The sequence below is a fragment of the Symphodus melops genome (assembly GCF_947650265.1).
Source record: "Symphodus melops genome assembly, chromosome: 12".
Lineage (NCBI taxonomy): Eukaryota > Metazoa > Chordata > Actinopteri > Labriformes > Labridae > Symphodus > Symphodus melops.
In genome coordinates this window covers 20,414,668-20,486,756 of record NC_136702.1, presented here as the reverse complement: position 1 = coordinate 20,486,756, position 72,089 = coordinate 20,414,668, and the positions used below count along the sequence as shown (strand labels likewise).

Here is a 72,089-nt window from a genome sequence, read left to right as displayed (position 1 = left end):
ATAGTTTGCTTCAGAAAAGAGTGATAGACACATTTTTACATCAAAGCTGACAACATGAGATTTAATTTAATATTCTGAAAATGGAAAAAAAAAAAAAAAAGAACTATGATATTTTCATGGCTGTCAGACGTCACTGAATAAAACGCCAATGATAATGTTGTGTGAAAGATTGCTGTAACATTGGAAGGATGTGATTGTCTATCACATATCACAATCACATATCAGGGCGCTCCAAATAAAAACCTCACCAAACAGAGCACACTGTCACTTGTAGTCCAGATATCAATGTATTATGTTGATGCATTACAGAGCCAACCTCTTAAACACACAAAGCATGTCACCCAGTCAGACGTATGCAATTAAGTTACCTTTATTTCCCCTGAACCTGAGGCTTCCCTGACCAGCCACAGATCAAATTCAGCGGTAACCACGACAACATTTATTGGATTTCCCATTCATTTTATCCGACCAATACGACCCCTTGAGATTTTTGCTATGGCTTTTCATCTAATACATTGTTTGACGTCAGGGATTAGAGTAAGAACAGGTTAGGAGACTTTGGTTTATGCATGTTGCGCCACAAGTCAAACATCCAAATGTTACCTGCTGGCAGGGCTGGACAAATATAATTTAATTCAACCGATTCCATAGGGGGAGGTTTTTGAGTTGCAACAGCAGGCCTACAAATTGGAGTGGGATAAAAAAGGTCTCTTCCTGAGATATAGCTATCCTTCAATTTACAACACACCACCTTTAATCTACCAAACAGGGCCCTATCTATCTGATAGGACACTAACGTCACAAGTTAACATGAGCATCATTCTCTTTTCCATAAATAACCATTTTTAATTTCTTTATGAAACTGAAGATGGAACATATCTGAGGACCCATGTACTGGGAGACTTAAAACAAGCTAATGATGGATTAATTATATTCCATGATACATCCTTTTTCTAACTAATTGCAGTCTGCTAGATATCAGCCTGAAATGCTCAGTCAGGGTGGCCATAGCTCAGGCTGTTGGAAGCAAGGTTGGGAGCATGGAGGGTCGCCAGTTAAACTCCGGTGTGGACCAACATCTGATTATTGGTCTGGTAGCTTGAGAGGTGCTAGTTCATTTTCCTGAGCACTGCCAAGGTGCCCTTAAGCAAGGCACTGAAACCCCCCAACATCTCAGGAGTGCTGTGGGCAGGTCTCTCTCCCTATGACATCTCTCCATTAGTAGTAGGACCACAGGATCCTGTGTGTGTGTGTGTGTGTGTGTGTGTGTGTGTGTGTGTGTGTGTGTGTGTGTGTGTGTGTGTGTGTGTGTGTGTGTGTGTGTGTGTGTGTGTGTGTGTGTGTGTGTGTGTGTGTGTGTGTGTGTGTGTGTGTGTGTGTGTGTGTGTGTGTGTGTGTGTGTGTGTGTGTGTGTGTGTGTGTGTGTGTGTGTGTGTGTGTGTGTGTGTGTGTGTGTGTGTGACAATGGAGTGTAAAACTGAATTACCCCTCGTGGGATTTATAAAGTACATCATAATCGAATGAGAAATGCGAGTAATATTTTATTTCTCCTCATACACCTAAATGCCTTTTTATGTTAAGACAAACTCTTCTGGCTAGCTATGTTCATCTAAACAAAGTTCAGCCTGTGCACATCAACATAACACCGCCACATCCCAAACTAATCAGAGAACGTTAATCAAGCACACAAGGAGTTTAACACTCATTACGTTTAAAGCCACCATACATTTTGTTACAAGTCGAACTAAATCAACAATACTTATTGTCAGATTACGTCATGTTTTACATAATTTCCCCGTGCTTGCTGTTTTGAACAGCTGAATCATTTCACAAGGTTTGGAATATATATTTATAGTAAAATGAAGTAAATTGCGAAACAGTGAATTCTCCCTATTATTAGCAAAAACATGTGACTCCATACTTTTTTTTCAAAGTGTACAAAATGAAATTTCCTGATTTAATCCCTGACTTGCTCACTGCATGTTATTTTTTAAAGTATGACGTTTGAATGGTACAGCAGTTTAAAAGGATGGTGACTCACCAGTCCTTTAAAACAATATTGTAGAGTCCAGTAAATGCACTTCTGATGGCCCATGTTCAAAATGAGCAGAATACATCTGAGTGGGTTGTTGATCAGAACAGCCATTTTCTGAAGATGAATGCTGTATTTTCTGTCCCTGACTGGTTTATTTTTACGAAAAAATACTTCCTGCCTGTACCTTCATCCACAAATCACACAACTCTCCAGAGATGGAGGAAACACCAAGTAACTAATGTGTCTAAATATATTTCACTTTCAGTCCAAAAACATTTCCAGCAAAGTCCATCCATTTATCCTTTTTTTTTTTTTTTTATTAAACCATTCTTCCTCTGTAGAGCTGTGTGGGCTCAATTCTTACCCAGCACACAGTTGGTGAAAGGTTGGCTGAACACTAAATAGTTTAATCTATGCTTTGATTCTTTTGGTTTGGGTCATGAGTCCAATATTGTTCCTCAGTTTCCAACAAATTATTTTATATAATTATATAATTTAAGTCTAATTTTAACATTTTTTTCCATGTTTCAAATTGTGTACAAACAAATCTATATGAAGCCTTTAAAAGCAAAGTACTAGTTAATTTTACAATGGCAGAAGCTTTGTAAAGTAACCATCAGAAGTAACTATGGGGAGATGACTGAACTGAGTCACAGCCGCTGATTCAGCCACCATAACAAAGATGACAAAATTGTCCCTATTATTAGCAAGCACCTGTGACTCAAAAAGCGACTCCATTACTTGCTTGGTTGCTTTCAGTGAATTGCAGTAAGGTGCTTAAGTCTAATACCATGAATAGATTAGAATGAATTCACGTTGATTTTCTGACATGTTTTGACTAACATAGGTTAAGAAATGAATCACTCAATCTCACAGTCTGCAGGGGAAAATAGAGGACATGAGCATCTCTCCTCCCCACTTATTAAAATATTGATTTAAAGCATCACTAAGCAAGCCTTTATTAAGTTTGGGGTAAGTAGAGCAAACTGTCTGGGAAGAGAAAACTGTGTGTTAAGTTATTCATAGTATAACTAGTAATTTAGTTATACCAGAATTCAACTACTAGACCTACCATTAGCAGTCATTTTGACTGCTCGAACATGTAAATAATTTGGATTATCAATTAAAAGATCTAAGAATTAATTGGTGGAATCGGTAAATATACATCAGAACATTAAATAAACTATAATGATTGTTTTATTTATTTACACCAAGAGACATCACTCTCTGAACCTGCTCCTCCGTCGGAATCTTCCCCATCAAGGCTCTGAGGCCAGGCTAAAGCCTCCATAGCTGTCATTCTCTTTTTACTTTCATTTTTGTCTCTCTTGGGGTTAGAGTAAAACTATAACTAGGTTTTAGCTTCACAGGGCATAAAGAACAAACGCAACAACAGAGCAGAAAAAAGAGCGGGAAAATGCAGCAAATTACACCCCCTGTAAAAAGCATGCAGTCAATGTGACTGCTAATGGTAATTCTAGGTAGTTTTACTCATATCTCATTTTTGTTTTGAAATTTTAATGATAAAACATTGTTAGAATGAAATATACACACATTTAGGAAAAGTCAGGGTCCTATTGGTACATAGGTTTTTTTAAAACCAAGTTATGACGTTTCAGATTTTAAAAACAGTCAAAATGACAGCCTTTGTATTTCGAGTGTTAAAGGATCTAATTTGTAATTACATGTCACAAGACTGTATATGTTATTGCATTTCTACTTACGCATTCGGCTGGGGTAAGTTATCAGGCAGTAGGATAACTTTCTATTAAAAATGTCTTCTGGTGTTGTTTTGGTTAACTGATTATTTTTGGTGAGTTTTGGGTTCCATGACAGCTAAACATTGTAAAATAATCATTTACACTGACAAGATTGAATGATTGGTAAAGCAACACTCCTGCTATGCATTACTTAAGTCACATTCTACTCAAAATACTCAATGCTCATTGCTTCACACTGGAAAGAGTAATGTTTCCAGATCCAAATCTGTGCAGATTGATTGAACTGCTTTCTTCACTGTTTTTTTTTTTTTTTTTTAAACCAAGAACCTGTTTTAGAAGTTCCCCTAAATCTGTCATGAGCTCTCAATAAAATTGTGTGACATCACAACTGAATCCATGTGTGATGTTGAGATTTGAAGCTGGAACTTTACATACACTGTCGATCTATTGATATTCAGCTTGATTCTGACCCATGAAATCTGATTAGACTCCACTTTGCACCCTCTTAAACTATGATTGGTTATCTATCAGTCACAGGCAAGACCTGATTTCAAACATCTTTTAATGGGTTGTGTTGCAACAGGGCATTTCGGAGCTTTCGTGGATTTTCAACACAGAACTTATTGTGTGCTATCTTAAAAGTTTTAAAAAGCTCAAGTATACGCTATTATTAAATTAGCTTAAAAAAAGTGGAGACATTTGGTAGATCCTTGCTGCCAGTTTAAATCCCCCATAATAAATCGAGAACATGATTGAGACATGGCTGTATGCACTTCAATAAATCAAGAGTGAAACACCATGTTCATGTTGAAGTTACACAACATTCATACCCTCAAGAGTGCAACCAATTCCTTAAGTCAGCTTGATATCAACATATTGGATTTTTTTTTTTGCTGTGTAGCTTGACTTGCCAAAAGGTGCTGAAACCTCGCCTTATGTTCAGGTCGTGTTAAAAGATCAAAGAATCATTAAAGTGTGCACTCTTCTCAGGGTCAGAGGGAGCCCTTCAACACAGATCCGCCTGCCTTGATGTGTCAATTCTGTTGACCAAATAACTCCCTGGGATGTCAATTTTCTTGAACTGGTCCTGGAAGACAAGATATGCCAGATTCAGAGAGGACTTTGATTGATTCACTGGACAGCCGCCCAGGTGGAAATCTTAAAAGGACACCCATCCAGCCATGAAGAAGGCTAAGGATGTCAGAAAATTAATTAAGTACAAGTCATAAAATTAGATTTGAGGGAAAGTCAGTGGTATAAGGTCAATTTCACTCCAGATACAGATTTTGTAAGGAACATTTCTTTTTCAGTTTATCATCATGCATTTAGAACAAAACGTTTACTGTAGGTTTCTTTTAATGATAAGATTTTTTCAGAACAGATACCGTCACATTCTTGAAGCAGTTGATCTCTGATCACCACAATAACCTGTTACATTAAACAGATTAAAAAGTGTGAGGAAATAAACAGGAGAACAAGTAAGCAGAGAACATGAAAGGGAAGGCAGTTAAATGAAGCACGAGGAGCAGGGAGGATAAAGTACATAAGTTGATTATAATAGCCTGGACACAAAATGACAAGGCTGGAGCAGATGCAAAAAAAATGGAAAGAAGTGGAAAAGTTGGGCAATGCAAAATGAAAAACACAAAGGAAGAAATATGCAATAGGCCGGAAGGGACAGAGCAGGGAGAAGGGTGATAGAAAAACAAGCTGTTTTTTTGAGAGGAGAGGAGAATACTGCGTCAGACAAAGTGAGAAGGTGGCAGAGAGGTTCTGCTGGAGCAGCTCGTTACTGCTGAGCCAACTCCTGCTCTCTTGCCATCTCCAAGAGCTAATTGGCATCTCCAGTGTGAAAACTCAAGCCTGTGTACTTATTCTCACGGACATACTGCACATAAGCGCACACACACATAGAAACCATTTTTCCCCCACAGGAGAAACACACACATCGAAAAACAGCCTCAAACAGCATTTGTTTTAAGACCAGTCTCTAAGAGATTAAATCAGAAAACAAATTAAAAACACCAAACCCACGGCTGGATTAATATCATAAACAGTATTATACAGAGATACAAATAAAAACATGTTTAATGAATAATTGGTCATGCGATGTATTTATGTTGCCCTCTCAAAAGCTTACGTGGAGGCAAAGTGACCATCTTGGTGTGAGTGAGCTCGAAGCCAGCTGGAGAAGTAAGAAGAAGTTTCGTAGAGCTTTACAGTTGCTGTGTCGAGTTTTATCACCATACGGCTTCCTAGGGTACCTTATCCAGTACATCCAGAACAGCGCTGCTTGGATCCCAATGAGAGTGAGGAAACACAAGCAAATTACACCCATCCTTCATTCATTACACTTGCTTTCCATCTCATCCATAATTGAATACAAAATCCTCCTCGTCATCCATCAATGCATACACAACCAGTTAAAGAACTGCTCACCCCAAAAAAGCAGCCCAAGACACCTTAGATCTGCCACGACCAACTGCCTCCAAACCCCCAGGACCAAGCTCTGCACGATGGGGGACAGAGCCTTCTCATCAGCTGCCCCACGGCTGTGGAATGGTCTTCCTGGCCATCTGAGAGCCTCACAGACAGTGGACTCCTTCAAAAAAGACTTTCAAACGTTCCTCTTTAAAAGAGCCTTATCTTAAAACAAACGCCTGTCCCTACAACCACTGCTTTTAGATCTTGTTTTAAGCTCAGGTTTTTAACTCGGCCTGATTTTAATGTAAGGTGCTTTATAAATAAAATAGATTGGTGGCGCCGATAGCGCAGTGGCAGCGCGCGCACCATGTTGCAAGGCTTTGCTCCTCGCGCGGGCGTCCCGGGTTCGCGTCCGGCCTGTGGCCACTTTCCCGCATGTCTCTCCCCACTCTCTCCCTGTTTCCGACTCTATCCACTGTCCTATCAATAAAGGCAAAAAGGCCAAAAAAATAATAACATTTTATTTTTATAAATAAAATAGATTGTTTATTATTATTATTATTATTTAGTTGTTATTGTCAATGGTGTAATGTTGCAAGTGACACAGAAGACACATTGAAGCGACCGAGATGTTCAGATTGAGTCGAATCTGTAGGAATCAGATTTGAGTAAGATTTGTAAAATTCGGATCTCATGTGGCTTTTTGTGTTCAGACTGGCTAAAAAAATCAAACCAAAAACCATCGGGATGTGCTAAAAATCATATTTGGAGGTGCAATGTGAACAAGGCCAGAGAGCTACAAGTTTAGAAGGAGGCAGCTGCTGCCGACAGGCAGGTCTTGTGCCTGCAGCAGCCATGACCCAATGCCAATACAGATTCATGTTTCAACGGGTGAAGTACCCCTTTAACCAGCAGAAATCTCCCCGTTCACGGTTGATTTCCAGGACACAACAAGGGAGACAAACCCACACAGCTGCCAGCACAGAGAAACACATTTGATCCAGCTAACCCTTTGCTTCATGAATAATATGGAGAGGACGACATGTCTGTGTTTTATGAGAAACCGCTTAAACATTAAATCCCATAATTTATTAATTTTGCAGTCTCTGATATTTTAACATTATAAAATATGCTCTTTCCTTCCAAAAGAATTAAATGCATTTTGTGTGGGTGGTAAATCAAGCATGAACTCTTTATCGAGCCTCTGGCTTTGTCCCAATCAGTGCTGCGAGAGGAAAATACAGGGATATCTTACTGCTTTACAATGATCTCATTTTACTGAAAACTATCGAACATAGGAAAAAAACAAACAAGGACGGTACTTAGTATCACAGTGAATTGCAAAACTATGCCCTGCAAACCATATTGATGTACAGTAACAACACAGAGGGTCTGTCCTGTGAAAAAGGCTGTAGCTGTGTCCTCACAGTCGACTGAAGCCTCATTACCCTTCAGAACAAAAGTGCCATATCTCTTCAGGGCATCTGGGTTTTGCCACAGGGAATGTAAGTCACTCTGAGCATATAGCGCAGGAGTAACTGTAAAACATTTTTTTTAAATACGCCTAGCTTACACCACTTGAGTATTGACGGTTATTAAAAATGCCAGGCATTAAAAACAAAAAGAATAGCTTACAATAATTCCACTTGCTTGCTTCTCCTCCGTCCTCCATTTTCACATGAAGCTGCACTTAACATGAACTGATTGAACTCACAAACAAAATGAGAAAAGTATTAAAGGTTTAATTGTTTGCGAACTGCTTCAATGCCTGCTGCTGAAACAATTATACAGTAGCATCTTAATTTGATTTGACCTGGGTTTTTCTACCACATGGCAACTCAGTCATGCTGATGTGATTGATTGATCTCAAATCACAAACAACCGTTGGTTATGCGGACAACCAATTGGCCTTTTTAGCGATTATTGATCCTACAGAGGGCAAGATTTTCGCACCAATAGTATGATAAATAGGGCACTATCTGCATTGCCATGTAATCTGGAACTATGCAGTGACTCTGAAAACTGAGACTTTTCTCAAAGTCACATTACCAGTCAAAAGCCATACAGGAGTCTTAAATAATCAGGCACTAATATTTAGGCAATATCCAAATTCCCACCATCGTAGATACACATGTTTTGTCATAACTGGAAAAGGTACCTTTGAAAATTGTAAATCTTCATCCTTAGATGACTTTCGATTATAAATGTTCTCGTCTTGGTGCCAGGATATTTCTATTACTCATAGAGTCCCCAGCCAGCAGAGCCTGTCCTTTTCAAGCTGAGGGCTATCAGACATTGGGTCTCGCCTTTCTACATCAAGGAAAATGAGACTTCCATTACCGGCTGAGGCACCACCTGCTGCTCCCACAATCTCTGTAATCCAAAGATGCCAGCTGCTGACACCTCAATCACATTCACAGTCTCCCTTGAAAAATTTAGCCGAGGACCACAGGACTGCTGCAGAAACTTGTAATTCCCCAAAGTGATGAGACAGACTCTTTTGCTCCGTTTGATGGCAGGGCAAATGTAGGGGCCTGTAAAGTTGGTTTGACTAAACTGACTTCAGAGAACATGCTATCAGAAGTTTCAGACCTCAAGTATGTGATGAATTCTTCATCAGTTATTTCTCCAATTTTGCTTTAGAGGCTGAAAAAACATGTTCTTTTCACAGCGTTTTTCTTCCTACAGGGGGTGCAAAGAGGGAGATGGTGAGAGAGATTGAGCAGATTGTGCGACGTCATACTGTCAAGAAACCATTAAAACCCCTTTTATGGGCTGACTTAAACAGGCAGCCTCTGAAATAATGGGCACCATAAAATCCCAAATGTGCAAACAGAATGATGGCTTTGACACAAAGCTTACTAGACATAAATGCCAATCAACAATGGCTTAATGAATTTTTACAGCCAAATCACATATTCAGACATGGTTAATGAGTCATGGCTTATAGTGAGAGTTGCTCACAAATATACAACAAAAAATAACCCATGTCAGAGGAATTGTATCAGGTTATTAAGGATTGGAAATATATTGACATTATCAGATATATAGATTTATTTTCAATTGAGTCCCGAAAAAAGTGTTGAAATGCAATTTATGTTGCTACTGACAACTCAAAGCATTTACACCCCAGGTCAAATCCACACATTCACATACTGATGGAAGAGGCTGCTATGTAAAGTGTTAATTAGTATTAACTAATCAATTCACACACATGCGTACTGTGAAGCAGCAGTTGGGGTTAAGTGCCCAAGCACGCACCAGACATGCCTGCAGGGATGCTGGGGATCTAACCCATGACCTTTGAGAGGTGATTGACTCTTCCAGGGAGCCACAGTGTGGTTCTTTTTCTCTGCTTTTAAGTTTGCATGTACTCTAAATTACAATAAATTTATCTCTAGTAAAAGTTCAGTTGGGAAGTCTACATTTTGCATGATGTTTATATTGCACATGATTCTGCACACACTTCTTCCATGCAGGCTGACTTACACTTTCCTGAAGATTATCTCATTAGCTGGTCACATCTATCGAGTAGCACAGCAGCTAAAAGCCTCATTGGGCGGCAGTAGCTCAGTTTTTAGGGACTTGGGTTGGTAACCGGAGGGTTGAAGTCCCGATGTGAATTTGGTCTAATAGCTGGAGAGGTGCCAGACCACTTTTTGAGCTCTGCCGAGGTTGGGGGCAGCCGCCGCACTCTGACATCTTTCCATTAATGCATGTTCACAGGTTCTTCTTGTGCATGTGTGGGATTCAGGTGTGTGTGTGTGTGTGTGTGTGTGTGTGTGTGTGTGTGTGTGTGTGTGTGTGTGTGTGTGTGTGTGTGTGTGTGTGTGTGTGTGTGTGTGTGTGTGTGTGTGTGTGTGTGTGTGTGTGTGTGTGTGTGTGTGTGTGTGTGTGTGTGTGTGTGTGTGTGTGTGTGTGTGTGTGTGTGTGTGTGTGTGTGAAGCATGTCTCTACAAAATAAAAGAGTGCAAACCACAATTTCCCCCTAAGGGATTAATAAAGTATATCAAATATAGAAGAAGAAAAAAAAGGCTTTTTTTTCTCTTCTCGACTTTGACTTATCAAGTTATTGGAGACCTTCCACTTCTCCTTCACAGTAGAGTCTTGGCAGTTTCATCAGCTTCATTGTTTCATTAGTATCAGCTGAAGTCACCATCTCCACTTCTTGTATCTGGACTCCATTGGGGGATTTATCTTTATAGGCTACTCAGGGCAGACGCCCTTAGAGAACAAAATCTCCCTGGTGAGTCTAGCCTTGGACTTTTGAAGAACTAATTACCACATAGCCTGCTACATTAAAGTATTATCTACTCCAGTTACTGTCTGTCCAGGCAGAAGTTGTGTTTTGGCTTTAAGTGTTGAAAAATGTAGATCAGTGAGAGCCTTACCTTCACAAATTATCATTCTTCTCAAATTAACTCCTTAGCCCCAACAGCTATAGCCCTAAACTGTTTTACTGTAAAATGTTTTTTTCCTTCCTTTGGATTATCAAGCGACAACCTTTCCCTAAAGAGATACATTAATCATTACATTACTTCCACAACAATCCCAGTTCTTCTTCTTTTTACCCCCAGAAACAATCATAGCACGTAGTGAATACAGATGAACTGTCCTCCACTGGTATTACATGTTCCTTTGGAAACCTATTCACAAGATCTTAATTATTCATCAACACTAATGCAAATGGTTGATAAATGGTACTACGACTAATTTATTATTATTGTAATATTAGATTTAAAATTGAGTAGATATGTGTAATTTGGAAAAGAGGTTCTATTTTAAGAGCATCCCCAGAATGAGCAGTTTGGCTGCTGAGGAAATGATTATGAGCATAAAACATGTTGATAGGAAATGAGAGAGTTCTCAGATATAGTTTTAATAGTCTTTGACTTATTCCACCCACATCTGTGCACTTCATTTGGGGGATCAATGATAAGCTCTCATGGGGAAAGAAAGACCGGGAGAACATTAATAAGAATAAGCCGAGAAAGAAAAATATGGAAGGAGAAAAAATAAGATTGAGAGAAAGAAGTTTCACATAATAGTGAACGCAGTCCGTCGCTCCGGTATTAAAAAGACCACTTACCTCAGGGTGACTAATATTTCACCCCCCAACAGTCAAAGGTCTAGCAAACAACAGGAATCAATAATTTCAACTTGACTCACAATGCTTTACCTCACGCCTGCTTACCTGGATGTAAACCAATTTTCTTTTTGCCTTCATCTCAGTCATCATAACCCCCCGGGAGGGGCCTTTATGAAACATTTATGCCCCACACTGAAGTTACAAAGACTAAAGAAAAGCTCTGCCTTAGGACCAACGCCTTTAATAGCATATTGATCAAAAATGAATTGAGTGCACAAATGAGAACAAGCAAAGCACAAATAATACAAACTACCCAGCCTTGGCTAAATGAAGGTCTGATCGATGCAGGATTAATTGCATTCTTCCCAGATCACATTGGAATAAAAGAGCTGGATGTTGCTTCCCATGCTTGTAGAGCAGAAACACAAGAAAAGCAGAGCAGCAGAACAAATGTATTAGATATCGTTCCTAGTCGTTATTTCTCATCAACCTGTGTTCAACAGCGTGCAATGAACTTATTGAATGGTTAGAGTTGAACAGTCAAGTACTGCAAATGGTCAATGTTTCATAAAAACATTATTACAAAAAAAAGCTTGAAATGGGATGTGCAAAAAAATTTACATTAAAAAATCATTTTGTATGTTGCCCTTGAGCACCAGAATTAAACCAAAACAAACTGCTATTTGGAGACGCCTCCGTTCGTCTCCAGCAGCACACCCCAAACCAGGCCCGTAGCCACCGTTGGGGACACTGAGGTCATGTCCTCTTTATTTTTTTCCCTTAAGTTTCGTTTCATTAAAACCGAAAGTAAACATGGCCACAACGTGACTGCAGGTCTATTTTTAGAACGGCAATGAAATGAATCAGAGACGTTGGACAATTGAAAATATATGAACATTTTCTGTGGTGTAGCACAGACCTGATTTTATTAGAAACCTTTGAACTATTAAGACATGTGCATGGACATCAATGTTACGGTTATATTTCTAAAAAAAACAACAACTTTCATGATGTTTTATGTATTAGATTTTTAAATACCTTGACTCAAGTTGTTTTAGTGTTACACACAACTGTACAGTTGTAAGACTTTACTCTTTCTTCCTGCAAGGACATGTCGGCAAAGGTCTGCCCTTATCTGTAAATTGTGAGAGAGGATGAAGGAGGAGGTGTGATCATGGGTCATGACCTGCCAATGATGCAGCAGAATTTTCAATGACCTACGGGTTGATGTGCTTTTTATAAATGACAGGAATAACTGAATCAGAGAGCCAAGGCCACAATCAGCAAGAAGGGACTCAGTGTTCTTTAGTCTACTTCTGGGATCAATCAAGTATCTATCTATCTATCTATCTATCTGATTACAAATTTACAGATCTGAAGGGTTTGTGTGACCTTTCCGATGTTAAGTCTGAACTGCCACATTTTTCTACTAAATCTACTATAACTGGCAATCACTGGTAACTCACATATCAACTTTCCATTTGGTTTCTCTGCTTGAAAAAAAAAAAAAAACAGCGACAAAGTCACTTGGACTTACACTTTGGACTAAGTGTCTTCAAAAGCCATAAAAAATCGATGACACATTCTGTCCTCTCAAAAGAAAGCATGAATTTGGGGAATCATGCCCTGTGAAACTGAACACATCACATATAGTCATTTCTCAGGTGACTTTGCTAGTTTCCATGTGTGCCAGAGAATGGAGTTAAGAGTCACTGATATTTAAACGTTCAGGCTACAACCTCCTGGTTTGTGATCTGTTACATCGCAGGCAGCCTGAGACCACACCTCACATGCTTTTTTTTTTTCTCTGTGCAGGTTAATTTAGAAAGGCTGCACCTGATTGCTGTTCAGTCTGGGAGAGGCATCTTATAAGGCTCTCTCTGCTGCCAGACGAAAGACACACTCCATGCTGTCAGACTAGCTGGACTCTATCTCTCTGCTGTGGTCATTACTCTTGAAATTTCTGTGATCACTCTTTTTGTTTTGCTTAAGGTTTGTGGTGAGGTTGGACTAGGTAAGTTGGGGTACTCCTACACTCCTGCACTTACGTAGTAGTCTTTGTTAAATCACTAGGTAAGAGTGGTTTGTGCCACACCTGTATTTTTTGACTGTTTTAGAGAAGGAAGTTGGGTGTTTGTTTTTTGGTTTCCTTTCATTAAGGTAGAAGATCAGTTAGGTCCGGTTTTGTTTTGATAAGTTTATTTATTTGGCACAACTACATTTGTCCAATTCTCACCCTCTCCTCATTGCTTTTTCTTAGTTGAAAAAATAAACATTTTCGGTTTACTACAATTACTCTTTGGATTTGTCATACTTTTGTTTGTTATTTGCAGCTCTGCCGGTTGCAGGGATGTAAAAGATCAGTGATGGATGCTTCCATCTTAGAGAGTTTCTCAGACTTTGAGGAAATGTCACATTAACAGGAATTTAAAGTCAGAAATGGAAAAAAAAAAGTTTTACCGTAAAGTTGTAACTGCTCCTGTAAAGTGAAGTGAACAAATTATACAAAGCCTAAAGCACATAGTCATATATTTAAATACTTGTGTGTTAATGTATAATGTGTAAATGCCCCTTAAGCTTTTATTAAGTATGCTGTACTTTTTACTACATGCTTTACAACACTATCAAATCACATTATACAAGCTCATAATTTGCTTAGTGATTTATTAACATTTTTTGATGATTATACTGATTTTGCCAAGAGATGTAAAAACCTTCACAGGCCCAAGTATGGTATTGGGACCTTTGTTTAAGCTTTTTTTTTTTTTTTAACTGACCTGTACACTGGCAGTGTGTTACAATCAGAGCGAGCTGCTGCTGGTTTGCGGCATGAAAAAAAAGCCATACAGAGGCCTTTTAATAGATACTCCCATTGGGAGAAATTTGACAAGCTGTCAAAACACCTTTTTGTTTCTTTTGGAAATTGTCTTTTAAGTCTCAAGGCAAGTATTGAGTAATTATTTTTTCTAGCCACAAACATAAATCAGGAGCAATCTTGAAGCAAATTACATTTTTATTCCTCTTTTTTCTTTATTGTCAGGATGGTTGATGTGTTCTTATTGCACCCCTTTGAAAACGTCTTTAATCAGTATGACTGAGTCTGTTGAGACTGTCCTCATGCTTTGTTTTTTTCTGCACTCAGGGTCTATTGAGTCACAATACATACTCAGTGAAAGTGAAGACAGCCAGTGGCTGCTGTTCTCATGATCCAGAACACTTGTTTGAGAAGTGTTTGTATGGAGGACACGCATACATACACACATCATCAAACATAGCTGTGACACAGAGTACATTTATAGAGCAGCTATTTCTATTCGCATCAATCCTGTACAATAGTCTCAGTTCAAACATATAGACATTTTTCACTTTAGAAAAGTTTTTGCATGTAGCGCAGACAACTGTGTCCTGAAGTGCCTCTGACTTCAAGACCCTCTTTATTATTTTCCTCTTAACAGTACAAATGTGGCTCTTAACCTACTCTAAGGAAGCAGTAAAATTATTGATAACATTTGTGATGTCTGAAGTCAGTTTGTATTTGTACCTACGTCAGGGCTCTGAAATCATCCAAGCTGGAATATTGGCTCAGTATATTATGGGCAGAGCTTAAAAGTAACTCTCAAGTTAAACTGAATTCATATAAAACAAGAATTTCAACAACATTTCGTTGTATAGGTCAACCTTATGACAGGCTAAGAGCTGGAGCTGAGGCGGGGTTTAAACCTATTGAGAAACAGTGTCATCACGCTCGCTTTTCGATCAGGTCACAAGAGCCTTATTGTGAATAATGTTTACCCTTCATAAAATCAAAAGAGTTGAGTTATCAAATAGTGTGTGTGCTGATTGAGATATGAGCTCAGGAGAACATTCTTGTTATTTGAAGCAGGCTGTAATTTCTGCTGTAAAAACATGCTTTTGAAGTGGCTATAGCACGTGACTTCCAGTGTTTCTGCAGCCAACCTCAAGTGGACACTTGACAAATTGCACAATTTTGCACTTCCACATGAACTAAATTTTTTACCAGACGATATCATTATTTCTATGTAGCCATGTTTTTAGACTGTAAACACTGCTGCAGGTCAAATGTCAAGCAAAAGTGACTCTCAGCTGTTTATACAGCCTTTTTTATAAATACAGAAATGAATAAATTGCCCCCCGGGGACAAATAAGGTTTTTTTTTAATTGAATATCCCTCTACAAGGACTCAGACGGGCTGTCTGAATAAAGCATGTTGTGTTTTTATCATCCAAGAACACTACTAAAGTGTATTTCAGCACATAGTTAAAAGTAACTACATAATCCACAAGAGGCACTAAAACAGGCCAAACTTGACCTGTGTTACTGGGGCTTTGAAAGAGGACACTGACTTTGCTGATCTGAGATCTTGTAACATTAAAGGCTGATCACCTGAAGTCAAAAGGCCAAGGATCCTGGGGAAACTACACGATTAGAATTCATACTTCTAATTAATAAATTTTCCCTGATACAGCCTGCTCAACCTTCCAACCCCCACATTCATTTGAACAGTGTTGTTTTTCTTCACTGCAAAGGCAGCAGCCGTATTTCATGTGAAAAACAAATATACGTCATTGCTCACATATAACAGTGTTGTGGGTTTTTTTGGCAGTGTAGTTGCCTTTTTGCCCAAAGGTATGCAATCCATTTCAAACTGCAGTAATCTGATTTCGTGGACTTTACTGTAAAATAGCTGGCACTTACCTCACAATTACACCTCCGTTTAGATATGAAATCGTAGTCGTGAACATACACGTGATACCAGACTTTTTTTGTTCACCACTGGAAACCATTTTGTCAGGCAGCCAGCAGAGTGCCCTACAGCGGTGAGCAGCACAGATGGTTGTTCTAACAGCGGGTGCAAGGACTTCAAACAAAGCAGGCTGAGGTCAGTGAGGGTGTAGATGTTTAATACATCAGTTCCTGGCGGCAGGGTACAAGGTCATTTTGGATGGACACATTACCGATTCTCTTTGCCAGTTAGTTTTCAGGAGAACCTTATCATGTCTAACACATACCAGTCCACTGGAAATCCACCAGACCTCCCTTTACAATTCTGACAGTACTTTTCTTCACAAATCAGGCAATATGGGAAATAGAAATACCTTTACAGGTAATACTGAAACATTTTTAGAAGGAAGAAGAACATTGATGTTGTTTCCAAACTAATTCTGAATTACCACCTCTTGCATCAAAGGCAGAAATATTGGTATATTCTTCAATTTTTATACCTGAGTTCGGTGTTGTGGCCAATAATCCACTAAAGTTATGTCAACTGGATTACATGTCTGATGGTTCCTCTTGCGATGACATAAATGACCCAATATTGGGTCTTCTTAAAGGTGTAACTAAAGGTAGCAACATAGTGGGAGTTCAGAGCAACTTTCTGTGGATTCTGCTTTTGATTATTAATTTACGATAATTTTATTGAGATGTAATGTACAGCATTGGATTAGGGTGTGCTCACCTACAGGCCTATCCAGTCTTGCATTTCAGGTGGCATCTGCCTATTATTGCATCAAATTTACAATAATTCAGTAGGGCTGTGAAGCTTGACTGGTTTCAAGATTTAAAAAATCATGATCATGTCAATGATTCGATTTGATTGGATATCACCACAGGTTGCATCCTCAACTTTCTGTATCACTGCCGGTGACTTCACCAATGAAGACAGTCAGGTAGTTTGATCTCCTTTTATCCACTATTTAGAATTTCAGAAATAAGTGTTCATATAAATGTTTTTAAACTTTAAACCAAAATTAATGAATAAATAGGTCCAGCTACGACTGGAAAATCTGTAAAGTCAGTACACAATTACGTTCTATCACTACATCTATAATGAATCGTCCATGTCTGCGTTAGGATGCATCATTGAAACCATTAACATTAATATCCCAGTTAAAGTTTTCTGACTCCTGTTGTGTCGTTTTCTGACAGCACTCCATCGATCACATGGGCAGTTTTACCTACAGTAATAAAATAATACATCTAGAAGCAATACCAATAGTTTGCAGCAGGGGTCTCCAACCTGTATTTATCTCAGAGATTTAATGAAAATTTCTGAGAGCTACTTGCATAACCTTGATAAATCTTAGCTACATAAAATGTTAAAGCAAACGAATCACCTGAATTACACTGTCTCACATGTGTCAACAGTCAATGCCCAAAGCTTACAAAATGCAGTGACTCTTTTAGTGCAACAGTAGACGTTTTTATGAAGGGGTTGAAGTGGAATGAGCCTTCAAGGTGCGTTTATTGTTGGCAGAACTTTTTGTACAGTCTGAGAACCTAATTGTAGTTTACTGAAAATCTTAAGGTGAGCAATCAGAAGTGGCCGGCATCATTTTGACATAATCATTTTGATGAAAGAGTCATTGTGACATTCGTTGTGTTACAAACACATGCATGTATTAGATGTGCTTTTATAACACAGAGAAATGGGCTTTCGCCTTTTTAGAAATCCAACTGCTTAACTCCAGACAAACCAATTATACAGGTGGATGCAATGGTACATTTGAGTGAGTGTTCATGGAGGTGGGGAAAAACAATTTTGTTGCTCATTCACTCATTATGAACTACCAGGCTGGAGGAACTGTGCTCTGCACCTGCTGTGTGCCCTGTGCCGTTTTTTTTTTGCTGGAGTTTAGGAGGCATCCTGAGTGTTCCTGTTGTACCCTGAAACCTTTCACTGTGAAAAAGGTAGAAAGCTAAGTTGTACATTAGCAGTCTGGTGGGTTAAATTGCTCGGATGTTATTAGTGGTGCTATGTATGAAAGAGCTAGTGTAAGGGCTTTAAGAGAAAGATCCCCCGGCCTCATGACCATTGCTGTTAAGCTCCAAGCAAAGCCATTAACAGATATATGCTTCAGTGGTCAGCCAAGTGGTCTGACTGTGGTTCTCCAGGGCCACTCCGAGGTGTGTTCATCTAAGGTGTGTAAAATGTGTGATGCTAGGTGCATTTGGAGGGAAGTGTTTTGACTCTGCTATATACTAAAGCGAGAATGCTACAACAGTATTTCTTTTGAGGCCCAAAATACCCAACAAGAGGACATGTCATGGTAGCATGGAGAGGGAATGATTATGCTGCATGCCCGATTTCAAGCATTTTCATCAGACAAATTATCAGTTCTCATTCAGTTTTCTCATATGATCTCACAATTTGTCTTTAAAGCCCTCAAAGAGAACTATACTACATACAAAATTCAATCTGATATTGTGGCAGATTATTCTCCATATTCAGGGTTAGAAAAAATTTATGCTGATATTACAGCAGATAATAGTTGTTTAAATCATCGTTCTTTTTATTGATTATAAAGTCATGGAAAATTCACGTGTTCGCCTTACAGTTTGTATTTTCCCCTCAAGATTCCAACCCAGATATTCAGTAAGATTTCTCATAGTGCAACAACTTTGAAATGGTGCCGCCATTTCTTTGTAAACTTCAACCTAGTATGTCATTTCTAAACTCACCAGCTCGATACATTAGTCTGGTTTTCTTCTTGCTTCCTTCTGCATTCATGCTGTTCGATTTCCTAATAAAGTAAGGCACAGGAACTAAGGTGTATGCACATATGGGACCCCCAACCACATCATGTAGTCTTACCTTGAGAAAAACAAATGTCAACTTACTGTGTTGGTCTCAAAGTCAGTAGACTTTCTCGAACAATGTTAACACACTCAGTGAGCACATTGTGTCAGTTTTGGCAAAGACTGGCTGATAAAGATTAACTGCTAAATACTTCATTTTCAAGTTTGAATACTACATCCATTGCATTCAAACACTCCCAAATCTGATTTTATTTTGCTTCAACTTAGGTTTTGGAAATTTCAAGCAGCATAAGATCACTTGGTGTTTAATTTATTATACACTTCTAAGGAGTCTTTTGATTTTGTTGAGGTTTAACACTTTTTTTGTGTTAATTCAAGTAAGCAATTCAAATGTCTTGAAACATTGTCCTTTCTTTGCTCCCATTTACAGACATCAAATAATACTTTGAGAAATTTCTCATTGAAATGGGGATAGCTTTATTATGACTTCTTCTGTTTAGAAGTTACACTTTGGGACAAGTAAAGAACAGACAAGAGGGACGGATTGATGATGGGTGCTGGTGGGGGTGTTTAGGGGTCAGACCAGGCTTCAGAAAAAAGAGCGACAGAGACTGCTGAAGAGAAGCTTGCATGAGTGGAATAATAAACAGCTGGCAGGAAGAGAGGATTCAGAAGGTGAAGGGCGCAGTGAATTAGTGGTAAGATAAAGACGTCAGGGACCTGTTTGAACAACGCTGCAAACTGTTGTCTCTCTCTGTCAGAGGAAGAGGGCACGGAGTGGGAGGGAAACAGATTCTGAGTGAAAACAGCCAACATCATCTGTCAGATCATCAGAGAAAGCTGACGAGACGAAGGGTACTTGGTAGCATCTAATTATACTCTGTAAACAACCGCTTACATAAAAACAAGTAGAAATTGGCCTCAGTGTTCATTTGGGAAAGAAAATAAAGTTTGCAGTAACCATTGTGCTTAACGATAGATTATGCATAATTTTGACAATTTTTCCACCAGATGTTGACCTTTAAGGAGGATTTTCTGTCCTGTTCAATCAGTGATGCAGAAAGCGAGGGCCAAGAATGCAAATAAGGATATTGAAACCAGCAGCACCGCACTGACATTCAATCCTCTGTGGACATTATGATGAAGGAAATGAAAAATCACACATTACAGGATTTCAGTTATTGTCAATAAATGGAATGGTATTAGGGATGTGCCGGTTTAATCCGCTGAACAATTAAACGTTATCTTCTTGCTTGTCTGCACCAGAAAGAAATACATGGTTACAATTTTTAAAACATTTTTTATTCATAGTTAGTCTTCGATGTTGGTTAAATGTTATTTTCAAACTGCAATGCAGTCACTTGCCACTAGCAGGCACTATAGCTGTAGTTCCGGTTAATGGGCCTTTACTGTTCTACTACCCAGAACAGTAACCTATCTATAATATTGAGATAAAAATTAGGGCCCGACTGATATTGAATTTCTTTGGCCGTTACTGATACCGACAGTAGGTAAAGAAAAAAATTCTGATACCATCTATCTTCCAATGTCTGTGATTTGTCTTTGCTCTTCAGAGATAATTCTATATCAATCTCAATATATGAAACACATTTGAGTTGATCTTGCTGGCTATTATCAAACATTTCTAGAAAAGATACATAATTAAGACCAAAAACTATAACAGTTGAACAAAAACCTTTATTATCCAGAATAAAACATTGGCACAGTATCAGAGATAAAGTTCGCTGATATTGATAGTCCCATGACATTCTAATATTGGCTGATGTGAAATCTTTCAGGCTCTAATAAAAATGTATGTAGGCTGTCAGGTTGTATTGACCAGAGCAACGCATTAGCACATTTAGCACAGGCATGCAAATGTTAAGTTATGGTGGCCTGAATCCTGGTGCTAGCACTGCTAACGTTAGCCACACTTAGCAAACCAAATTAGACTGTTATGCTCCTTGTAAAATACATGTGCTTAAGTATGTGACTGTTTTCTGAGTGTATTCTTGCCTTTAGACTGGTCGGTCAGCCTGAAGTTGAATTGCTGACTTACGACTGACAGACTTCAGACTTAAGGCTGATTTGTCAAGGACTGTAGTCTCTGTATATGGGGAGCCTGCTTTGCCAATTAAGCTAAACCAGCAGCCCATAATTACCCCAAATTTTACACATCTGAACTCTGATAATTAATGGTTGTGCTTTTGCTCACAAGTTGGAAAGCACAAGAAAGAAAATAAAAGTCTGGTGGAGTGGTGTATAAAGAAGACCTCTGCAGCCTTTTTCTTCACCCTTAGCTTTAGGCTAGCAGCTTCAGACAGATGACTCAGAAGATATGCATTTTGTAATATTTTCAGCAGTTGTTTATAAAAAAAAAGAAAGTTGCTGATTTGCGTGTTTGGCTGGTGTCTGCCATGGCAACAGCTGTGCTGAGCCCGAGGGGGTTTCAGATGAGTGTCATTTGCGACACTGCACTAATTAAGAATGTGACTTTCAGAGTTAAAATATAAATATTGTTTATCAGCCTTACAGTTTCATAACATTGCTCAATCCTTGAATGGTTAAGGTTATGCTTTTGTAAAGACAATATATAGAAGCCTCTTTTTTATTATTTTAAATTACAAAGTCGAGGTATTAATAGATTTGTTTTCTTTCTGTGTAGTTTGCTGTACCTAATCTTGTTTCACTTTTCAGGTATTTCAGGCTGCTTTGATTTGTAACCAATGCAATCATTATTTTGATTATACAAAGACAAGTGCTCTTACAAAGTGGACCATAAAACCCTGGACTCTTAAAATCAGCATCTGAAAGAAATTCACGATGATTCACGGCTGCAGTTAGTTGACTTTGGAAAATGTAGGCTCAGAAGGAATTCACTGTATTAACAACTTTATTTTCACACATGAACTAAAGGTATGCCCAGCAAGGAGATTCCTGGTTCAAATCCCCATCTGAGCCTCTGTGTGGCTTCTCTCTGGATACTCTGATTTCCTCCTACAGTCCAAAAACATGATTGTTCGGTTAAATGGCAACTGTAGATTGCCCGTAGGGCATGCACATGTGTCTGGTTTTCTGTCTCTATATGTCAGCCCTGTGACTGACTGGCGACCAGTCCAGGATTCACCCCACCCTTTGCCCAATGACAGCTGGGACTGGCGCTTGCCCCCCCTGCGTCCCAAAACGAGGAATGCAAGGAAAAGATGTCTTCAGGACCATCTTCTTTAGCCTTTATGATAAGCAGAGATTTAAGCTGTTTTGGACCTTACTATGAGAGAGTCAAACATTGAATCCAATGTCATTTGAGAGTCAAATTAGATTCTATTTTATGCATTAGAGGTGTATCTGTTGCTTGTAGTCACTGACCTCTTCTTTCCTCTTTCATCCAAAGTCACTTTCATCATATATCAGTATGGACCACAGAGAACAGAAACACTGCAACATTGTGACAAATAACTGAACAATGATCATGCAGGTTTTTACATTGAAAGAATTAAAAGTTATAATGCAACACATGATTTCAAAATGTGTGATGTCTGGTGCATATTCTTTTTCAGCCTTACATTTAGATACAAGTCTTCTTAAAAAAAAAAAGACCCATGATTTGCTCACTTTGGAAAAAAAAAAAAAAAGGTGTGCAATGTTTTTGTTAAACCTTGCTCTTAGAGATAGGACAGTTAATAGAGCTAGAAATCTGTTCGAGAGAGAGTTGGGGATAGATAGATAGATAGATAGATAGATAGATACTTTATTGATCCAGAGGGAAATTCAAGAAATTCAATGCCATATAGTATGGGTCAGGGGCCACACTTGAGAAAGTGACAACACACAACCACACAGAAAGTTGAAGTGAAGGAAGTTTCCAAAAGCAGGGATAAGAAAGAAGAATCTAACAGATGTGCCTTTTATTCCTTCTTCTTCCGGAAGTATATCTGGGTCTCCTCCTGAAAAACTGAAATGTCATTCACATTTGAAAGTGCATGTCTTTCAAACAACACTTCAGTTGTGCTTTTGGATCTGCTCTAAAACCATCTGCACCCATTTAGCAGTGAACAGTTTCAAGGACCACATACTGCCAGCTCAGACTAAGATGTTGAATTCATTTTCTCATTGTTTTAAAGGCTGCCAAGAGTTGAAGGCACAGAAAAAAACTAATCTCAATTTGACACGCAGACTGAGGAACTCATTGTTGGCAAACTAATCATGCACCTGTTGAATATCATTGATCTCTGGAAACAATTGACTACTTCTTGGCTGGACAAGGGGAGACTACAGAATACAGTGAAACCTCCACCTGCTCCGTTATAGCTGTGTAACTGTTGATCACAATTCGTTTGCAGACTGTGGAAAACTTTTACCACCTCTAAAGCCACTCTGCAGCATTTGAAGAATATTTTGAATTAAAAGTAATATCATATATAATAATATAATATATATATAAGTCAACATCTGCTATTTGTAACTTTTGATTATCAGTGTTAATTAAAATATCTCAATTTGTTAAACGTGCATGGCGCTTTTCTGAGTATTTAAAGATATCTGTTGGCAATGTTTCTTTGTGAATGTGCTGAAGGAGTTTCCATGAAAACCGGCCCACGGCCCAGTACACATTTGTCAGATTAAAGGTAAAGTCAGTAGCAAAACAACACTCAAACTGGGCCCTATTCATGTACTCATTCATGGGCTCATTGCCCACAGAAGTGCACACTCACAGCAGTACATTGTGCCTAGTTTTTGTACCTACACTGAAATCTACCACAGCTAGCACAACATTACCATGTCATTGGTGTTTGGACACAGTCTCTGCAGACACAGTCATTCAAGTCATTGAACATACTAACGCTCACTTATGGGCCTCCATACATGAGTCTTATGTATGGAGGCCTATAAGCGAGCTTTGGTATTTTGAATCCATAGCATGCATAAGGCAGTTTTTAAGCTAACTGATGTTTGGAAAACATTTTACTGTGGCAAAGCAACATTTTGAGGTTTTCTTTATAGCTGCAACATGTTCAAAGAAAAATAAAGGCCCACCATTACATTTATAATCAGGGACTATACCTTCCTTTAATTCTATGAATGAATCCATCTCGATTTCCTCGAGATTGTACATTCCGCAAATTAGGTAACTGCGTCATTAGGTTCATTATCAGATCACCATAAAAAGCAAGTTTTGTTTGATGAGCTCAATAACAAGCACGATTAAAGCTGTAGGGGCATTTCAAGTGGAAAAACATTTATAGCAGATATTCAGCTTGTCTTCTCGGGAGACATTCTACCATGGTCAGTGTTAAGCAAGACACGATAAACACACCGTATCTGTAGCCAAAAGGCAAGGTTACAAACAATTGACTGGTGAGGTAGCATGTGCATCCATATGGTGGAAGACAGATCACATCCAGCAGCCACTCTCTCACCTGAGCCCCACAGAGAGACGTGTTCCACCTGAACGATCAGGCTTTACTTGTTACATGATGTCTAACACTATTGGGTGATTTTGTTTCTGTCAGTGCTGTGGGTAGGTTCCATTATAAAAGTGACAACGTCATTATACTTGAAGGGTAACGACAAACACTGTCTATAAAAACTGCTAAATGGGACTTTTGTTCACCTGATCCAGTGACCCTGCACGCTTCGCACATGTTGTGCATTTGAGAGATGCCAAAGACTCCACAGAGCGATGAAGGCTCATCAGATGTGCAAACAGTTAGGCAGTAATGCAGGTTTGGTCTCAACCCACTTTATGCTCTGCATTTCACGTGGCTTCTTTATCCATATACTTATTATAATAGTATATTAAAAGATGTAAGGATACAAAGAGACTCAACAAAGGCTTGACGTTGTAAGTCCCAGGTGAGTGACAAACGCAGCACTTCCTTTGTTTTGGCCTGCTATAAAGCTAAATATGTGACATTATAAACATTAATATAGCAGATCTAAATGTATCGTTGGGTAATGCATTTTGTTTTTTAAACATAATGAATCTGTGTTCACTTAAACAGTACAGAGTTTCCTTCTGCTTTTTTTGTGTTTCACTCAGGAGCTCAAACATGTTTTGTTCATGAGAAATACTGCCTGTCCAACCATTACAGGACAAATCCATGGGAACCACAGACTTTCTTTGGTATAAAATATGTCCACTGTCCTTTCTCGAAAATGGAGACATAAAAAGCCCTTAAAAAATGGCTTTTGATTTACACACCACCAGATGGTTTGAAGGACAAAAGCAACATCATGTGCAATTAACAAAATCATTCAAGTATTTTTCTCAAAATAAAGAGCATTTAAATGTGTAACTAAAAGGCGATAAGTATTGCAGTAATTTGTTAATCCCCCAAATGGAATAGAATAATCATTTCAATTTGCTTAAGAGCTTCGAGCCAGTTTATCAGGCTAATAAAGCCACTCGGGAAGAAAGCAAAAACAAACGGAACAGAAAAAGAAAACAAGAAATCATGTCACTTTGACAGCCAATGTCTTGAGCTCCAATTAAGAGAGAGGTCTTCCTGACTAATGAGTTGAAATTCATGTCAAAAACTTGTTGCTGCTGTCCATTTGTATGTCTGCTTGATGGAAAAGCTCTCTGCAAAGCCGTCAACAAGACCATCAGCACATCCAGAGAGAGAGAGAGAGAAGAGAAACCTGACAGGCAGAGGTGTCAGAGTTTTTAATGGCCATCACCTGCACAGTGGTGACAAGTCACATTGCCCCTCGCTCGCACACACTACTCCCCCAGGTCAGTATCTCCACCGGCAAAAATCAATGCGACTTCAATCTCTGTACTCGGATAGGATATTTTTTTACAATCATTGTTTTCGAAGGATGCATGGATCTATGGATGGATGAATTGATAGATGAGCAGATGGTTTAATGCAGTGGTTCCAAAAGTAGGCGATGCAATGAAAATGGGGGCATGAAAATTTTTGCGGTAAAAGACGAAGAAGAAATACTCCAATCAATGCACATCGCTTGTATACCTACAGTGTATGAAGCCCCGTGTCCACCTAGCTTTTATGGGGGGGGGGATATGGATATTTTTGTTTAATTTTAATCTTCACACATGCTGCCATTCTTTTTCTGTTTTGGCAAATACATTCTAAAAATACAGATATTTGACTGTATTTTGTTTGTCAATATTTTTGTCACACACAAATAGGCCGACATGCAAAATTAATTTGTTAATGTGGGGGGGGGGCCCAGGTTTAATGGATGGATGGATGGATGGATAAAAAGATGTTAGATGGATAGATGGATTTGTGGATAGATGTTTAAGTGGATGGATGGACTCTGTAATCGCTGTCTGTATGTTGTGAGTGTAACTTCTAAATGAATGTATGTATGGATAAATACAATGGGTATTAGTGCTCAAGTAATCAATGACGTGTTTGTGTCGGTGGACTTTTTTTTTTCAACAACACGAATGTGTCAGAATTATGCAGAGGATATATGTTGCAGTGCAGAGACTTGGCCATGCATTTGATTGCATACATTATCTTATTTTTTCTTTCTTTCTCTCAGCCACTTTCACAGATTACCAGAACTGACAGCACTTACATTTATCTATAATGCAAAGGCCAGCAGTGTTGGCATTCTCTTCAGCTGCTACAGTGTTAATTGGTACGCTCTTTGCAGAAACACCGCTCAAACAATCAGCCATGCAAGACGCAACAAAATGGAGAATAACAAACATCAACTGATGATTGAGCACAAAGAAAATGCATCAGTCTCATCAACTAGTTACAACAATCACAATTGATATGAGATTAATGGGAGCATTAGAGCCAGTGTAACACTTTCATCCATTTGCATACAGTCCAAGCAATTACCAGGCAAAATAAAGATAAACATGCTGGTATACTTTGATTATAGGAGCAAATAAGACCCATTACATCAATATTCCATCACTCAGTGTACAGACAATGGGTGCAATGTTTACGTAGATTACAAGCAGCACCTCAGGGAGTTATATATGGGCCACTCCATATTGGATCCCACTGCCATGTAAGAACATTTTTAAAGCTTTAATCCAGTGCTAAACAATAATGGAAAATTGCAATATATATAAATATATATTCTTACTGCTACGTCTGTTCTATATGTTCTATTATAACATTCAGTCTGCACTTTAGGCCATCACTGGATGCATGCTATTATTTTACCATATTGGGACAATTATTTGAAGTGTGATACGTAGAGTAATACTAAATAATTCAGATGAGCTTTAGCTATAGCTAACATGTTTCTCACTAAATGTACAAACATTGAGAATAGCTAATGTTGTTCTGAGTGATATCAGTCACAACAGCGGAGACATTGGTACAGTTCTCTTCTACAACATTGGATGTGTTTGGTCTGGTTTGTTTGTTTTTTACATTTGTTTTTTGATCTTGTTAGTTTTGCATGAGAATGCTGTGAGGCCTATTGAAAGGACACTTGTGATAATCAATCATTATTTATACAGCACAAAGTGTTATCTCGAGACCATTACAAAAGAGCATATGGGATAATGAAGGAAGGATTTGTCCATTGTATTGTTCGTGTTCCTGTTGTCTACACTTCCTTGCCGCTGAGTTGAAGGTTGAAGCGGGCATGAATGAGGTTGGTGGTGATTGTGTGGACGACACAGTCCGATGGTGGTGGTAAAGATAAGAGCAGTTCTTGTTTGCATAAAAAAATTCTATTAATTGATTCCAATAAATTGACACTTTTGTGATTAAAATTGCAATATTTGTGCAGCCCTACTTTCAGCACAATCCCCAACTCCCTGACAGTGACACAGAAGTTTTTGTAGACGTGGATAATGTCATATCACTTTCCGATTCTTACATCACAGTCTTGCTTTGAATTATCCTTAGTGCTTATTCCCCAGCTCTAAACCTTGCTATGAAGTATTTTTCTCTCCTCATTGCTCGTCTTTGAGGAATGCTTTGCTCTTTTCTTTTTCTGAAACAGACCTAGATTTTGCACACTTGCAGTTTATTAGATCTGGAATCCACCGGTTTCATCAGCAAATGTAATTGCATCCTTTGCAAGTTTATAGTCAAGCTCAGTTTGCTTATGTCAAGCCTTTTTAAGATGCTGTGAACTCCATCCACATTCAGATGAACTTGAGCTCAACTCTGCATCGTCTTGTGCAACGATAACAGGACTGTCCAATCTATTTTTTTTCCGAGTTATTTTTATCTGACTGTTGCCACAGTATCCATAAGATAAAGTCAGCCATGCTCATACACTTCTCTATCATTGCTCCCAGTGGTAAAGTTACAAGAGCAAGAAATGCGAGCCACATATGAATATCTAGTAGTGCAGTCTCCCAATCTTTAATCTCAATATTCAGTGTATGGATGCCTGTGGCAGGCCTTTCCTCCCTGAAGAGATTTTCCATCAGCCTGTGTTGGCTTGATGACACAAGCAGTGCAGAACTCTCAACAGGGAAACTGTGTTCATGATGGCTGCTACAGTGCAGGAAATGTTCTTAAAACTTTGTCCCCTTGTGATGCAATCGTAGATTTCAAATGACCTTGCAGCAAATCACAGATTCATGTCTCGTTTCACCCGCTAACCTCCATGTTGTTATGCACTGCACAATGTGTGTTTGTAGGTGAGCTATTGCACAGACAATTTGAGCCTTAAATGGCTGAGTGGAGCGTTGAAATTCCATGCACACAGCTGGGCATGAACCATTACTCAGATCAACTTAAAGACCTGTCACAGGTTCTGTCAGCAATACTCCAAACACAAGTCGAGATTCAGTTAGCAGAAGGCAGTGCTGCTTTTTTTTTTTTTTAATCTCAGCCGAGAATCTCATGTTGATGCATTTGTGAGGAAATTTAACTTAATATATTTAATGATTTTGACTGCATGTATTAAGCTCTACTATATATTGTAGAAAATCACACAAATAGAAATTAAAAAAGTGGAAAGGAAAAAAATCATTTTAAAAATGTGTTTAATCAAATTAACATTTTCATTAATTACCTCTATTATTGTTGTCATTATTATTGTTATCATTCATTGTATTGTCTCTTTACATCAATTATTTCAGGGATCCCTTTGCTTTTCTTGTCATCAAGTGTTACAATAACCTGCATTTAAATTTTGGTTATCAACCATGTGCAAAACGTATCACTTAAAACAGGAAATGAATCAAGGCGAAGAAGAGGTTTTTTTCTCTTAGAGCCTGTAAGTAAAAAAAAAAAACAATTTCCAAAAGCTTATAAGGCCTTCTGTAAAGACAACAACTTGGGTCTGTCTGTTTAACATAACTAACAGAGCACTGTTGAATGGAGTCATTGGAGGCTAAAACCTAATTATCCTTTCTGACGACCTTGGCACATGTGCTGAATAAGAAAGACGTTGCTCTAAAACGCTGCCAGATATGCAAGATGGCTCTTTTTAATTTTTTGGAGGCTTAAAAACTCCCTGAATCCACTTGTTGTTCTATGAGAGAAGGGAAAGTCTGCAAAGGAGTTTTTTTGTTCTATTAATTGAAGGAATTTCACAATGTGTGACATTGCTGGCTGGTAGAAACTGGCCCATGCCGACCCTCACAACATTTAGAGGAATTTACTTGGACTTTTGTTCATGAAAAGAAGATGCAATTCAGCATGGGTAATGAAGTAAACATTCCTTCTTTCTAATGTTCAAAATGGGGAAACCAGCTTGTCGCAAAAATAATTCAAATCGTAAGAAAAGCCTTTGAGAAAATAATCCTAGTCATCACTTGAGTTATAACTGAAGCAAGTCATAACTTCTGCTTTATGGCATTTGGCTGATTTTCTCATTTATTACTCAATTTAGCAATAAATAACTCTTAAACAGGGTGTGGCCACGTCATGATTGAAAAGTCGTTAACATAATGACTTGTTGAATAGAGCTGATACAATTTGTAATCTACAGGCAGTGGCGGCTGGTCAATAGAGGGCTCTCGGGCACCATCCAACCACTCCACACAAGCAGAATGACAGACCATCAGTGAATTAGATTTACAAAACAACTTTTCAGCAGGTTTACATGTACATTAAAATGTTAAAATGTTTAATTTAAATAGGTCAAGGTAAATACAGTTATGGGGTTATGAAATGTATCATCTGCAGTATGAATGTAGATTTAAACCATGTATTTCTAAAGTCATTCACTCATTGCTGATATCTTTCCACTGAACTCCAGCACTCCAGGCCTACATTTTTCTTAGTTAATTATTTGCATATGTGAATTTGCTCCTCTTCAATGTGAGGTTGGAGCACTGAGGAGTGCAGGAAAAGTTCTCCTGAACACAATACACAACATCCAATAATATGCAGCAGAGGCATACATCCCATAAACTGAGACATAAAGAGTAAGGCATGCTGATCAGCACATTCACTGTTCATAAAGATTAACCAGAGCAGCATCCCAGACTAACGTGAGTCAGCCGTTTTTTTAGGTTTTTCTTAAAAAAAAAAGAAAAAAAAAGAAACGTGCCTGTGAGTACAATAACATAGTGTTGGTTTTTAAATGTTTCATAAATTGATGGTTTCCGACGTTAAAAATGATCACAATGCTAATTCTGTTAGCCATTTAATGCTTTTTCTTGTGTGCAAGCATCAATTTAACAAACAGAGATGTTAGATGTGACAACTTGTGCCCACCCATGAGCACATTGTATCAACCACCATTTACTACAGTCTACAACAAAATCATTCTAGTACAAACATGGTCATTACTGGTGACACAACAAAAAAGATGGCAGTGGCAAAAATGCTGAGTAGTATCCCACAAGCTATCATGATGGCTATATCAAGTCTTTAAATACAGTTCATCTGATGATAATGTATCATTGTAAAGTGAAATAACTCTGAAATCAAATAATCTAAAGTAAATTAAAATCATGTCTGTGTCATAACCACAAAAGTTTTAATCCAGCAGCATCTCTTCAAACGTTTGATAAACTTGTTGTATTTGATTACACAACGAACTGCATCCACGAGAATACAAATGCTGTTTACTTCTGCCCTGAAGCTGTCCAGACCTGACAGGACTTGAGCAAAATGAGGCGGGATCTCTGGGCGGACATGAAACCTGGGCTAAAAAGGTACAGGTCAAAAGAAGAACCTCCGAGGCCCCAAGTGAAGCATTTGGCAGCTGCGCGCTCCATCAGTGCCAGACTGCAATGCAAAGGGACATGGACTTGGCATGCTTCAAAGACTTTCAGAGATACTGGAGCCAGAGACCATAGTGGGTGAGGGAGTATTTTCATTTGCCAGAAGATCAAGGATTGTTCTGACAGTTTTTCTGTCACCAAATGGAGGTTTTATACAAACATACTTTAAAAATGTTGTTGCAGTTTTTAAAGTCGTACAGTGCTGCTCCAGAAAGACGAGATGTCAAGAAGTATCTTCTTTAATATTAACTACATCAGGCTTTCTTATGATCTGAAAAGTGAACGGGTTATTTTTTCCAAACTAAATATTGTAGACACTGTTGAACTTACTGCACTTATTTAGTATCATGGGATACAACCATGCTACATTGCTCCTCATGTACAAATCTTGCAAAAAAGCTATTTTAAAATAGAATGTTGTTTTTTTTTCAGATTTTGTTTCACTTTTTAGATGCAATTAGGTGATCAATATCAAAATATTCAAGATAAAATGTATTTGTCCGACAATTAGAGAAATGTTTCTGGGGCTGTTCACCCATGCCGAGGCCATAGGAAGACAACATTCATCATCATTCACATCAAGATACACTTATCAAACATTAATTAATGGCACAGTATGTAGATTCCACCACTAGGGTGCTCTCAATCAATACAATAACAAAATATGACATTGAGGCTGGTAGGGAATCAAGGGAGTTCCCTCTGAAAGAGAATATCTTCCCACATTGTGTCAAAGTATAATTTACATGACTTGTTTTTTCTCAGCAGCACAGAACAATACAGCAGCTTTTAGTCACAATTTTATCTCCGCTTATGTAGTGCTCTTTGACTAAACATCCTGTCTTTCCGTGGCAACAATCAACATTTTGTCCCTGTCGTGGTGGCCGTCATGACAAACTGTGTTTCCTGCGATAGCTAGTCCTAACTTCTGCCAGACTTTGGTCTTGTGCTAATGTTTGGGGTATCCAACCTAACACTGAAACTTTTCATTCAAACATATAAGTCCCAACACCAGTGCGGGTGGATTTAATTGAGTGTGATCTTAGTAAGCAGCAACGACTATTGAGATAAACCATGTAAACACAGTGTTATTGTTTGAAAGCTAGTAAACTGGCATAGAAGAGAATAATAATGAGCAAACTCTAAATTGTGATGCAATATGAAAAGAACTTTATGCTTAACATATGTCTTTTGGGGCGTAATAAAAACATGCTTGAAATTATTTTGACTCCCGCACTTAGGCTGCATTGTGTTGCTGTTGTATGCACTGTCATCCCAGGAATCCCAGTCCCATTGGGCCTCTCTGGTCAGATTTTGTATGTTCCCCACGTGCAGGTGTTGGTTTCCTCTGGGTACTCCGGCTTCCTCCCACAGTCCAAAGACATGCTTGTTAGGTTAACTGGAGTCTGTCAGTTAGCAGTAGTTGTGAATGTGAGTGTGGCTGGTTGTTATTCTCTGTATGCCAGCCCTGTGATAAGACTGGAAACCAGTCCATGTTGTACCCTGCCTCTCTCCCAATGGCAGTGGGAATCAGCCCCCTGTGACCTTGAAGGGGATAAGCAGTAAGATAATGGATGGCTGGAACATCCTCACCTCATCAGAATGGGGTCCCTGCTGACACCTAAAGCCCAATTATCCTGCAAGGTGTCAAATAGAATAATTGGATAACAAAAAAAAAAGACTTTAACAGAACATTTTAGATCAATCTGGAGCTTAGTAATCATCGTGCCTGAACAGACATCAACAAAGAACATAAAACAATATTAAATAAAATAGTGATCAATGAGTACAGTCCAGGTGAATAGGGGTTGTACCTCCAGCATGATGTGCATTAGTTCTGTGAGGGCAAACACAAACATAGTCAGACCCTCAGTTGACAGATATTATGGGCTGTTGGTCAGCAGCCGTGATATTCCAACTCTAGGGATTTCACTATTGTTGTCTCCTCTTGCTCCCCTTGGATAGGCCTCATGATTCTGTGTTAGCTTGCATCCCTGGAGACTGTCAGTGTTTGCTGGACCACAGAGCAACAAAAACAGGTTACACAGCATGGGCTGCTTTTATTTAGCAGCCAAGATGCTTCCGATCATGAACAGACTAAAGAGACAAAATTACATACAATTCTCTGTAAGGATTGTACAATATAGTCAGGCCTCTGTGTTATTGTCCAAGCTTCTGTAGATGTGCAAATGGGTCATTGCGGAGGTCTCAGTTCATTCATGATATCTCCCTGCTCAAGGCCTGCGTCTCTGGCAGGGGTAACAGCGTGGCACTCAGCCCATCCCTTTGACTCTCATTTGTGCCAGGGCAGATAGAATACAACCAGCAGGATCTACACTGTGTGGTGCAACTGCCAAGCGTGTGCACTGATGTTTGCTGTTGACTGGACTGCACACTAAGTGGTGCTACCACGGTGAGCAGTTAAACAGAGGGGGAAGCAATCTGTCAGAGATTTCAATATTTAATTACAAAGTACTTTATGCTAGTCATGCCTTTGTTCATTTACAACATATTACTTCATAACTACACCATTAAAGTAAAACCTCTCCATCATTACTCAAACAAATATAAAGGTTGCATCATCTCATGGCTAAATGATTAGATACCTTGATGGAACGACAGGAAAAAAAAAAACATTTCCTTCAGGCAATTACAGCGATAAGAGATTTAACAAAAAATGCATACAGTACAACGTGCTATCACCCCGAAAATAATGACAGAGAACCTCATCAGTTCTGCCACCTCCCTATCTCCCCAGCCAGACTTGGAGATAACTATATTGCTTAACAGATCCCCCATGCCATGTATTTCACTCTAAATCCTCCTTTACGCTTTTCAGTTTTCTCCTGCAGCGGCCAAATTGAATTCTTACGCCGGAGATATCGCCAGGGTGACTTTAAAAAGTGTCCAAAGTTCAAATAGCCTGTACCTCTACTTTTCACCCTCTGTGTGTAAGAGTTATTGCTCCTGCTGTGTTATTAGGAAAGGAGGGACATTGGACACTCGAGTTCAGAAAGGAAGTGGGAAATTTAACACAAGTGTTCCAGAATAAAATAAAGAAAACCCTCAGAACTCCAGACCATTTCTGCATGTGTGGATCAATGGTATGCATATACTGTATGTGCTGGGATGAGTCTCTGGCTGCACCAGACAGGATAAACCCAAGATTCAAGTAATAAAATTACTTCATAGACGAAGAATTTATAGACTTAGTTTACAGATCATTTATTTTTAGGTTGTATAGATGCGGAATTGTAATTATTACTGGACAGTTTGCTCTTGATGTCCTTTATAAACACTGAAGCGCAGATCCCACATACTCTCAGCAAAGGGTAACATTTCCACCAACTTTTTGCCTGCAATTGAGGTGACTTTGCACAGAAAAAGAAAAGTTTTGCCCGAATGAATGCATTATCTTTCATTGAAATAATTGCAAACAGCACCAGGACACCTGGTCTGTTTGCAATGTGCATTTAACTCTTTTTGTGTCCTTTGGGAATCAGACAGTGTTTTTGTATCATTAGCACAGGGTTTAGCAGGTGCAGAAGCTGTGCTATCCTTTTGTAAATCTGACCCTCACGGAAGTAAGTTGTCTTTGAGATTTTGAATCGCTTTTCAAACTCTACGCAGAGATGATTACGTGTGGCCTTATTGTACTCCAATAGCCAAAGCCTCCACTTTGTGCATTTCATCTGACAGTTCTAAAACGAATTCCCTTTTTAGCACCAAAAGAAAGATTGTCACCTCAGTGTAGTGTGGAGAGGGTAGTGAAATAAGAATACCATGTTCAGGCATTATAAGAAAAATTGAATTCACCAGAGGAGGAAATTGCAGTGATCAGAGACATACAGCGAGACGTGCATAGGGCTGCTTGGACTCTCGCTGCTTTTAGAGTTATGTTTGCCTGACTCTCAGAATTTTGAATCTTTTTGTTGCTAGCAAATCAGAGTTCACCTCAGTTGAGCTGAATGAGGCTGCTGGTGACCGTCATCACCCCTGTTTGTGCTGCTTTTAGTGCTTCACACTCTCTGTCAGGTCGGGCCAGGAGCTCACACAGAATCACCAACTAATTGCTTTATCAGAGCCTTTTGTCTAAAGGGTCAGAAATTGAGTTTGCTTGCAGGGCGAGAGAGGGAATTATAAATCGAAAGGGATAGGGGCTGAGAAAAAATTCAATTTGTGCACAGGCCTTGTCAGAAGAGCTTACTTGTGGTGTCCAGATTAGAAGTGGGAAAGAAAGGTGGATAACAGCATTATAGCAGGAACAAACACACTCTTGTCTAAAGGGCCAGGCCTGAAGACTAATCTAATACCTGACAGAGATATGTCTGAACAGCAGAGAGGTTCTTCTGTCAGAAACGGATGGTAACACAAATCACCTCACCCTCTGAAAAGTCACTCACAGGAATTCTTAAGCCTGCCTTTCTTATTCACTCTAAAAAAAACATTATCAAAGACAACAGGATAAAAGACAACTGTTTCAAAAAGTAGGACATCATTTCAACTTGTGTCACAAAGCCTTTGGAACAGGCTGCGATTTGAAAGTTCAGGTTTTTCAGTTTACAGTAATCGTGTACACATGACATCCAGGACTATGATTGATGTACATTGCAACATGTCAGGCAGATTGTGTTCATATTTCAGCTTCAAGCCAAAACCATGAGACAAACACTGGATCTTTGATATTCCCTACAGATTGTTTTATGGATGAGGTAACAGTGCAGCCATACTTTATTCCAGCCTGAGTCCTGCTGAGAGAGCGATGACATGCTGCTGCCTCGACTTGTTGTTCTGTACTGTACAACACAGATGTAGAGATTTTTTTATTTTTTTTTTAAAGTTTAACATGAACATATCACTACTGAAAATCATTTCACAAGTTTCGTTTTGATCATTCTTCAGCCTTTATAGATATAAATATAATAATATAAAGATTGGCTGTTTTTATTGAATGACTTATTCCAACACATTAAACAAACACAGTTGAAACCCTTTGGCCATAACTGGAAGATTGACTTCCATTGAAACCAATATCTTCCTTGAAATGAAGGTTAATGAATTCTATTCTCCATGTTGAAAATAGCAGAGCAAGCTCATTTCGCTTGCATGGACAAGGACAGGGACAGTTGCATATTCAATATGGTGGCCGGGCGTGGCAGGGGCCACCTTTAAAAGTAGCACTGGCCAACCAAAATTACTTAAAATAAACATTGGCTTTTTAATTGTCAGATTAAGATAATGAGTCAAAATCATCTGTGAGGGTTTTTTTTTTACAACAGGTTTAAAGAAGCTTTTTTCAACTTCAATGTAGCACATTTCCACTTTTTTGTAACATGTGTCATAAGAAAAATGTGATGTGCAGGAAGGTATCCAAATAAAACTTAAACCAAAATCCTGCTCGCCGTCAGAAAATAAATGTATTTTTGCAAGTTGCTCAACATGCGAGCCGCTTGCATCCTTTCGGTACTTTAAAAATGTACCGATGATGAGTGGAGACAGAAAGGTTTAATTAATGATATTGTTTTGTGTGTCTGTGCACGCAAACCTTATGCCACCCTTACATAGCCCTGTGCCCCAGTGTTGCAAAAAAAAAACTATCTGTACCCGGCCTTGGACAGAGCACACTAGTGCATACGCAAGACGGGGTTACAGGGAACATTTGGCTTTCAAGTAAACAGATCAAAGAGAAATCTTCTCCATGTAAATTCAGATATCAACATGAACTCATGCCCCCTTGCCAAATACATTGTAATTGGCTTTCCTTTAACAATTTTCATTGCAGCAAATAATGCTGCCTCGAGCAGGAGATTGTGTACGAAGGTACACAAAAACCATGGGAGTCAAATAATTTTATCAGGGGGAGGGGGGCAGGATCATCTTGTTGAGGAAATATTTTATCAGAATTTTTCTCTAAGGGGGATCACAGGTGTAAAGTTGCTCAGATAGAAAAATTCAACCGATAAAATGTCTGTTTGTGAGCGTCATCTTCCTCCTCCTGAAACTGTGATTTCCTCTTCCAGTTAGTGTCTGCACAATAGAAACAGACACACAAAACATTTCTTGACTGCAAACTCAGCAAGAACAGGTAATGTGTTTGAGGGGCCCTGTGTTTTCTAAAGAGAAGCCAGGGACATGGATCAATATTTGAACCTTATGGGTAGATGCTTGCTTACACCTGTCAACACAGGCTTGTGGAAGTAATGGAAAGTGGTCAGCCATTGTGGGTAACACAGCTTCCTGTTGTAAACATGTCAGACTTTGTGTAGCGAGGCATAGCTGGCATAGAAAGCAATGCTTTTAACCAAAGTGCTCAGGATTGTTTGTTTGTCTTTTTTTGTTGTGGAAGGCACCTTCTGTTCTTCAAATTTTTGAACCAGTTGAAAAATTTCTTGTGTTGGATATTTGATGATAAAACAAGCATTATAGATTAAAGGTAGGGTAGGTAATTTTCTCCAGATACACTTTTTAAAAATTTGAAATTGAAATTTGAAATTTTCTATAGGTCCTAACAGTAGTTAATAACTTGTGCGTACAACTTGTGTGTGTTAATAAAATGTGCTTTGTAAAAGAAACAAAACCCATCCGTCATGTATAGCAGTTATAAACATAAAAACTATGACCAATGTCGGCATTCAACATTTTGTCTTAAAAAAAGACTCTATACCTCATGCATGCATGAGCCCACGCTAAAAGCTTGAGCTGAAATCCGCTTCTGGACCAATGGCGCGAGTGCATGTAATTTAGGGGCGTGGCTTTTGAAGGAGCACAGAGGGGAAGGACCTGCGTGAAGTTGGCCCCCCACCCCACGCAAAACTTCTGGATCATAGTCGCGTTTGTTTGTGCTTCGTTTGAGCTGTGAAAAGTTTCGTTTGTGCTGTTTCTGTTTTTGAGTTATTAAAGATTATTATATAGGTCATCCTGAGGTCACCAAGCCCCCCATCTTCTCCAAATTGACCCGGAATTGTCGCGTTTGTTTGTGCTTCGTTTGTGCTGGTTTGTGCTGTAAAAAGTTTTGTTTGTGCTATTATGAATTTATAGAAATAGCGCATTTTAATTTCACGCGATGACGTCACTCAGCCCCCTATCTTCTCCGAATCGACCCAGAATGGTCGCGTTTGTTTGTGCTTCGTTTGTGCTGGATTGTGCTGTAAATATTTTCCTTTGTGCTGTTTTGGTTTTATAGATATTTTAAGTCTTATTGTCGGGCGATGACGTCACCCCTCCCTCCGGGGATTCCCCGGAAATGGTCTCGTATATTTTCAATTGGTTTAAGTGCCGTAAACATATTCGCTCAAAAGTGCTTTTATTGATATTCAGAGTTTTATTATCAAGCGACGCTGGTAACTCACTGTCATGCTTCATTTTTGTTTTCTTTTTTTAATCCATTCAGGACTGGATGTGCATTGTTTTTTTACTACATTAATCGAATCGCACCCGTGATGGCTTTACCTGATCCTAACTTCTTGTTGCATCTTCCTTGTATTGCCTTCCTGTCCAAAACACGTCTGAAATTCCAATAAAAAGATGTTGTTCCATCTAGACGTGTACTTTTTTTTTTTTTTTAAAGGAGCATCATGCTCTACATATATTTGCCATTATGGGGCGCTCAAACAAGTTAAGCACACCTTTGATTGAAAAAAGGGCGCAAAAATCTACCTTCCCATGCCCTTTCAGAGCACAGAATTACAATTCGTCTGCAAAACAAGATTTCTGCCCAATGTAAGTGAAATGTTTAAACAATACCATACGATGTAGAGTGAAAGACATTGCTCACAGAATATTGGTAATGCAGAAATACTGTCCTCAATGACTAGGAATCTTTATGCTTGCTAAAATTATATATTACTGTGTTAGATGTGGCAGACAAAATTTACAGTACAATAAAGACAAAATTGAAGAGGAAAATCTGCATCATAAACAAAAGAATTAGGAAACTAAATAGATTTTTTACTAAAATAACCCATTATCAATTTCCTATGCATTTGACTTATATTAGGCATAGCACACAATGTAAAACAAATAGCAAAGACTTACTTAAGCAATCATTGCTAATTATATTAATTTGTTTTTAAACTAGATGCCCAAAAAACCAGCCGTGGACAGAGACTCTATTTTTGCTGTTCTCTGTGCATCAAAAGAGGCCATACTCCAAAATGGAAACATTGCCACTCCAAATGCCAGAGTATGGACAGATGTGAGTGAGCAACTGGGAAACAAGACCTCTGCAAAGGCCCTGTACACCTTTGTCAAGGCAAACAGACACAACATCTGGACAGCTTTAGGATTCAGTCATCCTGAAACTGATCCTGAAACTAATGATGACACTGACACTGAACCTAAAAATGATCAGGATTTTCAGCTTCAAGTTCCTTTTGACAAGTGGTAGGAATTTATTCCTGAAAAGGCAGACTACAAGGACAAGTATTCTCGAAACGAAAAAAGAGAATATACAATTTTGAAACCTGGCACCTGGACTCATGTTATAAATGAGCAGATCTGGAAGACAGTGAAAAGTACTTGCACATTTGTTTTCAAAAGAGCCAAGGTTTATCCATCAGTCACAAGTACTTATATTGAAATCAGAGGCCACTGTAAGGAGTGTTCTGGTCTTCTTGACATGAGCTGTGACAGAGAGCCTGCAATTAACAGCCCGATGGTGCTTAACTGTTGCATCACAAACAATGATGACTCCCTGCACACTGGCGGTTCAAAGCGCTTCATGTCTGGACAGTTGCGTGTACAGATAGCCAAAGAACTGTGTGAGGGCAGAATGGAACCCCATGTGTGGCGTGCATCGCAGGCAGAGAAGTTGATGGAGTTTGGAGATCCTGAGCCGAGTCATCTACCAAATTTGGCCACCCTGCACAAAGCAAAACAAGAGAAAAATGATGTGGAATTAGGTGACAAAGATCCCATTTTGTCATTGCAGCTACTGAAGTACAGTGCACCCCACGGTAGCAGCATTAAAGACATTGGACTTGGCAAGTTTTTCTGTCACTACTGGAGTCAAACACAAATGCATGTGTACAAGACCTTATTAAAGAAATCTCATGCAACAGTGTGCTTTGATGCAACTGGCTCAGTAGTCAAAAAACTGGTGAGACCAAATGGCTCCTCCGGTCATATCCTTTTATATCAGGGTGTTGTCACAGGGCATAACAGCTCTAGTGTCCCAGTGGTGCAAATGTTGTCAGAGAAACATGATGTGAATGCTATCTCACAGTGGCTGACAGAATGGATTCGCGCAGGTGCACCTGTTCCAAAAGAAGTTGTGAGTGATTTTTCTCTGGCCATTCTTGGAGCTCTGGTCAAGGCTTTTACCCCTCACCCTGACCTCAAGGCCTACATCAATGAATGCTTTAATGCATTGCTTGGGAACCCATCTGCAAAACTGCCCCCTTGTTTTGTCAGGGTTGATGTGGCACACTGCATTAAGATGATCTGCCAGTGGGACTGCCTGAAAAAGAAAACACATCGTGTTAAAGATTTCTTTGTGAGATCAATAGCACAGCTTGTCAAGTCACAATCTGTTGAACATGTAAAAAACCTCATACATGCCATCACGACTGTGGCACTCAGCGAAGTAGAGGGCAATGACAGTTCAGGGGCTCCTCTCCCATCAGAAAGGTGCAAGAAATACCTGAAAGCTCAAATTGCAGAGGAGGTTGTCATCATTCCAGATGAAACAGTTGAGGGACAGGAACCAGTGGATGCATTTGGTCATATCCAGACCACCGCCCGACAGTGGGTAACTGAAATATGTGAGGAGAGCAGGTCACTTGCCAAGGCTGATGGAGACAGAGATAACATCCACTTCCTCCCTGAGATTATTCCCCACATAATAAGACTCGGAAGTTACTTACCACTCTGGACGGGAATAATGGTCCCTCTTTTCCGAAGCACCAGCATCACTGCAAGCTCAGCTGCTGTTGAAGCAGCATTCTAAAACATTAAACATGGACTTTTCAAGCATGAAAACCTGCCTATTCGGGTGGATCGATTTGTGGCTCGTCATCTTTCCTTCATCGAAGGAAACATGCAGATTTGTTCTGCAAAACAAAAAACAGAGGAGAATGTAGTTGATTTAATTACTGTCACAGGACCTGACCCTGTCTCCACTACTGCCAACAGTGTAAAAGATGAAAGAAAAAAGGATGTTCATGCTTGTGAGGAGTCTGCTGCTGCCAACATTGTTCAAACAGATGAGGATGCTGTTGAAACTGGAGAGGCCTAGCAGTTCCACCCAAAAAAAGGAAGATGAGTTCCTACCTTGCTCCTTGTCCTGAATGGCTGCACACAGACCCATCTGTGGACCGGAAAAAAGTCAAAGTGCAGCTGTTAAAAAACGGAAACAAACAACAGCCTGTTAAACTTGACAAATCAAGAGTGTCAGTGCTTAACACTTGTGCATTTGATGCAGTTCTTCAGAGTTCATGTTGCTCTTTTTGTGACAGCTATTCTTTTGAAAATATTGTAATTCGCCAGGAATATGACAAAAAAGTTCCTCGAGCTGGTTAAAACCATTGTCACAAAGGGTGTAACCCAGCAGGTATACTCACAGAGGGCAGAACTGCTGAGGGGAATGTTCAAAGCTGTCCACCTGAAATCTGGTGCCCTCCAAATCGATGCACAATGCCACATCTCTGCTGTAATTGAGAGAACCATGAGGACAAGTGTTTGTTTCACAAAACAATGTTCCTCACAGTACTGTGATCTAAGCAAGCAAGTCACGAGGGAAGTTCCACTTGTGTCTACCCACATTGCTGTTCTGCAGACGTGTGGCATGTCTCATCTTGAGGTGGCTGTGGAACAAGGACTCAACCTTCCTGACTCTCCGTGCCTCAGGCCAATCCAAAGCCCATCTCAGTGTCCTCCTGAATTAAAAAAGCAAGACTGCAAGACAGGAAAGGTTCTGTGTTCAGGGAAGGTAACCCACAGCTACAGTCTAGCAGAACTTGTGTGGATTGACACTGACCTTGGCAGCCATTCTTTCAGAACTCCATCACAGACAAATGCCTCACAGAGCGAAGTTGCATTATCTGAATTTCCCTCCAGGCTGGTGCTCCAAGGGAAGACGCTTATTTTGAGGGCGGTCATTGCTTTCCAGGGAGGCTTGACCCAGGATGCTCTTGGACATTATGTGGCATATTGCAAGAGGGCTGCATCTGTCTGGGAGATGTACGATGACCTGGGATGTGTAGTGAAAGCAGCATCAGAGAACACCAAGATCTGCTCGCATGCTGTGTTAAATACAAAAGAGTGATCACTGGTTGTTGTTGTCGTTTGTTATAGTTAATAACAGATGGATATGTTCTGTATTACTCTTCAAATGTTCCATTGTTACCATTACGTCATGCTCTATTTTGCACATAAAGCCATTGTTAGAAACAGGAGTCTTTTTCTTCATGCAGTCAACAGTGTCAAATGCATGCACAGCTATATACAACGCTGAATAACATTGTTAGGCCAAATTATATTTTGACATTTAAATAAAATATACCGTAAATTCCGGACTATAAGCCGCTACTTTTTTCTCACACTTCGAGCACTGCGGCTTCTACTCCGGTGCGGCTAATGCATGGATTTTTTATGGGGGACAATGAGCTTCTGCCGCAAAAACATTTGACTTCGTCACGTCGGATCTTAATATCAGTAATTTTGCGCTTCATGCACGCACCCTCATCATGGAAAACACACGGAGAAATACATATGATGTAGCTTTCAAGTTAAAGGGGATCGACCTGGCTGTCAAAGAAGCTAACAGAGCTGCTGCACGTTAAGATGACACTGACAGCGACAACAGAGACTGAGGAAGTGAGTAATGAAGTCATTCTGAGGCAGTGAATGGATGGACTTTTTCTTGTGAAATATCATCATCTTTTTCATCAGCCGTGTTACAGACACCGTCGGCTAGGCTTCGTATTGTAACGGTTCATGTTGTAAAGTCAGTAGTTGATAATGTGTTCATAATTCCGATTATGTGGAGAGTCAGTGAATGCACCAGCGAGAACGTGTTGAGTGGCTGTATGAGAGAACGCTGGGGGAGAGAGTTGGATTGTTACGGCAAGTTATGGTTTTGTTCTCCGCTGTAAACGGCGTGGTCACGGCCGACAGTGATCGGGTTATTAAAAGTTATTATTTGAACGCTCTCGTCGTCCTTTAACGTCCGTACGGACGCTACAGTATTTGCGGATGTTACCGGTAGCCTACGTCTGTGTAAATAGCTCTTGTTATAGCGTGGACACCTGCGGCTTATAATCAAGTGCGGCTTATATATGTACAAATACATTTATTTACTTATTTTTAGCCGGTGCGGCTTATATCCAGGTGCGCTCAATAGTACGGAATTTACGGTAATTACTACTACTACTACTTAAAATATAATTTCAGTTAAAGAGCTTTGGACTTGTCACCATTGGAGAAACACAAAAAAAATGTTGGTCATTACCAATGCTAGTAATTTATGGCAGCTGGTGTGGCATGAACTTTAGGTGGTGTCTTTTCAGTAATCAATAAGATGATTTGGAGATACTAATTAGGCCGATTTAATACCCATGCAAAATCAAGTTGTGTGCAGAAGTTTGCAATGTGAACTAGCAAAATTGCTATTAACTGCTATAAAGCCACAGCAGCAGAAATTAATACGAAAAAATAACAGTGAAAACGGCATCGTTACACTTTTTTCTATAGTGAAAAACTGTTGCGTGACATATTTACCTTGAGTTCTCCTTTCATCGGCGGCGCAGGATGTTGAAGTATGGAAAAGTTACAAGACCACGTGGAATTAAAAGATAAATACGGCAGCACGAGAAAAGCCTTCGGGCTTTAACCGAACATACAGGTAATATGCGCACGAGACCATTTCCGGGGAATCCCCGGAGGGAGGGGTGACGTCATCGCCCGACAATAAGACTTCAAATATCTATAAAACCAAAACAGCACAAAGGAAAATATTTACAGCACAATCCAGCACAAACGAAGCACAAACAAACGCGACAATTCCGGGTCAATTTGGAGAAGATGGGGGGCTTGGTGACCTCAGGATGACCTATATAATAATCTTTAATAACTCAAAAACAGAAACAGCACAAACGAAACTTTTCACAGCACAAACCAGCCCAAACGAAGCACAAACAAACGCGACTATGATCCAGAAGTTTTGCGTGGGGTGGGGGGCCAACTTCACACAGGTAGGGGAAGGGGTGAGTGAATACGGAGAACAGAAAGGATGCTACTTTTAAAATCATGCTGTTTTTGAAAATTACTGACTATGCCTTTAAATCGATATAGAAAACTGCACCAGTAGTTAGAAACGTGGTGTTTTAGTCTGACCACTTATACATTTTAATTTAAAGGACCAATATGGAAACAACTTTAATTAAATGCATGTTTCATTCCTCACTGTATAACTACTGTAAACACATTTATTTCTAACTACCTTCTTTTCAATCATCTGCTTATCCAGCTGGGATAAAGAGATGCACTTTGTCTATTTTGTCTGTGAGAGAAAAAAATGGTTGATTTAAATTTTCCTCGAAGACATTTCTGTGACCGTTATCCAAGGTACCTAAAATAGCTTTTCTACCAGCCTAACTGAATATTTAACGTCATAGTTACAGGAACAGTACTGATAGACCAATGGCATGAATAATACAGAATTTTAAATCAACAGCATTCCATCTCATACACAGAGTTAGTTTTGCAGGCTCCGTTTGAATAATGTGACTCTTTTTGTCTGTTTGCTACAATTATAACACGAGGGGACTGTTTTGTCTCAAATGAAGATGGAGCGAGAGGAGATAGTCTTCACACTTTACTGAAGTAAAAATAGAAAGCAATCATTGGCGCTTTCATCCACTTAGACACTTTCACCAGTGGTTCAATAACAGAAAAAAATGAACCATTTACAGAACAGAAGCAGGGTAATAAAAGATGTCAAAATCCTAATAAATAGTTGCAATGTTTTTCCAATGGACACAATCTATGCTATTTCTTTTTCTTTAATTTATTCTTAAGTTTTAGAGACATTTTGGAAAATCCAGATAGGCTTGGCTTGAGTAGCTTAAAAAAAACAAAAAAAAAAAACTGTCATAACATGACAAGGTTGAATTTAGCGACACAAAGTTTATCTCAGACAGTTTATGGCCTCTGTCGCTCTGTGGCTGGCTAGTCTGAAATTAGAATGAAACTCAGACAAAAGTTTGGACAGGAGCTGTCTCAGGAATGTGCCAGGTATTACACAGTTGTTCAACTGCAGTGAAATGTAGTTTTTCTAAAACACAAACAAATGCAAATGCATTTTATGGTTGCAAACTTCACTGTTGGCAACAAGAACTTTAAGTAAATCTGGAAGCAAAACTATCATAGATTCCCAAATTATTAAATCAATCAGATTAAACTTCAAACTGTTTTCATCTATGCACCCCTGAACATATCTAAATAGTTTTAGAGGACTGCTCAGAATATTCTCCTGACCTCACTGGTCACAGGCTCTTCACAGCAGGGAACTATCCCTGTCAGACAGGAGGGAGGGTGGGGGGTCTCCTGAGGTAAAACCTGATGTTAAAAAAAAAAAGTGGAAGTAGCGAATGAAGCTACAGACACAGTCCCCTCAATCATGCTACCATAAGAATATTTGTCTTTTTGCCATTGCTGTGTAATTCAACAAAATCATGATGTCAACAAAAGAGAACAATATCCCGATGAAACACAATGCAGCTGTTTAATTACGTGCACAGAGGTCGTATGTGTTCTCACATTAGCTCAATTCAAGGGGTCTGGCTGGAGAAACTCTGAATGAAGTCTGAGTTAAAAGTCTTCTCCTGTAAATATCGGGAGTTTTTCTATGGCGTCTTCCACGTGATGCTGGGGAAGTTGCATTGGATGATCTCTCAGACAATTACAGTTGGATTTGGAGATTATTGAATCATTATGTTGCTTGATGAACTTAATAGAATCGAATGGGAACAGAGGTAACTCAGTGTGCCAGTGATGCCCTAGAAGCTTTGATTATTGTGTGGAGGAAAATATCCTCTTTAATTTTGTAGAAGTTTAGCCAACTGATGATTCATGTATTTGTGCACTGGTTCCCTGGTTCTATAGCCATACACTATATACAGTATATGTGTTAAATATTGTGCTTTAGCTCCTATTTTCAGCCCTTGAGGTTTAGGGTTGGGTTTTCCCATCATTTGTTATAATCCATTCTCAACTAAAGGGGGGAATTCAAAGATGGGTAGAAAGGCTGCTGCTTTTCTCTTTCTTTGCAAGACAACAAAGAGACAGATTAGCTTGAGATGCATCAGCCAACTCACTTTAGATAGCTTAGGCTGGCTTGCTTGTCATGCATGAAAATATCAATTATTATCACGTCTTAAGTTTAATTACAAATCACAGTTCACTTTGATCAGTCGCACATATTAGATTTGTTGAAGGAAAAGAATAAAACAGAGCTAATTTAGTCTGGATCTTGTTAAGTCTCCTGAGGAAAAGATCTCACGTCAAAGAGTGTCTGCCAGTCTGAGTCATCCCTCTGAAAGATTTATTTGAGTCAGATAAGGGAAACTTAGAGGAATAGTGTGTCACAGCATGCAGTCTGAAAGATCTGCCACTCAGATGTTAGATTTTCCTTTTTCTCCCTTTTTACTTGTAAACAGTTGAGACATTCAGAAAAACATTCTCACACCATTTGTCAATGATAAAAGTTTGAGGCTTTGCAGTTTTTCAAGATTGCTGCTTCTGTCAATATTACACAGTACAGAAGCAAAATGTCCAATTTCCCAAAAATGTACTACATTGTCACAATTTATCAATTTGGTCAATGCCACACATTTATCATCCCAAAAAGTACAAAGCAAAACTTCACAATGTTGCTTTGAAAAATGGAAGAACCATAAAGCAAGTTTTTGTTTCTCATTCAAACATTACATAATTTTTACATCAACAAACTTGAACAGATGCACTAGTTAGACTTGCCATCTGTTGGTAGACTCTCACATACTAAATATACATCTACTGCAGTGGATAAAAACAAAGGGATTAAGTTTTGCTAACAGAGCTGAGTCTTCTTTGCTTAATTCAAAAGACCCATAGTGTCTCAACTACACAGATTCTTATATGACCATGACAGCATCATGCCGAATGGTGAGCAAAGAAGCTTTTATGTTGACTTCAGAATTTCCCACAATCCCAATGAAGCAGACGGAGAAAAAAAAATCAACTAATCCCTCAATGTCATCTCACATACCAGAGTGTCAGTAGAGGTTTATAAAATCAACGTGGGAAAATGGCTTATGCTTATGCAAATGCTTTACATGAACCCATGTTGGGAAACAATTTGAAATCAATTGAAGTATTAAAATGACTAAATCAATGTTTTTGGTGACATGCTAATGTATAACCTATCTGCCAGATAAACTCAGTCATTATATAATGCAACATGTTTTTCTTAAACAACATACATGATGGAAAGTTCTGGAGTTATCAGTTGACTATCATTAACCAAACTGCAGACCAGTCATAGGTTTGCCAAAAACAACTGGAATTACACACCTATCCTGAATCATTTCCACATAGTTCATCTATCTACAGAATACAAACTCCCATTCAATCAGAAATCAAAATGGCTACTTATGAAAGAATGGGTGAATCTGTTTAAAATTCTATACCAAAATCATCCGAACTTATTTTATGTTATCAAGTTAACTTGATCTCAGCATTCTTACTTTTTCTTCCCTTTTCAATGTTCTTCCATTTTTTTCCACCACATGACCCTTTATTTTCTTATTTTAATTTGCAATTTTCTATATACCAACTGCCTAGCAACAGCTCAAACAGCTGGCTCACACTCTTCATGCAGTTCTTTTTACAGTCTCATTCTCTTTAAGACCTCACAGTTTAACAGCTAAACTTTATAGCTAAGTTTAAGTTCTATCAGAATGTCTAATAACTTTTTTACTTCAATATGACTCACTCTGATATTAGTCATGGACCTCTTAGCCATAGAAGTATTTTTATGTATACACCGTATGTCTTCAATACACGAGAAGACTTTGAGCAAACTTTAAAGAGACTTCATCTCACATCTAAAGACACATGTGTCAGCAACTCCCAGAGAGTTATGGTCACACTGACATTTTTCAAAGACTGGAGAGCTTGCAGGGTTTCTAACTGCAATACTGCAGCAACACTCCTTTTCCCATCATGCACCTGTTGAAAATATACAACTACAACTGTTGAGTCAAAAAACAAAGAGGAGGAGAAACTGGTGGAGTTGTGGAGAGAGTGAGAATGCCTCTTTGACTTATATTTTGTACAGTAACCATTTTCACATATTCTTTCGAACCTTCCACCAGGGATTTCAAGTGATGCAGTCTGTCCAACCTTTTTCCTACTACACATTATCCTTGTACAAAGCAGAGGATCAAACAGTTCTTGCTCTCTCCACGACTCCACCACTGTCTCCTCCTTTTCAAAGTCTAGAAGAACCACATAACTTATGTCACAGCATTGAACAAAGTAATTTGCACACGACAGAAGAAGACTGCCAGTTCTGATTGAATTTTATGACCAATTAATGCCAATCAACAAAGATCAATCTAGCAAAAATTATTACGATATAATTCTAACATTGGACATTTATCTGAAATGTTCTTCATTGTAAGGCTAGCATCTGTTTGGTTTTGTTCTGCTCCTTGCTAACAAACAGACTCCTCATTGCGTGTTTGTGCAGAGCTGCACACATGCTTGTCATTTCTTTAGAGCATAAGTACATTATATATATTTGTATCAGCTGCACTCGGTTGCTTTACTTCATCCCTGCACGTCACCTGACCACTGCTGTGCTCTCTCTTTAGGGATTTGGAGCTAGGGATGTACAAGCGCAGAGGTTGTTGTGATTCCATGTAGTAAATAAAAAATAAAAATACATTTTTATTTTTTGATGTATCAGAACAGGGGTCATGAGAAACTGTTTAGTAGTGAGATGCTCTCGCTTTAATATATTATTGTGCTGTTACAGCATAGTACACAGTCAGTGTTCATTCATTTATTACTATCCTTTTATTTTTTCAGTTGTATTTTAATGTATTTTCTTCTTCTGTAAATCATTTTGAATTTCCCATTTGCTGAAAACGTGCTTTAGGAGTAAACATCTTTTAGTTCTTTGTTTTTCTGTGGCCAGTAACACACACAAACCAGAGCCCCACTCCATTTATGTGATCATAACCATGATAATCAAAGAGACCCAGATCTGCAGATATCCCTGGAGAATAGACCACAAGTACTTGGCTCCACAGTCAAGGTTAATTTGCCCCTGAGGTAAGTCTATAATAATGCCTTGTGGTGAAGCCAAAAAATCTCCATCTCGGTGTCCATAAACGGTTCACGGAGCCAACTGAGTGGCTTTAACAGCGCTCGCTAACATGGCTAAAAGAAATCTTATTTTCACACATTTATTGGCACACTTAGTTTTCACAGTCGAGAAGCCATCTTCAAATTCCCACTATTCAGTTATGTGTGTGTGTGTATATATGTATATGTGTGTGTGTGTATATATATATATATATATATATATATATATACTTCTATATATACTTCAGCTTTCCTTTACCACACATGTTCAGGGTAGGCAATAAAATACAAGATAGATCGGATAGAAAATGGAGAGTGTGACTGTGTAACTGTCCATGGAAACCTCTTTTCTGTTCTCACTCTGTCACTGAGTGTGTGCACTTTAACCCGTCCTGAGCCAATTAATCTGGCTCAGGACAGGTGTCTGAGCAGGCATGGCAGGAGGGAACTGTTTCCCTCTCTGCCTCCAGCTGGCACTTCAAGCACATCCCCCATGTCTCACAGTGTCTGTTTTCCCGCTGTCTGTGCCAGTCAACTGCCTCCAAGCAGTTTCAGTGTCTTTGCAAAATGGCAGGACACATTTAGTGTCCAACCACACAAGTGGCTGAATGGCAATGTCTTCAAGTAAGTCTGTCGGTCATAAGGTTGGTCCACCACTTTGTTGAATACTAAATTATCTTCACAGTAATTGGTTGCAATGCGGTTCATCCTCCCCTGAGAGTGAAGCCTATTATCTTTGGTGTTTCTTTCATTTCCCAATTATTTAGGTTGCAGTTTAAGATGGATATCATTTTAGATATGAAGACAACATTTCACAATACTATTTTCCATTAGATTTTATACGGATATTGGTCCTCCAAGGATGACCTCAAGACTTACAAAACCAGTTTGTCATAATTTGACATTCATGATTTATTCAAATGACTAAATACCTGCAAAACTAATGGCATTCCCATCCGCCAAAGGTCTCTGTGAGTGCTTTTGGGCTAATCAGTTTGCTAATGGGCCTTACAGAGTAACTGCACATCATTAATATATGCCTGTTAGCATGTAACAGTCAGCAGGTTGGCATGCTGAGGATAGCATTTAACTCAACTGCTTATGTTGTGTCATTTATGTTCATGTTTTAAGTTAAAATAAGGCAAGGAAAGCTAATTTGGTCGTCGTCTGTATATGTTGGATTTATAGATGCTATCTGACTGTGAGTGTTTTTGTGTTTCCACATCAGTGAGAGCAAAATTACATTTTAAAAGCACGAAGTAGACTCAAACTTATGAAGAATTCTTTATTTACTAGACCACTTTGCATGTATCTTAGCCTGATGACCTTTTTGTGTTGGTTTTTGTAGCCCAGGTGAGCTGCTCCATTTTATAAACAGATGTTATTTACTTTAAAACTACCATTCATGATTTCATGGATCTATTTTGTGTTTGTCATGATTTTTAAATGTAACTTAAGTTATTTCCTAAAGCAGATATTCAAATCAGAGTGACGCTCTGAACAACAAAGGTAAGATGACCCAGAGTCCCCACAGTTCAGGTTCTTTTGACATTTTAAACATACACTTGCGAACCAATGTGCAATCAATAATCAATGGATTCTTTGCGTAATAAATCATGAGTCTCTGCTGCTCAGATGAGAGACCATTTATATAAAGTCCCTCAGCTTGTGACAGCTAGATCACAGACTAAGAGGCAAAGGTTTCAGTCTCAAGGGGTTACAATCCTTTTTATATTCCAGGGACATAGGACAGATGCTTTTTCCTGAAAGACTTTTTCCCCTGTCAGCCTGCAGTGACAGCATGAGGACAGGTATGCTTTGTAATGTGTCTTGACCTTTGGCACTCAGGTAGCTCTAATGGTGGCAAAAAATATCCAGCTGGAAATTTTTTAAAAAAGGTGCTCAATATTTGATGCTCTAGTCCACTTACCTTGGAAGAATGGAGGCAAGGAACATAGCTATGGTGGTCTGAGATTTCTTTTTCTTCTCTGTTTTGCACATTTTGAGTCAGAACGGTGTCTTTGTGTTTAAGAATTCAGTGAAACTGAAGAAGAGGGAGTCATGGGTGCAAGTTTATTCATCACATTGCACTGGACTGTAGTGTATTGTATAACTATCGCTTATAGTTACCATAAAAACGTTTCAAATGTGGTTGGGTGATGTGCTTGGCGAAAAAGAGCCACACTATTGCTGTCGTTGATTTGTCCTTTCCTAAAGTGAACACAAATGTTTACTAAAGAGCCGAATAGGTTCAAAATAAAAAAATAAAAAAAGCATTGCAAAGCCGAAAGTCCTGAGGGAGAGAATGTTTACCCGTTCACAACAGTACGGCAGCTTTCAGTAGCAGCTTCTGCTTCCTAATGTTGTTGTCCTTTACGTAACATCCAGTGTTTCCACGGCAACAATAAACATTCGGTATGTTATATATTTTAGGTTGTGTGTGCTCAACAAAAAAAAAAAAAATTCATAGGTTCAGTCGATATTCAATTAATTTAAGTGTAAACATCATACGATTCTACATATTGTGTGTTTGAGTCTTTAGGAAGAATCATTGGGCGGTACCACAAAAAAAGAAGCCTATCATGAATTGAATGTTTTTGTGATTTTTAGTCGCAGGTGTTGACAAGAAGAAAAGATGCTTTAAGAAAAGATAACCAGAACACTGCATAGCAACTATCAGTGGAGGGAAATGCATTTCAGACTCTTTAAGCATGAACATTCTTTAGTCTTTAAGTTTCTCACAGTTCTTGTACATAAACCCAATTAAAAGGCAGTGTGGTAGAAAAGGAGACATTCAGTTTCTCCAAGTAGGTGTGTGATTACCTCACAGAAGAGAGAGAAAGTGTAAAAAAACCCCATCATAATCAGCTTACACTCTCAACACCAAAAATGAAGCCGAATCTGTCTCTTGGTATCTCACACACATATTTCCCATTTTATTTCTTCTGAACTCATTTGACAACTTCCCAAATTCTTTGTACACAACCAACCAAATGGCAAAGAGATGATTCCAATCCGGTCTGCAATGTGGAATAATCTCTTTCTTGTTTTCCCTTTATTATTATAGCTGTGTCTTGCAGGAACCATGCACCCAATGAGTAATGAGGACAAGGTGAGGGGCCTCTAGAGTGTAATTATTTTCATTTGGGTGACAGTGGGGGGCTGCTCTACATTAGTCTCACCCGTATGTGACAGTTCAAAATCTTCCAGCAGCGGTAATGAGCACCGGGCTCTCGTTATCTGTTGCGGATGGCACCTCTAAAAATAAATGTTACCTTTCAGTGTCCATGCATGACAAGAGAAGAAGAGAAAAAAAATACAGCAGAGCTGGGCTGAGAAGGTGGCTGGTGGAAATGTTGTCTGAGGAAAAATCTCGAGACGTCAAAAAAAGAAAAAAAGGAACAGGTCAAGAAAACGGGAGGCAGGGACTGGTGTCAGTTTATCTAATGATGCTGCAGGAAGGCTGCTTTTTCAACAATGTACATCTGCACTGATATTCACACCACCTATTGGACAGAACTGAAAAAAAGGAGAAACAGATTTTACAAAGTGAAACCTTTGGGCAATTTTGTCCCCTGTCGCTTTCCATATTTCTAGAGCAGAGCTTTATCGCCTCTTTTGAAAAATGCGTTGTTTAAAGTGGAGGAGACGTTCTCTGGGCTATGAAACTGGCCAAAAAGTACTTCATCTTCTAAGAGCTTAACGTTGATCATTAGAACTTCATGCAGCGGTATATTTTCTTCAACTGTTTTTTTTCCCCTTCAGATTTTACAGTTTAATGTTAAAGATATATAAGATGTCTACTGAATTAAATCATAACATTGCCGTACTATATCATCAGGCAGCCTGTCCAAACAGCATGTGACACAAGTGAGCATCAGCGACAAACTCAGCTTCATTCTATTGTTTTCGATTGTGTCTCCACTGCCCCCAAACGACTCAATGCGACATGACACCACAATTCTATTAACCACTGTACCTCCCGTAGAACGGACAAGGAATGAGAAAGGAGGTAGTTGTACATGGGGGGGACAGCACTTTACAATGTTTTGTATTTAAACTGCAGTACCAATTTTAAACACTAGGGGTCCGAGTTACATATTGCTCCTTTAAGAGCAGGCATTTCAGCTGCTGTTCAGACTATTTATCAACTTCACAAAACACAGTCAAACTCTCTGCTGAGTGCTCATTAAAAAAAAACAGAGCACAGTTGAATTAGGGTTGCCATTACTGTCTACAAATTGTAAAGGGGCTGTGCTATTGTGCCTGCTCGTTCCGTCCATTGAGACTTTCCGTACTACCTTTTCTATTTTATGGTGAAAAAAAACATTTCATAACAAAAAAGACCAACTCATACATGAAAAAAATCATATTATTTCCTAAATTAATTGGTGCTGTTCAAGGTGCTGCTGAATAATGTACTGCTTTTGTTCAGGCCTTTTTTGGGGGCTCCTGATACATGGCAAGTTTAAATGTGTTTCCATGTCTCATCTGCCAAGGAGCTTTTTTGGTTGGTTGGGACATCCCAGAGAATCTTAATAAGTAAACAGCCACTCACTCAAGTGATTTGAAGCCTTTATGAAAAACTGATGTGCAACTGAATTTTAAAAAGGGACTTTCTTTCTTTCGCTGTAGTGCTATCTCTGCTATTGTTCTGTTTTATTTTTTCAAAAATTGATAAACTCTCTCTGAGTATGAAATATTGATGACCACTTCCTTTGTGTGCCACCCACTCAGCTGCCCTCTGTTTTCAATTGAAAGGTGAGCGCTGGCGCACTACCAGTTAGCCATTAAGGCCCTGACAGCAAGCTTCCATAGGCCTCGTGGCAGGTAAGATACTGTGTTAAAAAGCCCATTATGCTAATGCAAATTCTGCAGAGGGAGGATAGAGAGATCGCCCGACACTTCTCGTCTCCATCATTAGCAGGAGCACGCAGAGAGGGGATGGAGAAGCTCTTTACTGCACTTGAGCCTTTGCAGAGGGGTTCAAACGTGATCCGAGGGAAGGGTGGGCTATTCTCTTTCTTACAGTCAGAGCCTTGACAGCTCATTTCCACTGTTGGATGTAACACAGATGGGACTTGATGAAATACTATGCTCGTTCTGGATAAACTGGTATTTATAACTTTTAAAGGAAAAGTTGCATCATCCTCTCAAAGATAGGTTTGACAAAAGACAGTTTTCCTTAAAGTCAGGACCAGTAGGCAGCAAATGTAATGAAATAGCTTTATTCATTTATTACAGAGTGAACAAGCTATGAGTTGTCCAGCTGGAGATCTAAACCCATTGGTGGAGGTGGGGTGAAAAACTTGTCTATGCCTTTTCTGTCATCTTAATAGTTTGTCATGATTTTTATTAGTGGTTGAAGACATGAATACTGCACATTGTTGCAGTTTGCATCCCTCATGTTGTCTACAAGACTTTAAATGAGAAAAATCAGTACCCATACCTTACCAAATATTGAAGAGCTCAGTGCTTTCTTTAAATGTTATGCATCCCTGAATTGTCGAGTTCACAAGTATTACTGCATGAGCTCCAACTTTGCTTTACATAAATGATACACCAACGAGAAATGTCAGCCATAATACGCATCAGAAGGCTGCTATAACAAGACTTGCTCATTATACAATTATTCCAAGCAGCGAGCACAGCGCCATCACTTGTAAAAACCATGCATAAGTCAAGAGGCATTGAGTCTGAATGTCTCCACTCATTTTTTTCACAGCTCAGGAGCAGGTGCAGGAAAGCATTTGTTACACCATTAATGTAAGTCTGCTACTATGCTTGTGTGTGTGTGAGAGAGAGAGAGACAGAGAGAGAGAGAGAGAGAGAGAGAGAGATTTTGATTTTACAAAAAACACTTTATTTACACTACTTAACAATTAACATGTGCAACAAAAAGAAAAAACATTAATTACAATTGATTTTCAGATGCTGAAAAACTGATTGAAGATGAGTTTCTCCTCTTTTACTGAACAGATAATTGCTCCATAGCACCATGTTTCAATAAACTCTTGTAAATTAGCCATAGCTGAATAAAACTTAAAGTCCACCCACACTCTGGCCCTCACCAAAGACAGGAAGAGGTCAGTGACTTCCTTACCTTTCCTGTTCTCCATCTCTTTTTTCCGGCTAAGGTAGATAGCCAGTTTTGCCTGTCCTGACAAAAAGTTGAAAAGTTTCCATTTTACTGCGTTTGTTTTGTTGTACCCTGCTCCAAAGATAAAAAACTGTCATGGACCAAGTGTCTTTAAAACCCATAAAAACATTCTTTAAAACCCCAAACAGATCGCTCAGTCGAACACACTCTGAAAAACAGTGAAAAATGGTTTCTGCAGCTCCACAATAAAAACACTCATTAGACACAGAAGGGTTAAAACGAGACACAAAAAAGTTTGTGGCTATTGCTCCATTTAAAATCCTCCACTGCAGATCACCGGATCTTTTGTTTAGAGGATTTTTATAAAAAACCCGCCACACTGGCTTGACGTTGTCAGCCACTTTCTCCATTTGGTGTCGACTCTCTTCTTCAAAACATTCTCATTTAATTTTTTAACACACTCTAAAACCAAACCCTTACCTCTAACATTATAAACATTCAAACATTTATCATCAGACACTTTAAAATGTTCATTTGGTGCACTAGATTCCATTGTCAGTCCTATTTCAGGAAACGGATTTCCTTTTTATTACAGTAGTCCTGCAGCATCTCTTTCTCCTCTCTTGTCAGTCTGAGACGCAACAGTCCGAGCACTCTCTCTACGAAACGTGCCGAGCGAAGACCAAGGGCAGAGGTCACCGCTGTTACAGTTCAGGCCCAGCTATGTCCACAATCTGTCTCAGTGTAATGTTAAAAGTGGAGACGAGAGCATGAGTGAGGCCCATTAATGATGTGTCCTGTATGTCCAGACGGGCCCTGTAGATCAGAGGCTCCTCCAGCAGCCAGTGTAGGGACATTGTGGGCTCTAGTCTTTTCCATAAAAACAGTTTCCAGGCTTTAAAAAGGCTCTGATAAAAAGCAGACAGATTGCACAGATTAAAACAGTCAGTATTCATTAAAACAGTGAAGAATCTACTCCTAGTCCATTCACTTGTTTAAAAATGCTGCTGGCCACTGGTCTCCAGACCACATCAGCTGAACCCGTGAGGAATTTCTGTAGAAACTGGATTCGGAAGGCAGCTACTCTGCTAGCCAGGTGGACCAGCCCCTGGCCTCCCTCCTCCTTTGGCAGAAACAGCATAGCCTGTGGAACCCAGTGCAGATTGTCCCAGAAGAAGTCCACCATCAACGTTCGCAGTTTTTTGAGGAGACCAGTAGGGGGGTCTACAGCTGCCATCTTGTGCCAGAGTCCACAGGAGACCAGGTTGTTTATGATTAGGACTCTTCCTCTGTATGACATCTGGGGCAGCAGCCACCTCCACTTCTCCAGCCTCCCCTTCACTTTCTCCACCACCTCCTCCCAGTTTTTCTGCACCGTGAACTCATCTCCTAAAAACACACCAAGATACTTAAAACCATTCCTTCCCCATTTTAATCCTGCTGGTAGTTTGGGAAGAGAATGGGAGTTAAAACCAAGCGTTAACCCCTCACTCTTCCCCCAGTTCACTTTAGCAGATGCTACATTACCAAATTCCTTCACGATCTTTTCTATTGCACGTACTTCTTTTTGAGTTTTTACCATAACAATAACATCATCAGCATAAGCTGACACAATAAAACGTTTTGGACAGTGAGGTAAAATTAACCCATTTATGGAAGAATGTATCTTACAAAGCAATGGCTCTATGGAGATGGAATATAACATCCCTGACAGTGCACAACCTTGCCTTATTCCCCTCTGAATTTTAAAAGGAGCACTCAGCCCTCCATTGATTTTCAGTACACTCTCAATGTCCTGGTACAAAACTTTGATCATAGCAATGAAACCAGGGCTGAGACCAAAACGCTCCAGAACTTTCCAGAGGTAGAGGTGCTCAACCCGGTCAAAAGCTTTTTCTTGATCTAACGAAATGAGACCAAGATCTAAGTCCAATGAACTAGAGATGTCCAAAACATCACGAATTAAAGACACATTGTCATGAATAGACCTGCCAGGCACACAGTAGCTTTGGTCCTGATGGATGATCTGGTCCATGATGTCCCTCAGTCTGTTGGCCAGGGCTTTGGAGAAGATCTTATAGTCACAGCAGAGCAGGGAGACAGGACGCCAGTTCTTTATCTCCTGAAGATCTCCTTTCTTTGGCAGCAGGGTGATAACTGCCCTCCTGCAGCCAGGCTCTCATTTAAAACAGACAGTAAGTCCTCTCCCAGTTCATCCCAAAAAGTCTGAAAAAAATCCACAGGGAGTCCTTCGATTCCGGGAGCCATACCTCCAAGCTCTGCAAAGCTGCAGCCAGCTCCTGTAGCTGTAGAGGCTCTCCAATCAGCTGGTTTGAGTCTTCATCAACACAAGGTAAACAGTCACAGAATGAGTCAAACAGATCTTTATTGTCCATGTACTCACTGGTGTAGAGCGTGGAGTAGAACTGTGCTGCATATCTCCTGATGCCTCCAACCTCCTTCAGCTCCTGTCCTGTTGCTTTTTCAAACAGTTGCTTTCTCAGTTTAGGCAACCATTTTCTTAGTCTGTGTGTCTGTGTTTCTTAGTCTGAGAGGATTCCTTTCCCTTTATCTCTAACATGATCTTTTGCTGCCTCATAAAACAGTCTTTTGTCCGGGAAATAGTCCTCTACTTTAACCTTCCACTTATTTTTGTTTTTTTTGTAGAAACAGTTTGACTTTTCTTGCACTGTATTCTCTTTTATTTTTCTGTCTCTGTGAGCTTCTGAATTCATTTTCACAATCAGTTCCATGAGATTCTTCATCAGCACTGATCGCTGACCTTAAATGAAATTCTTTCAATTGGTTTACTGTTTTTCCTTTTGCTTTCTTTGCTAGTTTTTTCTTTCCTTCTTGTGAAGAACTTTCACCATTCTTTAGTTTCCTTTTGGAGCGAGTACTAAGAGAAGACTCTTCTTCCATCTCCTCCTCTGCAGTCTCAGTGCAGCTCCTCACTTTATCTGCTACCTGTTGTTCTTTATCGACACTAGGCCCATTCTCCACCTCCACCTCTTCACCTGTCTTCTCCTCACCTCCTCCACTCTGTTTCTCTTCACCTGCTTTCTCCTTATCCCCCCCCACCCTGCAACTTTTCACCTGTCTTCTCCTTACCTCCTTCACCCTGTGTCTGTTCACCTGTCTTCTCCTTACCTCCTCCTGTGTCTGTTCACCTGTCTTCTCCTCACCTCCTCCACTCTGTTTCTTTTCACCTGATTTCTCCTTATCCCCTCCACCCTGTGTCTGTTCACCTGTCTTCTCCTTACCTCCTCCACCCTGTGTCTCCTCACCTGTCTTCTCCTTACCTCCTCCACCCTGTGTCTCCTCACCTGTCTTCTCCTTACCTCCTCCACCCTGTGTCTCCTCACCTGTCTTCTCCTTACCTCCTCCACCCTGTGCCTCCTCAAATGTGTCATTTATGACCACTCCTTGTTCTATCACTGTGTTCACCTTTTCTACGCTGTCTAAAAACAGCACCACCGCTCCATTCATCCGGCCCGCAGATTTCACACTCTGCGGACCCACTACCTCAGCAACAGCCAAAGCGCATTCATTCACTGAGAGAGAGAGAGAGAGAGAGAGAGAGAGAGAGAGAGAGAGAGAGAGCGAGAGAGAGAGCTGGTGGAGTTCCACCTGTGTGATTCTGGGTTATGTTCCCACCTGCATGATTACTTACACAGTTTGAAAGACAGTAAAAAGAAAGAAAGGGAGACATTCAGAAATAAAATAGAAAGGAAGCAAAAAATAATAATTCATATCAAGAAGGACTGTAAAATGGTAAAAACTAAACAATAACACAACAAGAACGAGGGCAAGAATGAAACCAAATATTGAATTTCCCTCGGGATCAATAAAGTATCTATCTATCTAAATAAGCAAGCACAACAACAAGAAAAACAAGTCAAATGTATTTGCATCAGACCCAGATGAGCAGATTGTTTTAGGGCTTGAAATTAGGACTGACTCTGCAAAAGAATTCCAACCAGGGAAACATTGCATGAAAGCAGAAACAAATTAAATACTTTTTTTTTACAGAACATAACAGTGAAGCATTTATAGATTTCCTCAAAGCGAGAGAACAAATCTTTGCGTTTCACCCTCTCAGCTAACGTAGACATTTTGAAGTTATTTTCCCCTGCTGAACAACCTGTACCAGGTAGAGTGAGAAATCATCTATTTTTGTAAATGAAGCATCTGCCCCAGGGGCCCCGGGAGGCGCAGAGAAGAAAGTCTGTTCTCTCTTGCTTTGATTTCTTTACCTCACACGCAGCGTTTCAGAAAAACTTTAACTGAGGTAAATATTCTTTCAACTTCAAATACAACCCAAAACACAAATATTTAACTGAAGTATGGGATGGTATGTGCTGAATGTTTAATCATTCTTCAAAGCAACTTCCCCCTCAAACCAATATTCACACTGTCATAAAAATGTAAAGAAATGTTAGATAATGTTCCAATAAGTGTTCAACTATTATTTGATAAAGAAAGAAACAACCATAGTTAATATCTTTCGCTGTGGATCAGTGGTAGAGTGGGTCGTCTCTTAACCTGAAGGTCTGGCGTTCTTTCCCCTGCTCCTCCTTAGGCAAGACACTTAACCCTTAAGTTTCTTGGGCTGCTGTGTCAGCAGTGTATGAATGTATATAAATGGATAAGTTAATACTGCTGGACAAGTTACACAGCAGCCTCTGACATCATTTCCATGTGTTTACAACAAGAGGCAACCTCCAGTCTCGAACAATGAAGCCAATGTGAAAGTGCTTAATCCTGCAGTTCGTCAAGTATCCACTTGAGACTGGTTCCAGGAACACGGGAAGTCAGAAACATAACTGACAAAAGAGGCAATTTTTGCAACATAAATGAACATGTTTACAGCCTGGTACAATAAGGTCTGATACGTTATCGCCCTGAGGGACACGCACTGTACGCTTTCATGTGGTTTGCATTTGAACCGGTTGGACCCAAAGTCTGATAGATGAAGCCATTGACCGATCATTCTTAATATACTTTATTTTTCACAGGTGGCAATGTTATCTAAATGTTTAGAAAAAGCATGGCCTTGTCAGCCACGCATGTTATGTCTGTAATGTTTAGAACAACAATGATTTAGTGAAAAATGATCAACGTAGATAAAGCCTCTGTGATAAAACAACAATTTTTGCAATATAGTTTTTCTCAATATAAACATAACGCATTTTTAATAAATGCAAACCTAAAATTACACAAGAAGACATTTGACACAAAGACAGGCTACTCCGCAAACCTTTTCCTCTATTTGAAACAATATGACCCGAAAGCAGAAGAAAACTTGCAAAAATGACCAAACGTCCCGAACTGGACTGACTGGACCCCTAGTAAGCAGCGGGCCAGTAAAGTGTCATATCAGCACCGTTATGATGGTGACACGTTCCTCTGTTCAAGTATAGTTTGTCATGTTCTGGTATTAAAGAATAATTAAACCACATTTAACCTTCTGGTTTCTGCAACTTTAACTCAGGAGCAAAAATCAGACTTTGAGTTTGAAAGAAACAATAACTGGACAATTAATGTGATTAATTATCCATATTGACTGATAATACATTTTTTAACATAATCAAATGTGTTTTTGGCCTACTGTAGCATAGACAACCCAAAGTTATCAATAAATATCTGACAAAAGAAATCAAATAATTAACTTAAATTGCATGTCCTGGGGTCGACCCAGGACACGCTGGAGAGACTATGTCTCTCGGCTGGCTTGGGAACGCCTTGGGGTCCCACCGGAAGAGCTGGAGGAGGTGTCTGGGGTGAGGGAAGTCTGGGTGTCTCTGCTTAGACTGCTGCCCCCGCGACCCGGCCCCGGATAAGCGGCAGAAAATGGATGGATGGATGGATGCATTGAGTGTGTGTAAGAAATCCAACATTCACCGACCTTTACTTTCGAAAGAGCCTCTGTTGTGGAGCATCACGACCAGCATGATCATAAAGTTGTCAACATCCACCGGATACACATTAAATGTAGCCACAGTATGCATGTCATGGCTTTAATCTTCCATGTATCCATTCATCATCAATTATGGCAGGAAGCTTACTGCGAAAGAAAAGCAACCCAAGCAGTAAATCGTTCCTTGAAATGATGGGGTGTTCCTCTTAAATTACAGTGAACTATTTTAATGTCGTGTCTCACCTCTCTATCAAGACAACACGTGAATCAGTCCATCACTTCATCGAAAATGAACGTAACTCTAAGCAACAAAAACCTGCAATAATCGTTACTGCATTATCATAAATCCTGAGGGTAATGGTGCATATTTAATGACAAACAATTAACTAAATGGTTTTTAAAATTGTATTCAAGTTTATTAGAATGTATTAAGCAGGATTATAAAGAAGTGGATGCTGAGAGTTCAAGTAGCTTCACCTTCATGAAAACAATGTTAGAAAGATCATTTGGGGGATAAAACGACACTAGATTCCTGCTGTTTTATTTCAACATCACATATGGTACTTATTTACCCCCAGAATATATTTGATCTTCTTCACAGTTGGTGCTCAGATTGCAGCATTGCTACAATCCAAATAACCTGAAGTTGATCTCCTTTGCATAGAGAACACATTTGAGCCCATAAGCTGCGAACTGTACTCAAAGCTTTGCCTGTGAATGTGTGTTTGCGTTCTTCTCCATTGAAATGCACAACCATATCACTCCGAGAAAGACTGCGTCAAAGATACAGTTTTAAAGTTTCTCTAGTGTCAGTTGGGACACAACCAGGGAACAGCCAATGAAGGTCCGTCCTGGCGCTGTGGCAAATGAAAATCTCAGATCTGATTCACATCAAAAGAACAATTAAGAGATAAGCAGTAAAAAAACAAGGCATAATGGGAATGCAAAACACCACAGCAATAACAATTAAGGCCCCCCACTCTTAGGATAATGGAGTCAGGGCCTGGTAACAGATTTAAGGACTAAATGACCATTTCTCAATTCATATAATGACAATCTCATTCTTTGCATTCCCATTCTTCAAAGGGTCAAAAGGTAGCGTGACTCTGTCTTTGCATACTTTATGTACTCATCCTATCAATGTATTGAGTCCCAATGAATGCCAGGGAAATGAAGAATATGGATTCACTTATTGGAATAACCTTTTGTTTTTGTGATTAAAAACAAATCCATATTGAGATAGCAATCTGGCCTTTAATTAAGGACAGATCTCAGAGTTAAATCAACAATGGTTACGGAAAGCTGAGGTCTTCCTTTCTTTTTTTAGCATGTAACGATATTCATTTGCTGGTTAGCAATCAGTGAGTAACACCTTACTTTCACAACTTTACACAAAAGAGGGTGCTAGGGTCACCCAACCTTCACACAAGGAGAATGACAGGCATTCGCTGAATACGTTTTTTTTTAAATTAGTTTTAAATAAACGCAAAACAAACATTTACAAAGGTAACAATTATGTAGTTATTGCATTAAACTTGAAATAATATTCAAAATATAAGTAATATTTTAATAATTTAAAACGCTCTCCTGTGAAGTCCAGCACTTCCTCCACTGATTCTCGTTAAAAGTTGCACATGTGCATGAGTTCCCCTTCAATACAAGTGATCAGAGCTTTGATGCTTGCGGGTCAAATGTGTCCAAGAACCCCTTAAACACAACCAGCTAATAGAAGGCAGCTGAGGCTATACATCCCATGGACTGAGGCGTAAAGAGCAAGTCATGCTGTGTCACTGGATCAGAGCATTGAGTCTTTATAAAGATGAATTGGAGCAGCAGACCAGGCTAGCCTGTCTTTTAACATTGTCTGTACAGAGTTTAGGACACGAACACCTGTTGTGTATTGTGTTATATGTGATGTATCGCTGGTGGCGCAGCGGCAGTGTGCGTGATCCCATGTATCGAGGCTCAGTCCTCGCATGGGCGGCCCGGGTTCGCGTCCGGCCTGTGGCCCATTTCCCACATGTCTCTCTCCACTCTCTCTCCCTGATTTCTGACTCTGTCCACTTTCCTCCCTCTATAATAAAGGCATAAAGGCCAAAAAAAAAAAAAAAGTTAGTTTCTGAAATTAAAATTATCATGATGCTAAATCTGTTGGCTAGTTAATGCCAGTTAGTGTACGGATAAATAATGACCCGTGATACCAAATTCACATTTTTAACCAAGCTGTAAACACACACATTTCTGCAGTGACAAAGGAGCTTTTCACACTCGAATAAATGGGGATCTCTTGACTTTTGCAGCCAGACTCAAGGATCTGCAGTTTTTCGTTTGCATTTTATTTGTAATGTAACAACATTTTAGCCTTGACTGATCCTACATGTCTCTCAGTGGTGAGAGCTTTCTCAGATACATTTGTCATGACCAGTATCCTCAGTATCATTGAGGCATTCAGTAATAGGTTGTGTTTATGATCCATTCCCTACTGTAGGCCTTTTATAGTGAAATTTGCAGGTTTCATGTACTAAGTTTAGCCAGGAGCCTTCATATGGCTTCCACTATCCCATTATGAGCTGTATGTGCATTAGCATAGTTTCATGCCTCATCTGAATAAAGATGTCATCTGGAGGAGAAAAACAGGGGAATCTTCAAAGAGAAGGCAGAGCTTTGAAGGTGTCGCTGGCAGCTTCAAAGAGCAACATACATGTTTCCCAATGGGCTGAGACCTCATGAGCTTATAATTGGAGATCGTGAGAGGAGCCCCCACCTATGTCTTTACCAATGCTCTCTGTGCATTGGTAGAGATGGAGATGAAAGGTTCCTGTTAAGGCTGCACTTGAATGAGGAACTGATCTGTGGGTTTTATGATTTTATCATCCTTACATGAAAAAAACGGCTCGATTCGATAAGTTGTTGGTAAGCCACCGGGCACTGTAATTGCACTTCAATGGCATGCAAAAAATACTCTATGTAAAGTTTCCACCAGAGAGAGGGCTGGTTTATACTTTTAAGTGCGAAAAACAATAGCCAGTGGCATGACAGGTTGAATATTCTCCGTTATCCACAAGCAGGTATTTACAGCAGCAATAAGATTACATCAGTGCTTCCAGAGTTTCAATACTCAAGCATTTCATGTTGTTGGAACAGCTGCTGCTTTAGAAAAAAGGTGTAGAAGAAGAGCAGGGGCCTGTTCAGGACAGGGGCAAAACATTTTTGATTGGTCCTAAACTCATAAATTCAATATAGCCAGAAAGACCCAGAAAAGCTGTAATCTGCAGCAGGTGGCCCATCCATTCTAGACATCTTAGAAGTGCACTTTACTCAATCAAGAAGAGCAAATAAAGACACAAAAAGGAGAGAGGAGATAGTGTTTATTTTTTGCCTTCAGTAAAGCTGAGAGCTTTATTTCCCAGAGACACAACAAGTACTAATTTATTTATTATGAGGCAAGCTGACGGATAGATTTAACACTGTGCAGAAAACGGTTACTTCAGTTGCAAGGAAGGTCTCTAAAACACTCAATTTATGCAGTTTCTGGGCTTTGTAGTCATCAAAAAAGAAAGGTTTACACAGGTCTTGCATTAAAGAAATGAAAAAGGTGTGAATGTAGAATCAAACTGGCCTCTATGAATAAAGGAAGACATTAATAAGGAGTTAAATTCCCTGTGTCCATTTTAAGTTTATGTAAATGATAACCACTACCTTTGTCTAAATACTGTTTTTACTTTTTGATCTTATCCTTTCATAACTCATGAATATGCATCAAAGGAGCACATATGCCTACACAGCTGCTCACTCTCAACAGCATTTAAAGTGTGTTCTAAAATTATGGACCCATTTCCACCTCAACTCACAACGTCACCAGTCTTTACCGCGAATGATGCCATCATTCTACCTATCTTCAAGATCATAATCATGTGACTGACCTTAAGAGGCTTTCACCTCAGAATATGATCACCCAGACAGACACCTGTCTTGCCTCATCTGAGGCCGATACGTTTTGAATGTCAGGACCAGCTGCTTTTCTGAAAGTCATTTCCACTACAACTACCCGAATAAAAGAGGTTTCTGTTAACAGGAGATAGACAACTGCTTCTTTAAACAATTATTACTGTCTTTAATAGTGATTTATAATCTAAAGTCATGAAGCTTTACCAATGTTCAGAAAAAAAGTATTTTTTATTTGCATATTCCAATCAGTAAGGAGCTGCTGGAATAAAAAAAAATTAAGACAATGGGGGTGCTGGTAGCCTCGTGGTTAAGTGTGTACAGAAGCTATCCGACAAATAGCTCCTTTCCCACGTCATTCTTCACTCCTGACTTTCCTGACCTCTGACTCTAGCCACTGTCCTATCTCTTAAATAAAGACATACACCTGCAGAAAATAAACCTTAATAAATGAGAAAGAAGTGGGGTCTCTTCACAACAGATTTTGTTTTTCTTTTTTTTTTATATTATGCTTTTTTGAGGTTCATATATCACCTACTAAAGTATGTTCACAACCCCATAATTGCTGTACTGCTGCTACATGCAGCGTTTCTCATCTGTGTGCAACGCTCTGAATCTCCCATGATCAGGGTCCCCAGCAGAGCCTAGTCTGATCTGATTGGTCGGCCGTTCAGCTTTGTTGTAATTGGTCAGTTGCTCCACATGGATGTCACATGGGCGTGCAGCATGAGATTGGTCTTGCTACAACAAGCGTATGGGCATGGATCAGTGATATCACACTGGCAAGACGTCACACTGGCAAATTTCACTCAGGGGGGCTAGAGACCGAGTGTTACAGGCAGGTAGTGCTACAGCTATCAAGATGTAGGAGAATACAGAGTTTGTGCACATAGATGTGCCTAATCATGCACAAGATACCTGGAGAACACACTAAAGAGCATCTAAAAGCAGAATATAGGACCTTTTTAAAGGAGCAATAATTAACTCTGACATCTAGTGTTTAAAATGGGTACTGCAGTCTAAATTCAAAACATTAGACAGAGCTGTCCCCCCCCCGCTCCCTCCTCCCTGTGTCGCAGACATTGAAGATTCAGTGTCTAGTCAGCTCTGCATCGGTCTGTAAACCTTTGTGCGTTCTAACCTCTCATCTCTAATATCCATCCTAGTTTGAGCAGGTTTCTGAGTAAAGGGGCTTATTAGAAAAATGCAGATGCCCTTTGGGTAGAATCAGTTTATCTGAACCAGTTCTTTTGCCCACTTCCATCTCTGCAACACCTGTTTGTTTGTCATTTTCCTGGCGAATCAAGGAGCATCCAAAACGACAGTGTGTGAGTGCCTTAATACCGCCTCTGGTCCAAACAAATCCAGACCATTCAGAACAGGAATCTTAACTTAACAGGAGGACAAACTGGCTGCTGCATTGTTTTTAGAGAAGCAACACTTCAACATATCAGGTTTCCTTAATGTCTGATCATATTTATTTGATTATTGAATTCATTAGATATCTTACACATAGGTCCTGTATAAAATTGGGTTCTTTTAAAATGTCTGATTTGTAATATAAATAGGGACAGGAACATATTACATGAGACTGTAAAGAAGATGTGCCTAAACATCCACAAGAGGCTTGTAGAGTGAATTGCTCCAGGCAGAAGAAAGCAAAAACAGAAAATAGTTGAGTGACTGCATAATACACATCTATAAATCCTCCAATAAACAGGAGTACAAGGTAGCAAGTCATCACTAAATTTTCATCTATTGAATAGCATCATTTATTTATTTAAAACCTCAGAAGACACATTGAAAAACAAACCTCATTTTGAATGGTGCCGAGGTACAGACAGAGCTAATGCATATTAAATCAAGCAGACACTGAAAAATTAAAACTGAAAATAAAATGTTCGTTCAATGGAATAGTGAGAGGGTGCAACCTACCATCTCTTCAAAACCTGTGCGACTCCAGGACCCTGAGGCATGCAAATAAAACTGGCGCTCTCTCAGCCTGGACATGGAGTATTCGCGACCCTCCCCTCTGGTAAGAGGCTGAGGTCCATCAGAACCGAAACTTTACAGCAAAAGAACAGTTTCGTTCTCTCTGCTGCCGGCTTCCATAATAATAACCTTGGTGCTTTTCAATACTTCAATCATGTTTCTCCTGAAATCTTGCATCTTTTTCCAAGAACATTCTTCCCCTGTCCATCAGTGGACTTGGAGTAAGTGGTGGTGAAATCTGAAATGATTCATTACTTTTTGACAAGGAATATTGCCTCTGCTTTCAATTGCGACATGGTTAGCATTTTGACAAAGCAGTACAACTCTGAAAAAGACCCGGTGTTGTGCAGACAGCTTCCAATCTTCCGTAGCCTTTTCACTCCAATCACATGAGCACCAATGTGAGTCTTGTGCATCACACGAACCACCTTGTTTCTTTTTCTACTCTGACCCGGCTGTCAACTTCTTCTTCTTCAGTCAATTGACTTCCACTCAGGTTACTCTCATCCATGTTAAGGCCTACTGTGAGGAATCATGAAGTGAAACTGGCAGGGAAATAGAGAGCCTTATATACATGAAGTTTTATTTTTGGGCTTGTCATGTCTTTAGAGCATTTTGGTGACAGAACAGTGGATAGTGTCAGAAATCTAGGAGAGAGTGGTGAATGTGATGCGGGAAAGGTGCCACAGGTCTGATTTGATCCCGGGTCACTCACTTTGAGGACTATAACCTCAGCACATATCAAGAGGTCATATCAAGAGCAAACTCTTGATATGACCGAGGTTCTGTGTTGCCATATCTCTGACTATTTTATCTGATGCCAAGTGCTCCAAATCTTCCCAGTACACTCTTACCGAAGATGAAACCATCACTGATCCATTAGTTTTGCTGGATTTGAAAGTAATTCCTCACTTATGATTTCAACATTTCTATTAGTTAACAAGAAAAAGAAAATGAATCCCACACGCACAATGTCATTGCTTTACCCATCAGAATGTGTGTGAGCTCCATGTTTTAAAAGCAAAGAAGAATAATGAAAACGCTCGGGTGTTTGGTATGGGACCTGCACGGAGGCAATATCCCAGATTACACAGAAAAGTCATTACTATCCTCATCTCGCCATACATTAATTCAACACAGAGATTGATAGGAAACCCTCGGGCGGAGTTAGATTACAAGAGCACCATCCTGTGAAATCCCCAAACCAATATCATATTTTAATTTGACATGTTTGCCGATGTGAGATCTACATTGCAAGTCCCAGCAAAGTCGCCTGCTTTACACTGAAGCCAGTCCTATAACCTATGTGGATAGTTATAATCCAAGCTGCAGCATTAAGAGCCATGCGGTGGGTTAGTGATTGTGGCGGAACATGAGTTCCAAAATTAGAAAACCACATTTAACGAGGTCTGTGTGAAGAATGGGATGATGTAAGGTTGCACATGAAATATGCAATACTACACCTGAAGTACTATGTGAGTTATTATAGGCCTACATTTGGCTCCAGACTTGCCGAGCCAGGCTCAGTTAGGCTTTTGGTGTTTCACACAAAAAATAGTCTCTTTTTCAGTGTTGACTAAATAAGGATATTGTTTTGTGAAACATCTGCATGCATAACATCGAAGCAGACTGTTTAAAAAAAAGAGCCAAAATCCTACACATGACTCGTCATGAACTATTCAGCTGGAGGGGTCAATGAAAGGTAAACAGATTCCTTCAGTTTGATGAGTTTAGGTTCCATAATTAACCTCTTTTGAGAGCTCTTTCCTAAAATGCAGGTCTTGCCTGTTAAAGTGGAGAGTCGACACTTGAGCGTTGGAAATCAATCTCCATCAGTCTCTGCCTTGACCTTCCTGCTCTTCACGTCAGAAACACGTCGCATATTGACTGACAAGCCGTCAACTCTGGCAGTGATTTTTAAAATGTCCTCCACACTTTTTGACATAAATAAAATATATCTTAGATATAAATGGTAACTTATTTTTGCCTTGCATAGTGTACCCATATCCAATTAATAACAATATATAAAGGGAAAATCACACAAAAGGCGTGCTTCTAACAAGATCTTTTTATGAAGGTTTAGTTTTGAGCTTTTGATGCTTTTATCCAGAGATAGGACGGTGAATAAAGTCAGTTATCAGGATCAGAGGGAGAGAGAAGAGGAATGGCAGAAAAGGAGCAACAAATCTGATTTGATTCGAGGCCGCTCTCCCAGAGGACTGCTCCAAACTTCTGTGCCCACACTCATTTGGGTTTCTTAATATAGATGCCATGCTGATTAGGATCTCCTGTGGCTAACAAAATAAGTATGAACAAGCATTTCAAACAAACCCACTTAAAAAAAAGAACCTTTCCCTATCTCTTTATCATTCTGATGTATCACTTATTGTTCATCATTTTCTTGGGGAAGTGCAAAACGAACTGTTCTAAGTTCGATCAGACACACAGGTGCTGATGGGCAGAGCACAACATCGACAGCTGTTCTTGAAAGTTCTAATCAGAATCAAAACCATCCTAAATATTGTCATCGTCATTATCAAACTAGACCGTCATCACTCTCACCAAAATCATCATGGTCATCATCAATATCATCAGGAGTGTAAGTGTCATGAAAAAACCTGGGCCTTCAGCTTTTTCTTAAATATTCAAAGGGAGTCTGCAGAGTTTGGAAGATATTTCCACCTTTGGGAGCGACAGAGGAGAAGAGTGTAGTTAGAGACAGTGGGTGTGGACTGAAGCTGTTTCCGTTCAACGTTCGTGAAGCTTTTTTACGGCCCTCATGGGCGCTTTCATCTTGGAATTTTGACATCATTTGCAACCAGTCTGCGCAGTAGAGTCTGACGGGAGGAGCCCTGGCAACACACTCGCCCATTTAGCGTACCGCTCTGATAGCTTACGCAGCCCAGTTACGCCAAGAACTTAAGAATCTTTACGGAGAGAAATTCATCTACCGACCATAGAGGTGAGTACAAAACCACCATATATTTCAAGTCAAATATCTAAACGTAGTTAAAAGATGCACATAGTACTAAAGTCATATCTGCTCTCACTAGTTACTTCAGTTCTATGTATATTTACACACAAATTGATGGGAATAATTAATAACGTGTGAGAGTATATGTGTTTCTGTGCATAACTGTGGAGTTGGTAAATGAATCTGTTTCATCAAGGTTTCTGTTTGTATGGACCTTTTCTCTGGTTCTTTTCCTTGTAAGGTCATAAGTAAGGTTCTTTACCTGCTTTTTGTAAACGTAATGATGAGCATGGTCTTGTTACCTGCTCTTTCGTTAATGTTAACAGACAAATAGTAAGGTCCTTTACCTGCTTTTGTAAAGTGTCTCGAGATAACGCCTGTTATGATTTGACGCTATACAAATAAAGATTGAGTGATTGATTGATTGTCTAACATGTTGTGTATCTCATTGTTTTTTATTATCCTCATTTTAGACTCCAGGAAGAAGAAAGATGGCTGATACAAATACCCCTGCCAGCTCACCTGATGGTCTCCCTTACTTTTTTCTCCTCTCGGTGAACACCTTTGGACTGTGGAAGAAAGAGAGCATGCAAACTCCTCACAGAAAGACTCCTGTCAGACAGGGATTCAAACCAGTAACCTCCTCCATGTGTTATAAATAAAATAAAGCATTCATTGATTTGAACCTTTTATCTCCTGTTTCAAGCTGTCAACATAGAATGTCTCATGTTCTTCTCGGGCAATGACAGAAGTCACAGCTGGGAAAGAAATAGCTTTAAAAGTACTTCAACACTCGAGTGCTTAACATTTAATGCAGGTTAGTGTTAAAGACAGCATGCACATAAAGACAGAGTGGTATGATACAGACACGACTGAGAAGGCAATTACATTATTATATTTTATTCAATCACATGAAATGTAACACTAGTCATGTAACTTTAACAAATACAGAGCTTACTTTAGTTTTATCCTGATATCTAGAAAATATTCTACCTTATTATACAGTATTATGAATATCAGGCAGCATGGTGACATGTTACTCTCAGTATAACACTCTTCACACAGACTGTAAATATGTACACATTATTAATTATACAGGCCAGATTTATAGCTTTGTTTTTGTCCTTGATACTTTTTTAAAAACCATACCATTTTTTTTTACTGAAACATAACTGTACAGTCAATGAACGGCATCTATGAGCTGATTTTAATCACGATGTTTTGGTTTTAAATACAATTCCACTCACAAAAATAATATAACAATATCAAGAAACATATGTCAGTTATTAGGTTTGCTCATGTTAAAAAGTAAAATAAAAAGATAAATCATGCCTGATAAGTAACCTAGCTTAGACTGCTAATATGTTAGCTCGCTCATAACACTTTAAGCAATGACACATAAATCACACTTTATTACTTACCGAAAAAACTGCAAAGATGCGTTAGAGTCCACAGGTCCGTCATATCAGTTTACTGCAGAAAAAACTGCTTTCACCAGCTCAAAAACAGACGTAAAAAGTGAGCAGAAAACCTCTGTGGCGTCTCGGCTTCACTTCACGACGTAACTGTTATTTACTAATACCGCTACACAAGATCCGCGGCTGTCAATCATCGCCATGTATGATGTAAAATCCCGTTTTTTAACCTCAAATAACTTATTTAAAACAATCTTCACAGAAAAATGAGCACTTGAACACCATGTAGTATGATAATATCTAATGATCACGGCAGAGTTTAGGTCTGGAAAAAAAATATGTGACAAGTATTTTAACATAACAGTTTGACCCACATCCCGTCTGTTATCATTGAGGAGGCGGGGTTTATGACCTATACTGC

At 39.3% G+C, this 72,089-nt stretch overlaps 1 protein-coding gene across 5 annotated transcripts; it reads right to left on the bottom strand.

Moving 5' to 3' along the window:
• Positions 1-39,341: 39,341 nt before the first annotated feature.
• Positions 39,342-44,026, bottom strand: LOC306833056 (uncharacterized protein). 5 transcript variants are annotated; one of them, XR_013780291.1, is made up of 6 exons: positions 41,947-42,117; positions 41,731-41,845; positions 41,531-41,617; positions 40,835-41,306; positions 40,612-40,723; positions 39,342-39,831 (listed from the first exon to the last, which is right to left on the bottom strand). XR_013780291.1 is itself a non-coding variant. In XM_079358112.1 (3 exons), the coding sequence occupies exons 1-3, from the start codon at positions 40,693-40,695 to the stop codon at positions 39,810-39,812; spliced, it is 309 nt and encodes a 102-aa protein (XP_079214238.1). In that variant the 5' UTR covers positions 40,696-40,697; the 3' UTR covers positions 39,342-39,809. The 5 variants fall into 5 exon arrangements, 1 of the variants encoding a protein (XP_079214238.1); XR_013780289.1 differs by lacking the exons at positions 39,342-39,831; positions 41,947-42,117 and adding exons at positions 40,101-40,428; positions 43,689-44,026; XR_013780290.1 differs by lacking the exon at positions 39,342-39,831 and adding an exon at positions 40,101-40,428 and having other exon boundaries at positions 41,731-41,864; positions 41,947-42,121.
• Between the last annotated feature and the right edge of the window lie 28,063 nt (positions 44,027-72,089).

Bases quoted from the DNA above. Each gene is read 5' to 3' on its own strand.
- LOC306833056 (XM_079358112.1), bottom strand. From the start codon at position 40,695: ATGACCAAATGCATCCACTGGTTCCTGTCCCTCAACTGTTTCATCTGG. The intron at 40,429-40,611 runs GTATTTCTTGCA...TTTCTTTTTCAG, and splicing joins TCTGCAATTTGAGCTTTCAG to GCAGTCCCACTGGCAGATCA. The intron at 39,832-40,225 runs GTGCACCTGCGC...TGCTTTGTGCAG, and splicing joins CACAACTTCTTTTGGAACAG to GGTGGCCAAATTTGGTAGAT.